The 56,730-nt window shown below is 40.0% G+C and overlaps 1 protein-coding gene across 1 annotated transcript; it reads right to left on the reverse strand.

The window, feature by feature from the left end:
• Positions 1–435: 435 nt before the first annotated feature.
• On the reverse strand, positions 436–40,662 carry LOC116985899 (ras-related protein Rab-40C). Its single transcript, XM_033041015.1, has 6 exons — positions 40,122–40,662; positions 12,748–12,808; positions 9,558–9,618; positions 7,877–7,954; positions 3,646–3,868; positions 436–2,071 (listed from the first exon to the last, which is right to left on the reverse strand). Exons 1-6 carry the CDS (start codon positions 40,270–40,272, stop codon positions 1,794–1,796), a joined length of 852 nt encoding a protein of 283 aa, XP_032896906.1. The 5' UTR covers positions 40,273–40,662; the 3' UTR covers positions 436–1,793.
• Between the last annotated feature and the right edge of the window lie 16,068 nt (positions 40,663–56,730).

Raw genomic sequence — 56,730 nt, forward strand, 5'->3', positions numbered from 1 at the left:
TTGCGACTGTATTAGACACGCAAGAATTACATTCTGTAGAAATGCTGACATGGAATTAGTATCGGGTGTCCTGAGGAAATGGTAAGTTTTAGGTTTCAATTTTCACCCATGAACATCATGCTCCAATCATCTCTCATCCTGGTGTTTACACTTGGTACAAAAGTGTAGAGCGTGCATCATCTACTTTGTCCTCAGCTGACATTTGAGATGAGTAAATGCAGTGAAAGCTTGCCCAATACAACTGGATACCGAGTGAATATTCTTCTACACTGGGTGTTGCCATTGCAATGGCTCCCTGTAACAATTGATTTTCAAGAACGCAAGATACCTTTCCAATAATCCCTTAAGTATTATGAACACTTCATATATTTGGAATATTTTCATTCAACAAATGTTAATGCATTTCACTAAATGGGTAAAGACAGACCAGGCATATTATTTTACAAAAGAAAATGTATTTCACAATCGAACATTGAAACTGTACAAAGTAAAATGCCAATAAAACACTTAAAAATCATTGAATGTCACACAGCAGCTATAATAAATATGAAATAGTGTTTTACATAATCGAACATTTGTCTTAAATTGTTCCCTTTTTCTCTCTCAGGTTCTAGGTGATACTGCAACTATTATCCAGTTCAGGTGCCGAAGGTGGTCTATTCTCAGTGTTACAGTAGGTTTCTCCTATGCATTCTCTCCATTTAGTCAGTTTACCTTTAACAAGTGTCATCCAAAACAGAAAGCTGTTACAATTAGTGGCCAAAATGCAAAGTTTTTTTATAACAAGAGAAATACAATTAACACTTACAAAAGAGTAAGTTCTACTCTTTTCCTTGATAGAGAGAGGGGGGGGGGGGTTAAGGAAACAGAAGAACAAGTGCTTCTGCCATCATGATTTCCGAGTGCAGTTGATTTATACAATTGCCATTCAGAATACGAGCACTTCCTAACAATGGTGGAGGCCTTGAAATTGCTCTATATTGCTGAGAATATTATTCATGATTTAAGAAATTGGGGATGGAGACTGGATCCCATCACCTGAGCCAAAATTGCAACTTTTGCTAATGTATTGTATTTAAACAAGCACTAAATCAACAATGACAGCATACAAATAACAGAACAATATTACAAAAGTAGTCTATAATGCAAATTAAATAATAGTACATATTAATTGGTATATTAAGAACGGTGGGGAAAAAAAACACATGACCTTGTCAGTCGACCTTTAAGAGCTGGCCTTCAGAAGATAAAGATGCAAGGCATGGTTAAGGTATGAAAGGCCACGTGCAGGCCATTGCAGGCTAGATACAGTCTATATCAAAAGGCACGGGAGTTTAGTGATGCTAGTAAGGAGTATAGTAGCAAGAGCATTCTTTGCATGTGTACTGGTTCAATTCCCAGAGATTTATTTCTCTACTACGTGGAGCATTAATTTAGTCTGGAGGACAAAGGTAAAGATTTAAATTCTGATCAAAGCCATGTAAACAAGCCAGGACCACCTTCCTTAAAACTGGCTGTCCCTTTATTAAAAGTGGCACCTGCAAGCTGTTTTAAAAACACTCTAGTTTGAAGCTTCAGTGCAAATTGTCAAAACAAATTGTAATGAGTATCCGTTTCAACTAGCGTGCTTGTTCATTGATCAAATAAAAGTTTATTTCAATAAAACTGCAGAGCCAATCTTCATTTGGTCCAGTAGGAAGCTGCGAGAACTATTTCATTGGAGGAGTTCAGGTTTCAAGCTTGAACTGACAAAGTTCTTGCCAAAAATGAAAGCCTGAAAGAAAACCATTTTGCTAAGAGATTTTGCAGTTAGTACGTGTGCAGCTCTGGGGTGGACTCTGTGGTGGTCTAGGGGGTTTAGTTGACCGCTTCAAGCTGCTTCCCTTGCTTCCACCGCTGCTTGAGGCTAGTGAGTACGAACGCCCATGCATCATGACGGCATTCATTCCATTGGCCATGGAGAAAGACTTCAGGTGGCTTTTAATGGCAACAGGTAGTGGTAGTTTGTCAATAAGATGAACTGGCGTGCAAGAAACAATGGCTCGGCAACAAAGATCTTGCAGGGTGAATACTGATAAAAGAGAAATAAAATTAAGTACCATTTGTTTTTTAGCTTGTATTAAAGCAAAGCTCTTGTTCTGGAAAGATATCCAACAAGAGAACATGGAGAGTGACAGTTTAACTCTTCAATATCAAAACACATAGCAAGAGTATGGGCAATCACACAATTGGTATCAATTTTTCCCAAAATGTCTGCGTGCATTTAAATGAAAATGGTTCAAATAACATGATGAACGCAGTTTTAATCAGGTAAATCTACTGGGAAAACAAGGCTTCAATATTTCATTTGCAGTGACTTTCAAAGCTGTAGACAATAACACTCCACTATTCAACCCGATACTGACAGGACCTGATTATGTAAGTCAGGGTTGGGCATCATAAAATTAAGCCATTGGCCTCAGTCAGAACATCCCTTTATAAATAAATACACTAAAGCTCCATACTTTATTCAGCATCTGATTATGTGACCCATCCCCAATGGGCCAAGAACATGCATGTTGATGTCGGGTATAAGTGATAAGCCCTCAAACTGATTATAAATGCTTATTTTGCTTAATTGAAAAAAAGTTAAAAACTCATGCAAGTGGATAACTACAAGTTAACAACTGGGCACGGTTTTAGGTAGTAACTCAAACCAAGTGTTGTTTATGACATAGGACCAAATTTGAAGGTGATAATAGTTATTATGGAGACGTTTGCTTAAGTGTTCACTTTTGTTTAAAGAAACATTAGTTAACTTTTTGTTATTTATCAAGCCCTCACAGGTGTGTTAGGACTGGTTCTTCTGGTAAAGGAAGAAACAGGAATACATTTTCCATCTTAAGGTTATGGGAATAAAATCTCAGCCTAAACTTCAGATCAGCCAAAGGACATAAATAATCTTTTCACAATCCTCTGGGTCTTTTATTTCATGAGTGAACTTTGCTCTAACTCATTGTGTATAAATTTACTGCAAACAAAATCAAAAAAAAAAGAAAATACACTTAAGATCTAATTTTTTGTTGTTTTAAATATACAAAGTGTGATTAAACCTCCACAATTTATTTGCAAATGAACACACATACAAATTATTTGACGACAAACAAAATTAGAGAATACGAGAATTGTGTCTTGCAGTACCAGGTATTCGCACTTGGTGGCAGAGATTACTGCAAAATTATTCAATTAATAATACAAAAATGAGTCAGCAATTGTCCCAAGTTGTTAAATAATTGCGTAAATTGTTAAATAATGCCCCAGTAGCGTGCCTCCCACATTACAAAGACATGTGGGTTTGTGGGATAATTGCCTCTGAAAATTGCCCTGCTTTGTAGGGAATGGATTGGGATAACAGAATAGTATGAACAGGAATCGATGGTCAGCGTAGACTCAGTGGACTGAAGGGCATGTTTCTTTGCTGTATCACTAAACTAAACATATCGTCTATTAAACAGAAAGCAACTAGTTGAGCATCAAGCTCAACACGGAATAAATTTCTGTTTAAATTACTGTTCTAATTGATCCCTGTAAAGATTTTATACTCTTCTATACAACGTTAACAATGTTTAAAATTCAAGGACAAAAATTATCACAGTTCTTCCGTACCTCTGTTTGGTTTCCAGAACCTTTCCATGCCATGTCTCATCAACACAATGCGAGATAGCTCTGTGAACGACTCAGTCACATTGAAGTTGCAGAGTGGACTAACTTCAAAGAACGTCATTCCATTTTTTTCAGCATAGGCACGAGCCTGTTCTGTGAGAACCTGCCGCTTGAAGGCAAGATGCAACCTATTGCCAACCAAGATCCTTGGCACACCTGGAGCATGCTGTAATGAAATAGAAATATTAAAGGAAATTGTATATGGTGCACATGTAATTGGGTTAAAAAAAAAAAGTTCAATACATTCTTTCCCCAGAGGCCTTATTCGGCCTCAAATTATTCCCAATCTAGTCAGGCAGCGTCAGCTTCAAAATCAGAAGGTCTTAGCCGCAAACCCATCTCTTCAGCATACATTTTAGGCTAACTCTCAGAAATGCTACACCCCGGATGAAAGTTTAAACCAAGACCATTCTGATCAGCCAATTTAAAATAAAAAGTTGGGACTATTCTAATTTCACCTTGCCAGCCATGCATTTTCCACCCATCCCCACTACCTTCTAGAATCCTTATCTTAATGCACCAACTCCACTCGTTGTACTCATTGTACTTAGAGCTACCTGACCAACAATACTTCCTAAAATAATGTTGGAAATACTCAGTGCAAATGAAATTATGAATGTGATCACTCTCTGGTTCCTAATCTGAATGGGCTTTTGATCTTGTGCACAAATAGTAATTTCCAAGCAGGAACCAAACAAAATGCCTGTTGAAGCAATTGTTCCTAACATTAGAATACCATTTATTTTAAAAAAATGCTCATCTGTAGACCTAGCCTCTATTATCTTGATAAATCTTCCACAACTACTATTCTCCAGGAGTTTGGCATTTGTCTACTTCTAACAGCTTATGCATTCGCAATGCTTCATCACTGACAAGCATGCGTCACTCTTTCAATTGTCACAGAGCAATCTGCATTTGTATGTCAAAATAGTTGGTTACTTTTACAGATATCTCTGTTTGACTATGACCTTTGTTTGATAACACTCGTATGAAACAACTAGAGTTGTTTATTGCATTATATTGATAATGACAAGATGTTTGTAAACGCGTCCTTTTCCCCACACTTTCTTTTAAAAACACTGCTTCAACAAACTAGATTAATTTAGAACACATTGGTAATTTTGGCCATCCTATTATAATAGTAGAGTGTCTAGTTATGGGCTGGAACTCAACTACACAATGTTTCTCCTGCAATATTTGGATTGCTTACAGATCGGAGGAAAATTGCCCATAACTTGGGGAGGATCTGTATTCCCAGGGGATCAAGTTCAAGTGAGTTTATTGTCATGTGTCCCTGATAGGACGATAAAATTCTTGCTTTGCTTCAGCACACAGAACATAGTAGGCATTTACTACAAAACAGATCAGTGTGTCCATATGCCATAATAAAATATATACACACATGAATAAATAAACTGATAAAGTGCAAATAACAGATAATGGGTTATTAATAATCAGTTTTGTCCGAGCCATTTTTTCCCCAGGATCTTGGAGCATGTTGTTCTAAAAGCAACAAATAGTGCACACTTCTATGACAACCTGTCCTTTCCAGTGCACAGGTGATCAAGATTCATCATTTTGTGCCTGTTCTCTGCATCCTCGATGGCCACGAAATGTCCATATCTATTCAATTAAAAACCGTGTGATTCTCAGCACTGCAAGACAACCACCTCAGGGTTTCCGAAACGTTGCCCATTTCCTTCGCTCCATAGATGCTGCTGCGCCCGCTGAGTTTCTCCAGCTTTTTTGTGTACCACCTCATGTACAACGTGATTTTGTATTCCTGGTCGATAATATATTGCTCTCGATTCAGATATCCAACAAAATGTGAAATCACACGCAGAAAGGTATAAAATAATCAAAAGTTAAAAGCTTTCGACGCAGTTAAATGCGACTCTCCAAATCATGCTACATGATAAATCAGATATTTCAAATCTTGTGATGGGATCAAATACCAGTTAAGGATAGTTAATTATCTGGTTTGGCTCTAGTGTTTCAGTACCAGCAACTTTTGAAACAAATACTAGACTTTTGTTTAAAATAAATATTATCAACACCAAAAAAAAAGAATTCACATTCAGCTACAAACTAAAGAGAACTGTTTGCAGTTGTTACCTAGAATAGATTATTTTATTGTTACATATGACAAGGCACAGTGAAATTCTTTGCTTGCATACCCAATGTATACAAATAGCGGCCACCTATGGCTCAGATAAAGTTACAAAGCACGCCGGCTCCTACTTTTGTTCTCTCCTCCTCCTCCTCCTCCTCCTCCTCCTTCCGCCCCCCCCCCCCCCCCCCCCCCAGCGGTTCCCCCACGCTGGGTCCCCATTGTCCTTTGTTCACCTTCCCTCCCCATTGTTCTTCCCCCCCTCCACCCCCACGCCAGGTCCTCCATTGTTCTTACCTCCCCCATGGCGGTCCCCCCACGCCTTCTCATCGACCGTGGGTTGACCCACAAGGCATCACCGCCGCTACCACAAGGCTTCACCATGAGGCCCCATCACCGACCGAGGTCTCGAGAGTGATGCGAAATAACAATCAAATTGTCATTATTATTCAGTGTCATTTTCAATTGTTCAATGCTTAAAAAAAACATTGACCGTCAAATCTGTAGACGGTTGAGGTGAAACCATTTCAAGACGATTAAGTCCCAAGTAAAATGTAGAAATTCCTTACATGCATCTGCTAATTCGGTTCAGTATAACAGCGGACAAAGTAATTATTTTTGGAATATCTCAAGACCATAGCGCCCATCCCAAAACCCAAGAAGGAATTGCTATTTAGACTGTTGGTATACACTTAAAATGTTAAGATAATTGCAAAAGTGAGCATATATTCGAAAAAAATAATCTGAACTCCTCCAGGATTAGAAATTATTACTTTGTATTTTCTTAAATCGATCCACAGGTTTTCTCAGATAGCTATAATCGTACAATTCACATGAAACATGGGTAAATAAATACTTGACCCAAAAATAACTCGTGAGAATGTGGTCACAGTGGCGCAGCGGTAGAGTTGCTGCCTTACAGCGAATGCAGCGCTGGAGACCCAGGTTCGATCCTGACTACAGGTGCTTTCTGTACAGCGTTTGTACGTTCTCCCTGTGACCCCGTGGGTTTTCTCTGAGATGTTCAGTTGCCTCCCACACTCCAAAGACGCACAGGTTTGTAGGTTAATTGGCTTGGTAAATGTAAAAATTATCCCTAGTGTGTGTAGGGTAGTGTTAATTTGCGAGGAATGCTGGTCGGTGCGGACCCGGTGGGCCGAAGCGTCTGTTTCCACGCTGTATCTCTAAACTAAACTAAACATCCAGCAAAATAACTACTTTTCTGCCAGTGACTAGTATTAATCTTGGATTGGAGTACAAAATTTACTCAAAGGTTCTGCATCACCAGCACTTTTTAGCTTTTGTAAAGAATTTAATCATTATATGATAGTGCATTCCAGCCACTAGCACCTAAAAGATTATCGTAATTAAATCCTAAAAGTGACTAGTCATGAAATTCATCAGTAAATTCTTAATGTGTCTGTACACAATTTATTTGTGCACTATTGTAATGTTGATAGTAAGCAGCTTGTTGGAAATAATAGGTTTTGCATATCTCCAGAGTAATTACATTATGGTATACAATATTATTGCAGATGTATCGTAACCACGAATAAAATGGCACAGTTGATTTTACATTGGTCAGCTAAAGCAATGGCATTATTTGTGCAACATGTAAACAGTGCATATTATTTTTTATATATTCTGTATTATTTGTATGCTTCAGTGTATCTTTAGTTTTGTATTATGTGGGGGGTTGGGGGAAACTTTTTTTAATCTCTTCCCTTGATGGAGATGCAACTTTTTCCGTATCGCATCTCCGTCTGCACTGCGACCTTAACATCGTGGAGCTGGCAGTCCCTTTGTTAGGGATCGACTTCGGGAGCTTCAATCGCGGAAGCCTTGATCGCCCCGATGCGGGGGCTTCAATCGCCGACTGTGAGAGCTTCGATCACCCAGACCGCAGAAGTTTCGATTGCCCCGACCGCGGGAGAAAAGGAGGAAGAAGGTAAAAGTTATTTGCCTTCCGTCAGTGGGGAATGTTTGGTGATATGAAAGGCAGGTGATAAAAAGAGTTCCAGCAGAAATCCAATGTTTTTTACAGCAAAATAAAAAGCATTTTACCTCATCGATTTCCTTAATCCACCGGTCAATTCCATCAAAGGACCATCTATTAGTGATGTCATAAACCAAGAGTATACCCTGAGGAAAAAATATTTCCTTATTATTTTCACTAATTATGACTTTCCTGAAAAGAGGAAATGCATTACAATAATCGAACTACAAGTATAATTGTCCATAAACCAAATATCTGGTTAATACTTCCTGCATTTATACTAATTGGGAAATGGTGATAAACAGAAGCCATCAAATGTCGATGCCATACAAAATAAATTTTCTGAAGCTAATGAATAATAAATACTGTCACTTAGTGTGTTTATTACAAAGTTTTCTACAAAACAACCTTTAAGAATAGCCATTGTGTAGACAATTTAAATCAAGATGCCCCAATGACATTACATGGGACATAGAAGGATGTTGTAAGGACTCCAGGGTGCGAGCTATAGGGAAAGGTTGAGTAGGCTGGGATTGGTTGGAGTGCAGGGGGATGAGGGGTGATCTTATAGAGGTGCATAAAATCATGAGGAACAGATCGGGTAGATGCACAGTTTCCTGCCCAGAGTTGGGGAAATCAGGGACCAGAGGTGAAAGGGAAAAGATTTAGTAGGAATCTGAGAGGTAACATTTTCACACAAAGGGGTGTATGGAACAGGGTGCCAGAAGAAGTAGTTGAGGCAACATTTAAGAAATGTCTAGACAGTTACATGGATAGGACAGGTTGAGAGATATGAACCAAACACAGGCAGGTGGGACTAGTGTAGCTGGGACATGTTGGCTGGTGTGGACAAATTGTGCCAAAGGGCCTGTTTCCACGCTGTATGAATCTAAATACTAATAACAAAACTACTGGATTAAAATTACAACCCTAAACTTCCAGTATCTTATTAAGTACTGTAATTTTTGGAGATGAATCATTAGATAGCACTAACTATACTATTGGAACAATACTACAATCTCAGCTCACTGCCTTACCAACCTTATACAATTTGAATTGATATTGCACAATAAAGTGTAACCAACAGCAGCAAATCTCAATGTTAATTAAATAACAAAAAGTACCACGACACGATGATTTATCCATTGAATATAAACTCTAATGAGATGCAGCAAGGAGTCCAAAATTAAAATAAAGAATGCTGAAGATTCTGCAGGTTAGGTAGATGTAGCGTTACAGGTCGTTGATGATCAGAACTGATAATGTCTGGTGCAAACCAGTAATTATGAATTCAATATCAAGTCTCAACGGTTGCAATTTCCCTCAGAATATAACTCGGAGAGGGATATGCATACTTGATGTGGAGCGGATAGGACAATAAGCCACAATCCCAGGACATCGGGTAAAGGGACAGGCCGACATCACGCCGCAAATTTTTCGGTGACCTGATACGTCAGTCAATGATGTCAGTAGTCGCCGAAAAAAATCGCCAAGTGGGACAGGCCCTTAAGGCATTCAAGACTGAGGCAAGGAGAACCCTCATGATTCCGAGGGTGGTTAACCTATGGAATACTCCACCAACAAAGAGGTAGATAGATTTCTAGATCAAAAATGGGATTGAATGGTATGGAAAGTGAACAGGAAAACAGGGCTCAGATATAGAATTAGCTATGGTTGCTAATGGTCAATGGATGACGATTTAAGGAATGAATGTCCCACTCCTGCTCCTATTTTCGAAGTTCTACATACCTGTGCACCTCTGGAATAGGACCTGAAGATAGTGCAGAACCTCCCTTGGCCTGAAGTGTCCCTAAAAATAAAATAAAAAATCAACTTAGTAACAGTGCTTTCAAAACAATTTTCTCCAAGAAATGTGCGTGGAAAAAAATAAGAATATTAATATTGTTTTAACAGTTTTTTGCAAATAAATGTGGACATAGTTTTTTTTAAAAATCTTATAATTAGTTATTGAGATCCATCTTTCAATAATGTGTTGTTACTTTAAAATTTCCTGAACCAAGGAAGAAATATATTTTTTCTTGTTTAAAGATTGCCCAACAATCTTTAAACAAGTATAAAAGCATTCTTACAATTGCATCAATGATCTAGGCTTAACATACAGCAGTCATTGCCATTCATCTTACATTGAGAATCTACTATTTTACTTTAGCTCAGAACAACTGCCAGGGAATCTATATATTTTTTACATTTTCATGCATCCTTAGGTTTTGTGCTCTTGCTTAAAATCTTACAAGATGGTTCTGAAAATTAAAAAATGCATCCTAATTCTAATTAAAATGCAAAATTTACAACATGGTCAAATAAGCACTCATAAAAAGACACGATATTAAAGCTAAGGCAGACAAAAAGCTGGAGAAACTCAGCGGGTGAGGCAGCATCTATGGAGCGAAGGAATGTCTTATATCTTAGATATTAAAGCTATAAAGATATTAAAGCTCGAGTGATAAAACATATACAGTTACAAACATAAATGAAAACATTGGTAACAGTTTGGAGAGCATTCAACAGTCATGGTTTAACATCACTGGCCCACACTCAGCAAAATACAGCTTGGACCACTGCTGTGCTATTATTAGCCCAGGAACAGATTGGTGGTGGAAGGTGCCAACTACCAAAACATTTGCTGAAGATGTGTTCTTGGTATATAGAATCATACAATTACCAATATTATCCTGAACAATTTTTTTAATTTCAGATCTCCATCTGCTAAGACATTAGATTTCAACCCTGAAGACCGGATTACATCTGCCCCTACCATTTCATCAAGGAAATCTATAGGCCATTATTTCTCATCTTCCTACATTCACCATTCTTCTCCGTACCTTATCCCCACCCTACACAATCTCCAGCTATGTCTCATATGCAGCACAGAAAAGGTTATTTTCCCCCTTTAACTTTTCATACCAACATATTCTGCTATCCTTACATACATCTATATATCCTTCAGCAGTATAATGGAGACGGAAGAAACCGCAGAAGCTAGAATCATGAGCTATAAACAAACCGGTGGAGGAAATAGGTGGGTCAGGCATCATCTGTGGAGGGAAATTGACAGATGTCTGGGTCAGGTCAATTTTGAAGAAAGGTCCCAACCAGAAACTTAATCTATCCATTTCCCTCCACCGATCTTGCCTGACCTACTCAGTTCCTCCTGCGTCTTGTTTTTTATCCTTCAACTGACTTGGATTTGTCCCGAATCTGCAATTTACTCAAATTCCTGAGGGTCTCTCTTCTGAAAAAACTGAGAATCTGAAATAAAAGCCAGAAAATACTGAAATACTCAGCCAGGCACGGTGTTTATGTGCAGTGAAACAGAAAGGATTTTATTTGATCACCATAAAGTTTAAATGTTAGATTTCCAAGTTGCAAAGAAAGGGGAGGGGTGAAGGGAATAATTGAACTGTTTGAGATATACAGAAAACAAAAATAGATCAAATAACAAGTGGCTATAATGTCAGCTTGTTAACTGCTTCATCCATAAGCCACCCCCTTTAAGGTAGCCATTCACTATAATAGCTCACCGCTGAAATACCAAATCAACAGTGCTGGCTAGACACTTGAAATAATTTAAATGAGCAAGTTGGTATGCTGCCTCCACTGCAATCAAATATGGATGGGTTACTCATGCTTATTTCCGGGGACAGTAGATTTAGTCCACTGGTGTGCAATTGCATTTGCTCCGCTTGAATGCTAAATCCCTTAAGACATACAGTAGCCAATCTTTTGTTAAATTTATTCTGTCAATTAATTTCTCTTACCCTTCATCCTAGGACAAACTTCCCCTTACATCACTTTTCTTTGCCCAAGTTAGAAATGTAACAGGTTACACATTTGAGATAAACCATTCTACAGATAGATGCTGCTTGACCTGGAGCTTTTCCCAGCATCTGCTTATTCTGTAACATTGTATTCCACAAAGTAACAGCAAAGATTTGATTTGTTAGTAGATATGGTAATACAAATGTTACATGCCACCATTGAATGGTGTAAAAACTCAAGCACCTGAATGACTTGTGCATGATCCATTAAATCATTGAATTAGTCCATACAGTAGGGAAGGGACAAAAAAAGTTAACTTTACAACCTCAGAACATGCCACTGGCAAAGTGATTTACAATTATGTGAGTTTTGAAATGCAGTCACAACCGAGATGCACAGAATTGAGCACAATTACGTCTCATCAACTGCAATACATGGTGTCAATCTGTTCTAGTGATATTGATTAGAAAGAATACCAGAATTTTGTATCTACTCTTTGGTTAGTGTTATTGGCACTACTCTTTCACTTGATGACAGATAAGATGTCCATTTAAAACTCATCTGAACAGCAGCACATCCAAACAACAGAGTATTCCCATAGTACTTCCTGTCTGAACTCTGTAGTGGGGCCTAATCCCATAACCAGGCTAATGAGAGCGAGAATTTAAATTCCACCATGACAGCTCAAGAATTTGAAGTTTAGTTTACAATTAAGGTGTACAGATGCTCCCCGATTTACGATGCTTCGACTTAAGATATTTCCATTTTACGATGGTGCAAACGCTGGGCAACAGCAGCGAGCCGCAGTTCACTGCCGGTCACGTGATCAAATTGTATTAAATGCGTTTTCGACATGATATTTTCCATTTACGATGGGTTTATTGGAACGCAACACCATCGTAGGTCGAGGAGCAGCTGTACAATATACTAGGAGGCACTTCTGTCAAGCTCAACATTGAATGCCGAGGTGCCCGCTCCTGAAATGCTTTGACAGGCAGCTAATCACACCAACTACCAAAAGATGGAGAATTTGTGAATGTCTGAGACAATCAAAACCAAACTTCATTAAAAAAAAATTTAGATTAATAAAATTATTTAAAACACAGCAAAACGTTAAGAACAAAGGTGTTAGGGGAATATATATTTTTAAAGATCTTACCAGAGCTCTAGCTTTACACGCCTGCCATCCAACAGGATTGTAGTGGTCTTATAGTCAATTCCTGGAAAAGATAATACTGTATTTATGCTAACTTTTCAGTTTTAATGTAGCTTTGTACATTTTCTCCACATTATTTAAAACAATTACAAAAAACACCAATTCCACAAATTTTTCAAACAATTTTTACTTTGGCAAAAAATCTCAAATGCAAAATGTTATTAAATGCTTTACAACAATATAACATTTGATAGAGGAATGGATTTGTACCTGACCAAAAATATTGAAGGAAATTGTATAGAGGCAAAGAAAGTAGTGGAATAACTGCATTTCTTTTTAAACCCTGATCAAAACAGTGATGAGTGATACATTATTACTTTGATGCAACGTAATGTAGTTAATTTTTTCCAAAAAGCAATACAAGCAGAATGTGCCTGTGCGAAGTGCAACATTTGGTTGATTTGTTTTAAATACAATTCATCTACTAGATTACCGAAAATAAGAAAACAAAATGTTATTGCATCAGTTTAGCAATTAGTTTCTCACATGTGCTCATGTCAGTACTGGAATAATCACATTATATTAATCTCCTTTACTCTGATTTTGACAAACTCTAAAGCTCTTACGGTAAAGGCTTACATCCTCAATGCACCTGCCATTTTCAATTTGTTTCCATTCATATAACTAATGCAACAGCAAAAAGATGCATAATTGTCAAGAGTGGGTATATAACGTATTTTAATCCTTAATATTTAATTTTATATACTTCAGTTTTATATTGGAACTGCTTAATCTACTCCATTGAAATTACCTTGCACTTCTCCCCACAACTGCTTAGAACGTTTCATTTAACAGCTTTCTTTTCCTAACTTCAATAATTTCACATGAAAGAGGTATATTAGAAATAAATTGGACTCCACAAATCAATGTGGCTGTTTTTGAAAGATTCATCTGTTGTACCTAGACAGTTTGTCATGCTTTATTTAAAATATAAAGCCATAAAGCAATATAGCTATGTTAGTGATAAGCAGATGGCAAGTGTCCTGATGGAACAATTCATCTGCTATGCTCTGTGGGTTAAGATAGCTTCCATTTTGCAAGTGAAAATAAAGGATTTAGATGTAACAGCTGAACAGATGTTAATTTAGGCATGCAATTATATCCAGACTACACTCCATGAAAGTGATACGGACGTTCTGTCACATATTATCAGGACATCATGTTGTGTCCAGCTGCATTCATTATACTCTGCAATGCAAAAGGGATTTCATAGGAAGGTTAGGAAGATTATTGCAGATTTTGGATTACTGTGCAAAGAAACCTCCAAATAAAGGCAAATCTATTCCATCAGATTTAAAAACCACTGAAGTGTTTTAAAATGAACAAAATTGAAAGCTAACATTCCCATTCCCAGCACAGCACCAAAAAGGTAAAAACCAAGACGAATAATTTTTTTTAAAAAGCTGCACATCACAAATATCAGTCCCTTCTTGGTATTTAATTTCTTAACTCACATGATGCATTTGAAGGAGATTCTCATCAAATCTTGTTGTTGGAAAAAAGACATGGCAGAATTTTCAAGTGTGACATTTAAAAAAAAAGTAAGCAAATTGAAAGTTCTGAAGGAGATTCTCCTCTCGTCATTCTACACTATATAATGAATGCATAATGTGAGTCACCTACTAAATGTTCACCTGAAGAGTACCAAGAAAGATTGGGAAATCTACGCACAAGACATGAACTCACTGAACATCAAATATCTTATTAAAAGTTTTTTCTAATGGTTTGTCAAACCCAATTGGTGGGCGGCGCGACTTTCGTCAGCAGCGGCCTCTGCAGTCCGTCTGCGTTTTTATTATTTTATGTCTTATGTTTTTATGTAGTTTTTGTTATTTTTGTTGGGGTATGTGTGTGTGGGGGGGTTGGGGTAACTTTTAAATCTCTCCCTGCACGGGAGACCCGACCTTTTCTTTGTCGGGTCTCCGTTGTCGTTGGGGCTGCAACGAGGAGCGGCCTCCAACAGGAAGACCGGGGGCTGTGGTGCCGACTACTCACCGTCGCGGAGCTGGCCGAGTCCAGAGCGGGTGGAGCTGTGGTGGACGCTGCTGCGACCCGACCCCCGGAGATTCGGAGGCTGCAACTGCGGGTTTGGCGGACGGCACCGGGAGCCCGCTGGTCCCTGGAGGGAGACCGCTTTTCAGGGCTCCCGCAACGGCGACTTCTCCCGCCCGAGTTGCGGGGTTGAAGAGCTCCTGGAACGGGGCCTACATCACCGCCCCGCGCGGCTTGGAATGGCTGCGAGTCTCTGCGAGCGCGCGCCGGGGGCTCTAACATCAAGAACCCGGTGCGCGACCTTGCATCACCCGGCGTGGCTTTAATGGCCGCGGGACAATTCGCCATCGCCCGCCGGGGGCTTTGACTTTGACTCTGACATGGGGGAGGGAGAGTGCAGTGGAGAGATAAGTTTTTTTGGCAGCAATGTGATGGATGTTTATGTAAATTATGTTGTGTCTTGTGTCTATTTGTTTGTAATGTATGGCTAGAGAAACGACATTTCGTTTGGACCTCAAGGGGTCCAAATGACAATAAATTGAATTGTATTGTATTGTATTAATTATCTTCCTAGCAAACTGCACAATATAAATCCCTCACATAATATATTACAAAACATGACATTTTAAAAGATGCCCAATTTAATATTTTGTTTTTGTTTAATGATACTTTAAAAAAAGGCTTTCGATACCTGGTCTGCCAATTTAGAATTGTCTTTTGTGCTTAGTTTAGCCAGCTTGATGAAATCACTGCTGTTGGATGCCAGAGATTCCCAAGAATTGACAATAGGCTTCAGAATGATTAATGCCATTGAAATTGCTATATCGTTGTGAGATACTCATTTGAGACTGGAATGAATACTGATGCTGTGCCACAGACCAGAGACTCTGGGTCAATGATTAGTACTCTTTGTTAAATCATCAAATCATCTATCTCCCCATTACCAAAAAACATTAAATTAACGTTTATAAAAACGAGGATCATGGATAGCTAGCGTCTTTTTCCAAAAGACAAGCGATTTAAGGTGAAATAGGAGAAAATGAAAGGAGATCCAAGAGACATTTTTCCCCACACAGAGGGGAGTAGCTATCTGGAACAAGCTGTCAGTACAAGCAGTAGAGGCAAATACAACCACAATGTTTGGGTGGCATGTAAACAGGCACTTGGATAAGAAGGGTGTAGAGGGGTCCAGATACAATGCAAATAGATGAATGTGGAAAACAGCACAGTTGAGGTGGACTGAAAGGGCCCATTTTTGTGCTGTATACAACATTGTGCTATGAAATACAACATGACTAAAGACAAATAACTAATCCTTTTATCAGTGGATTCTATTGGAAATTGTACAGGATGTCTGCAATATTCACCTGGAAATTTATGTTACTGCAGTATTTCTCAAAAGAAAAAGCCGTAGATAAAACAGCACTGCAATAATCAAAATGCTTTTGAAACTAGTCCCTGCATTTCAGGATTCTCAATTTATGAGGCTTATGGAGCAAGGGAATTATTTTATTAAAAAATAATACTGCTTTTGCCTAAAATTAGGTTTGATATGGTTAAATTAGGGATGCTTCAAAGATGCATTCATAAACCAATTAGGTTAACTACAGGTCTCTGACAGAGCACAGTTCTTTGAAAAAAATGTATGAAACCTCGTTTAATGGCAGAGGTACATAAAAGGAGCAGAGGATTCCAGAAAACAAGATCCAAATAATAGTAGATAGACACAAAATGTTGGAGTAACTCAGCAAGCCAGGCAGCATCCCTGGAGAACATGAATACGCAGTATTTCAGGCCAGAACCCTTCTTCAGACCTGAAACTTCACCTATCCATGTTCTCCAGAGATGCTACCTGACCCGCTGAGTTACTCCAGCAATTTGCGTCTATCTTTGGTTGAAATCAGGATCTGCAGTTCTTTGCTATTACAATCCATATAATTGTATGTGTAAATTGCCTCAAATTTACATTTATCCACCGTTAGTCTCGCTAAAAGCCAAACTCACCACCATTTACCTCTCCAGCGCAAGAAAATGGACTGCAAAAATGAATTAAAGTTAGGCCTGTTATTAGCAGTACAAAGAGGTATTAGGGCATCACATTGGTGTTTATAATGATTGTGCCCTTTGAAACTAGTTAGCAATTAAGTAATAATGAATCCGCATATTCTATTTGGAAAACACACCTAAACAACTAAATTGACATATGCAAATGATTAAAAGATGTCTTAAATTGAACTCGTTATGGAATATATGGACCCACTAATTTACAGATAACATAATTGCCACACTGACCCTGCAATAATACTTGTTTTTCAAGACGCAGGATTGTTTAATTGTCAAATGCCTTGAGCCAGGACAATGAAATTCTGACTTACTGCAGATCTTGGTGGTGCAATTTAAAACACAGCTTTCACAAGTAGATACCAAGTTTGGTTCTTAAATTTCACTATTTAAAGCATCCAAACTGTCTTAAATCTGCAGTGTTTTATATTCCACTGGGGAGAAAATCTTAGAAATACACATTTAAATGAAGACGGGTCTCGATCCGAAACGTCGCCTATTCCTTTGCTCCATAGATGCTGCCTCACCCGCTGAGTTTCTCCAGCATTTTTGTCTACGTGCGATTTTTCCAGCATCTGCAGATCTTTCTTAAACATTTTTTAAATAGATAATTTCATGCACACTTGCTTTAAATAGATGTCCAAAATGCCACATTAAAGGTTGGTTGATCATACAATCATTTAACTGGCTAAGGAAATAGATAAATTGCCCCCACCCTCTTATTTCCCAGATGGTGCTGACCATGTGGCAATCAATTTCCACTTCAGCTATCTGTGATCTGGAATTAATTGCAGCTGAATGGCATGGGGAAAAAAAATCTGCTTCTGTATCTCCTGGGAAATGTTTTGCCACAGCAAATTTTGGGTCAGTGTTTTTTTTAATATACGGATCAAGTGAGATTGTTTTGTTTTTTTTGTTTTATTTAAATTTGCTCCAAAAGCTACTATCCACCAAATAATTACCTATCAATTAAGCAAAAGACTAAACAGAAAGCCTCAAATGGCCTGACAAAATATGACCCCAAAAAAAACGCAATAGAAGTGTACCAAAATGTAAGCCACACCACTTAGGTATGTTGCAAAGCCTACCTGAAGCGTCTTTGAAAATCTGCCGCTGCGGGTGTGCGCGATTTTGGCGCCGTTTAGAGGGGGCGGGTTTAAAACGCGATTTTCTCTAGGCTGTTCAAATCGAAGATGTTCAGCCTAGTTAATTATTAACGAAAAATCGCTGGAAGACCCCGTCGCAAAAGCTATTATTAGGTTTAAAGGCCTTGAATAATAGTTATAGTAGTTTAAAAATCAATCTCTAAACCCGCGACCGCCAGCAACCGCAGGGTCTCATAAAGCAAACCACAGAAGGTAGGTTGTATATTTTTACATTAAAAAGGGCTTCTAAAGATCCCGTTATACAAAGTTTAATATTGCGAGTAGCTCATTTTGGGCCCATTATATCGCGCAGTATTTTTCTGGGCATTTGGGGCACAAATCTACCGCAATGTGAACGTTCTAAACCAGCGCGTTCCACAGGGACCCACTGGAAAGCTGATTTAAATGGGCATTTATTTACAGCAATTGAACACTGAATTCCTTCCATTTGGCCTATAAATTAATGTAAATGAGATTTAAAAATCATGTTTTATTGTGAATTATTTGTGAATATTATTTGGACATTTAGGCTATTTAAAAATGTTAATCATTTATTAAGAAATGGATAGATGTTTAGATCTAGTAATTGAAGTCTGAAATTAGCTACAATTAGGTAACTAACTAATTATATGCTTTAATTTCAGGTCATCCAAGTAAGATTATTTTATATTTGTTTCAGAATGCTTCAATCTATGATAACTGAAAATTTCATTCAGTTCTCTTAATTTTTAAGAAAGTTATGGGCTTTTGACTGTTCACGATCACAACTTTTTTGTTATGTCCATAGAAAATCAATAGGGAACAAGATGCTCATTTCCGAGTATGAAAATGGCCATAACTTTTTAAATACTTGAGATATGAAAGTGAATTAGGTGTCAAATTAAACTTATTTTTATGCTTTATCTGATGGGATAAATTACAGACTTGATTTTTAAAATCTCAAAATTTTGTAACATTGCTACACCACTGGCCTTGTATAGTTCTGTATTGTTGTACTGCAAATAATGATATAGAAATAGATGAGCAAAAGTTGAGGGGGCTTAGAGGCTTAAGAGGAAAGAAAGATGAACTCACAGCATGCATTGGTTTGGGGGACTGGGATATTATAACCATAACAGAAACATGGCTGAGAGAAGGGCGAGAATGGCAGCTGAGTTTCATGGTATAGATACAAAAAGCGTGATAGAGATGCAGTTAAGGAGAGGGCAGGGGTGACCTTTTTGATCAGGGAGGACATAACTACAGTGCTCAGAAAGGATATTCTTGGAGAATTGTCCAGTGACGCTATATGGGTAAATATTAGAAACAGGAAGGGATCACTTTGATGAAACTGTATTATGGAAAGGATACTGACAATAAAACTTGGCACACCATGATGCAACGTTGTTGGTGAGATCATGTTTGGAGTACTGTGTGCAGTTGTTCAGCTATACGAAGGATGTCATTAAGTTGGAAAGGGTGCAGAAGAGATTCGTTACACCAAGATGTTGGATAGGCTGGGACCATTTTTGGAGCAAAGGAGTCTGAGGGGTGACCTAATTGAGGAGTGCACGCTCATGAGGGACATGAATAAAGTGAACATTCACAGTCTGTTTCCCAGGGTAGAGGATTCTAAAGCTAGAGGGCATAGGCCTAAGGCAAGGGAAGAAATTGAACAGGGATCACAGGAGCAACTTTTTCCCACTCAGGAGATGGTCTGTATCTGTAATGAGCTGACCGAGGAAGCTACAGAACACAATTATAACGTTTAAAAGACATTTGGACAGATATAGGTAGGAAAGGATTAAAGGGATAGGGGCCAAATGCAGGCAAATTGGACTAGCTCATTGGTCAACATGTATGAGGCGAGTCAAATGACCCTTTTCTGTGCTGTAAAACTATGACTATACTAGTCAGAGTTATACAGCAGAGAAAAAGTCCCTTCGACTCAGTATTGTAAGATCTAAATAGGTAAAGAGAATGAGATCAAAACTCTTTGTTTAAGAAGGAACTGCAGATGCTGGAAAATCGAAGGTACACAAAAATGCTGGAGAACCTCAGCGGGTGCAGCAGCATCTATGGAGCGAAGGAAACAGGCAACATTGCCCATTTCCTTCGCACCATAGTTGCTGCTGCACCCGCTGAGTTTCCCCAGCATTTTTGTGAGATCAAAACTCTTCTTCTCCACACAAATCTGAAGCTTCAGGAGTTGATAAAAATGTGTGGAGAATAAAACCAGCGAGCTTAACATAGGATTCGTGTAATTGGGTAGTTGATGGTCAGCACTGATTTGGTGATCCGAAGGGCCCGATTGTGCAGTATGACTATGATTCTAAACCAAAACAGTAACATTAAGATTAAGCTGGAATAAAGCAATGAAAGGTTACAGCTCAGGAGGAGGTAATTCGACCTGTCCACTTTGTACAAACTCTATATTTTGTGGCCCAGAAAAAGAGGCAATGAATGCAGGGGTGGAAAAGCAAACAATCAATGCTGGAAATGCAAGATACAAATCTCCATGCATTTCAAAATACTGTTTGAAGTCTCAATAAACAAAGCTGAAAATACTCAGTCAGGCAGGTGGAAAGAGAAATTAGAATTAATGTTTCAAATTGATCATCTTTCATCAGAATCAGCCAGTTCTAATACAATCTGGAAAGACTGGTTCTCTGAAATTGTTGATTTCAATGTAAAGTCCTGGGGGTAGTAATGAAATAACTTAGTTGGAGCAGTGCAAGACACTAAAAGAAAGGTCAGGGCGGAACTGGGGTGGGGAATTAAAGTGACAAGCAATTGCCAGTTCAAGGCTGTTCTTGTAAACTGAACAAACTGTTCTGTAATGTAGTCATACAACTTGCATGTGTTCTCCCATATAGAAATCACCATGTTGTGAGATCAAGTATGTACACTAAATTGAAATTCACTTTTTCCCCACCTCTCCTTTCACACAAAATACCCCACCATATAAAAACTTCCTAAGATAGGCACAAAATGCTGGAGTAACTCAGCAGGACAGGCAGCATCTCTGGAGAGAAGGACGGATGACGTTTCAGGTTGAAACCCTTCTTCAGGCTGAGAGTCAGGGGAGAGGGAATCTGGAGATATGGAAGGGTACGGTGTGAAAACAACAGATCAAAGCAGATGCTAAGGAATTGTGGAATGGTACATTGTTAGCTGAGGTGAAGGTGTCAAGGTGGCATACAATCAGTAAACTTAATCAGAAGGATGGTGAAACTAGTCAGAGAACTAGGGTTGGGGAGAGATGGAGAGGGAAAGCAAGCGTTCCTTGAAGTTAAAGATTTAGATTCAGATTCAATTTAATTGTCATTGTCAGTGTACAGTACAGAGACAACGAAATGCATTTAGCATCTCCCTGGAAGAGCGACATAGCAAATGATTTGAATAAATAATAATAAGTGTCCGGCGGGGGAGGTGATTGGCAGTCACCGAGGTACGTTGTTGAGTAGAGTGACAGCCGCCGGGAAGAAGCTGTTCCTCGACCTGCTGGTTCGGCAACGGAGAGACCTGTAGCGCCTCATGGATGGTAGGAGGGTAAACAGTCCATGGTTGGGGTGAGCAGTCCTTGGCGATGCTGAGCGCCCTCCGCAGACAACGCTTGCTTTGGACAGACTTAATGGAGGGGAGCGAGGAACCGGTGATGCGTTGGGCAATTTTCACCACCCTCTGCAATGCCTTCCGGTCGGAGACAGAGCAGTTGCCATACCATACTGTGATGCAGTTGATAAGGATGCTCTCAATGGTGCAGCGGTAGAAGTTCACCAGGTTCTGAGGAGACAGATGGACCTTCTTCAGTCTCCTCAGGAAGAAGAGACGCTGGTGAGCCTTCTTGATCAGAGTTGAGGTATTGTGGGTCCAAGAGAGGTCGTCGGAGATGTTGACTCCCAGGAACCTGAAGCTAGAAACACGTTCCACCTCCGTCCCGTTAATGTGGATGGGGGTGTGCGTGCCGCCTCTGGACTTCCTGAAGTCTACAATGAGCTCCTTGGTCTTCTTGGAGTTAAGGGCCAGGTTGTTGTCAGCGCATCATGCTGCTAAGTGCTGGACCTCCTCCCTGTAGGCCGACTCATCGTTGTTGCTGATGAGGCCAATCACCGTTGTATCACCGTTAATATTCATACCGCTGGGTTGTAAGCTGCCCAAGCAAAATATTCCTCCAATTTGCATTGGGCCCCACCCTGATAGTGGATGAGGCCCAGGATAAAAAGGTTAGTATGGGAAAAGGGAGGGGGGGGGGGGGGGCGGGTAACCAGGAGATCGCGTAGGCCTAGGCGGACTGAGCAGAGGGGTTCAGCGGAACAATTGCTGTGAAAACTTCCTAAATTTGCTTGCCTGAGATTTGCCATGTGCTATCATGTGAATCCATTTGTTTACACAAGTAAGGTCAATAACGGCAGTTCATGTGGAGACAAATAAGCTTACTCAAGAGAAGTATCTTCTTCTACAAACAATAGACAATCTATTAAGGTAATGGCTTCATATCCTTGGATAAAGCAAGACATACAGAATAGTAAAACCAGGATTTGCCCAACACCCTTCATAGTACTTTTCTTTGAATATATTATTTTTAGTTTAGTTTAGAGATACAGGGCGGAAACAGGCCCTTCGGCCCACCGAATCCGCAACGTCCAGTGATCCCCGCACATTGACACTATCCTACACAAATTAGGGGCAATTTACACTTATACCAAGCCAATTAACCTACAAACCTGTACGTCTTTGGAGTGTGGCAGGAAACCCAAGATCTCAGAGAAAACCAGCACAGTTCACGGGGAGAATGTACAAACTCCGTACAGACAGCACCCGTAGTCGGCATCGAACCCGGGTCTACGGCGCTGCAAGCACTGAAAGGCAGCAACTCTACTGTTGCGCCACCATATGATACAGTACTGAAGACTTATTCAATCCCTAGGAAGACACATAAAACTGCAGATGCTGAATTTGAGCAAAACACAAAGTGCTGAAGAAATTCAGCAGGTCACAAGGCATCTGTGGAGGGAATGGACAGACAACATTTTAAGTCAGAGAATGTTGAGGAAAAACTAGTTTTTAGTATGCATTTATGTTATAATAAAGGTGATGAGTGTTTAAAAAAAAAATACAATTCCAAGTATTATTAAATGTTTGTGGATGCCATAACATTGACTGCTGTGTTAGTCAGGGAGCCTGGGTTGAGATGGGAGTGATCACTAACTGTCAAAGTATATCAGCAAATGCAGCAAGCTCTCTACACTGAGATAACTCCTCTGCAGTCTGCCACAAAGTATAGGCCTGTGCCTGGAGCTATGCCGCAAGATGCAATGTCGCCCAGGGACAGATTGTCATTGATTTGGTAACGACAGAATGCTCCATTACAGAGAAAGCTCAAATTTTATTGACAACAAATGAAGGAGACCATAACCTTCAAATGTTCATCATGCAAAGTAACTGGTCAGGTTGAAGCAGCTTGTGACAGGATGTCCTGTTTCCTGGAAGCCAAGAGTTGTGTGTTAACAAATTCAAAACAATTACTAATTACCGTCGGGATATTTTAATTCTGCTCTTGTGCATTCACAGAAACATCTGGAATCCGGCAAAAGGTAACATAATTCCTTTCTATAACAAGATCGGCTCATAACACTCTGCAAAGGTACTAGCAAATTGCAGGCACTTCTTTTAAAATTTATGGTGACAGTCTATCAATCTAGAATTACATCCACGGCTTGCAAAAATTACTTTAAAACAGAACTGATTTATTTTTTTTTGCGATTTATTTAACTATGGCCTAATGTCCACATCTGATGTGTCTATACAGAAGTGCTCATAAAAAGATAATCTTAGTAGGGCCATTTCAAAATTAAATGCAATCTTATCTTCAAAATTCAGCTTGTTTCACAAGCCAAAATGTGAGATATTGACCTAGTATGTTTGCTTTTATTGCAAATTATGCAGCCATAATACATTTCTTTAAATTTAATTCCAATGATTTTTCTATTGGTCATCTCCAACTTAGTAACTGGAATGCCTTTGGTCTGGGTTTCAATATTTTTTATTTTATTAATTCCTATCTGTACACACATTACACCAACTCCTACTGGTTCCCACTCAACTGTTCATTATCTAAACTAATCAGGTTCATTTGCAAATGGGCTCACCACTCCAAATCGATCTTTTGTCAAACCACAGCCAGTTGACGAGGCATTGATTAACATAAACTAGTACTGAAAACACGGAAAATGGAAGAAATGTCAAATCCTTTTCTTCCAGAGATCGTACCTTCTACACACTCAACCTCTCAATCCAACTCCACCAGTTTGTCCTCAATATTATCCCTCAATTAAATGCAAATGCTTTACTGCTGCCAAAATCCCTTCCAGTTTCTAATCATTCAATTTCCCATCATTCAAGCTAGCTGACATAATGGTTCCATTTCCTTACATACACTCCCACTGTACTATTTTTTTCGGCTCAAATCTGTCCAGCATCCAGTTTTCTCATTGACATCCTTTTCAAATATCCATTCTTCTTTAATCTCTCAAAATATTTTACTGCCTCAAAGATCTGAATTAGTCACGCACAATTCCTTTTTCAAAACCATCCAGATCTACCTTTTTCAAAGCACCATAAAGGTCCTTGCCATTCTGCACTTCAGCTAACCACTTCACTGTCTCAGTGACAACTTATTACAAATATTGAAAGAGTCACAATTTTCTATCAGTTTCAGAAAGTCCATGTTTAATCATAAATTCCCATATCAAAAGGCTTTAATCATTTTTCCAGCCACATGGGAAGCATTGACTTCAGAAAGGTAATGTGGCAATGATTATTGAATAGACCATGCAGTATTCCAGAAAAAAACCTGTCCAGTAAAAAAAGAAAATGCTGAAAGGATGTGGCGAAACACCCAGTTATTCAAGATTCAATTTAATTGTCACATGTACACATTTAAGGTACCGTGAAATTTGAGTTACCATACAGCCATACTAATTAAAAAGCAAAAATACACACAGCACACAAAATAAACATCCACCACAGTGGAATCAACATTCTTCGCTGTGATGGAAGGCTACAAAGTTCAGTCACCTTCCTCCTCTGTTCACCCATGTTCGGGGCCTTTGAACGGTCCGCTGTTCAAGCCCTCTCGTCAGGATGATCGAAATTCCAGCGTCGGGACAGATCGGAACATTCCGCCGCATGGAGCGCCCGAGTCGGCTGCTTCACGGTGTTAAATTCCACAGGCCCCGCGGCCCCAACATTGGCGATCCTCGGTAAAAGATTCCAGGCTCCGCGATGGTAAGTCTGTGCCGCACTCACGGCTTGAAGCTCCGGGCCGGTCTCCAGGAAAGGACGCACCACTCCACATTGTAGGCCGCGAGGGGGGGTGACACACCTCATCTCCATGGCAACTTACATTGGCCAGAGCGATATCCTCCTTTAGCCTTTCCTCATTCTCTGAAAGTTAAATTCTACTCGTTTTTTCCTGCCCTTAAATGTTAAAACCATTTCCTTTTCCATGCTGTTTAACCCGTTAGCATTTCCAGCAATTCGTTTTCCTTCCCAAACTTCCAGCATCTGCATTTTATTTTTAGGTTTCATTTATTTTCTGATAAAACAAGTCACAAATTCACAATAAATTACAATCTTCGTTTGTAGATGTAATGCAAAAAAGTCTTCATTGGCTGTTTTATAATAAATTAATGTCTTATTTTTCAACGCCATCTGAGACTATCACTGCAATTGCAACTGAGTGCCAAAATGAAAAAGGACCGTATGAGCAACATGAGTACCAAGATAACTAGCATTATTAACTGAGCCTCTTGATCCGATGCAATACGTGTTTCACACATTAATAACTGGATCAAATAATCCTTGGGGCTGCTCCCAACCTCACTTGTTCTCGGGTATTACAATAAACAAAACTCATTTTCAAACTTTTCCTGAAAACGTATGGCAGATACACACTGCTATGTAAGGTTATACGATACAACAAAAGTCTCATTGCCGTGATTAGATCTGGTAGACTTCCAAAGACTGGAATCAAAAATTAACTGGGAAAAGTGGCACAAATCCATTTGATGCATTGCCTGTATTGCTAGTTAAGCAGAAAAAAAGGATTTGCTTTTGTACTTTGAATATCTGCTTCACAACCAAACTACTTCAAAGAGAATTGTCTGTATGTACACAAACCAAACTACTATTAAACCCATAGCGAATTATTTTTTTAAAAAAAGAAGCAAAAATGGAGTTAAAAGAGCACTGGCTTTGCAAGGTCACTGATAAAACAAAATCTTCCATGAGGCAATTCAATTAGATCCTTTAAACTATTTGATTTTTGTTAAGTCCTTGATATATTTACGAGGGGTAATTGGATATTCCTTTGACTAATATAGCTGGAAATGGGTGAAGTTCGTAAAAAAGTAACACTATTACCCAATGGTAGCAACAAGAAAAGGGCAAGAACTAAATGGTGGGGATCTTTGATGATAGATGCTGCCTTCGTGGGGCAGCACCTCATGTAGATGCTTTCGATAGTGGGGTGGGCTGTACCACTGATGGCAGGGCTAAGTCCACCACTCTCTGCTACCTTTTGTGTTCCTGTATGTTGGAACTGCTATGTGTGTAAGTGATAATTTTAGTTTGTGTCCAAGATGGCTGTCGGAAGGGAGAGTGTACGCTGGCGCGGTTTAGCTGCCGCTGCTCTCTCTTCACATTGTGTTTTTGATTTTTTTTGTCTTTGGATCGAATTCTGTCTTTAATTTGTGTATTGGTGATGTCTTTATTATTTATTTTACTCCGATTATATGTTTTTTTACTCTTGTTAAATTCTGTAAGGTGTCCTTGAGACTTTTGAAAGGCGCCCACAAATAAAATGTATTGTTATTATTATTATTGCAACCAATAAGTATACTTTCTACAATGCATCTGTGGAAGTTTATTAGTTTTTGCATGCATACTCCAATTTGTTTTGCCTGCACAGGTCTTTGCCTCTCTGCCAGGTATACTGTCAGGGACGGACACTTTGCATGGATTCACCCCCTTGAAGGATGCTCTGACTATCTTACATCAATTATAGAGAGCCTTGAAAGGACCATATTTGGAATACTGTTTGGTATCAGAGACCCTTCATCAGAACTGTTGCCAAATGTTAAGTAGTGTAAATTAGATAGAAAAAGACAGAGTGCTCGAGTAATTCAGCAGGTCAGACAACATCTCTGGAGAACATGAATCAGTGACGTGTGCGTATAGAAAGCAGGGGCTGGACAAAGCCTGGCAGGTAATAGTGAGATACAGGTGAAAGGGGGTTTGATAGACAGGTGGTTAAACAAAGGACAGATACGAAAATATTGTGTGTGAGACGATGGAAGAGCTGTGAATTGTGAAGCTAGAGGTAGGCGAAAGGGGAGGGGGAGAAGAAAGTGAGGGTCAGAAATAGGTGCAAGTACAACTTAGGCACGGAGGGGGTGGGGTGGTGGTGGTGAAGACAGGGAGGGTGGGTGAGGGGACCCCATGTGCTCCACCTGCTCCCCCCCCCCCCCCCACCCCACCCCACAGTACCTACAAGCCTTCCTCTACATTCATAATTTGCAACTCTTCAATCTCTGTCTCATACTTTGTCTTTTCATCCCTGGCTTTTGTCCAGGGAATGGACAAACTGGCAACTTAGAGACACGCACATACAAATGAAGTGCCATAATATTAATAATTTCAAAAATTGAACGTACATACATACTACTTTCCTTTCTCTTTCCACTAATTTATAGGGCTATATAGCATGTAAACAGTCCCTTTGGTCCAATTCGGCCATACTGACCAAATTGGTGTTCTGTGTTAGTCCAATTTGCCCACATTTGGCCTAGAGCCCTCTAAACACTCTATCTGTATCTACCCAGATGTATTTTGAAAGCCCATTTTTATAGCTTCCTCTGGCAGTTCGTTCTAGATACAGACTAATCTCCGAATGGCCCAAGGCCTCTCTGAAATATCACCCCTCTCATCTTAAGCCTAAGCCCTTTAATTTTATAACCCTCTACCCTGGGAAAAAGACCGAGCATTCACTTTATTCGTGACCCTCACGATTTTGTATACTTCAAAAAGGTTATTCCCTCAGACTCCTACGCTCTAACGAAAAAAGTCTCAGCTATCCAGCCTCTCCATGTAACTCAACCCCACAAGTCCTGGTAACATCCCAGTGAACTATTTTGTAATTCTTCTTCATCAGTCTTATGTGCTTTTGATGCTATTCATTACAGCATCTGGCAGGTTTGTTACTACGAGTGATTTTTGTGTACTTACTGACTTATGGACATCTTTAAAAGTGGAACTGGTTCATTACATGCAGAAGGCCTGCATAATAACAGTTTTTAGTAATTTGGAAAATTAAAGCATTCATTTATATACACTTTCCTCTTTGGGAATTTCTCTGTAGTATTTTACTTTCTATTAAAATTACCATTATTTTCAAGACATTCACATTCTGAACATGAACATCATTACATTTACGTGCTCAAATACACTACCATTTAGAATTTCTGGAACTCTCAATTCAAATATTCATTAACCTCAAAGTACAAAAATTGAAATAAAGCCCACAGGAGAAATAAGAGTGATGGAAAGTACATAGAAAACAGGAAATTCTCAAACAATTTTGACATGGATCAGATGTGCCCATTAAGTGTGTCCACTCAAATAGGATTATAATATCCACTCTTAATTATTTGAAGCTCATATTTCAAGAGGTGATTAGATCCTAAAATGCTGAAAGGCTTCATTCCATCTGCCAGATGAGACATTGCAACATTTCTTTAATCTAGATGATCAGTTTTGTAAAACCTTTTGAAGCCGTTATAAAAAATTCTCCTTTTGAGCCAAACCCATTAAGCGTCATTCCCCAAGGCAAATATTGGGTTCCATGGTCTCAAGAGAAGCATCGTAGATTTGCAATCAAAAGTCAGTTATTTTAAGTTTATCCATTTGAACTTTAATTTTTAATTAGAATTAAAAACTGTTTTGATTATACAAGTTATACAAATCTATTATTTTACCTTCAAATAATCGTTTCTAATAAAACAACCTGTGATTTTACAGTTAATGTAATAACCACAGAATCTGTGGAATCCGATAGTGAAAGCTATTTTGTCAATAGCTATTTTCAACATTTAATTGCCATGATAATGACCAGAAAGCCAATTTTTATATAGAGCACTCTTTAAAAAAGTATAATAGGTGCCAAATCTCTTTTTGACGTTTACATCTTTAAAAATAAACTAGCTCAGAAACACAATTTTTTGATATGAACAAATAAGGAATTGTTCCTTTCAAATGCTAACACAATATTACAGAGACTATATATAGATTAATAATTATATTTGAATCACATTAAATTGGGGGAAATTATCTCACAGGCCATATCCACGATGTAGAGAATTAGCAACATAAACACAAAAGAAAACCTCAGATCAGGACAGACATGTAATTAAATGCTTATCACAGTAGTACAATACAGGTGCACAACCTTTTATCCGAAAGCCTTGGGACCAGACACTTCTCGGATTTCGGGAATTTTTCGGATTTCCGAATGGAAGATTTTTAGCGTAGATTAGGTAGGTAGCGCGGGCGGCTTGAAAAGTCTGGAGCGGCTGCCTCCTCCCCGGAGACCGGGGAATCATTATAAATCATTGCTTAAATGTTAGTCAGTTAGTTTGGAGGGATTTTATGTGGGGGGGGGGGGTGAAGGGGGAAACTTTAATTCTTAGTCCCCTACCTGGTCGGAGAGGCGGGGAGCGGGCAATGCCTTACCGGGTCGCCGTGCAGTAAGCTCCGGAGCGCTGTGGCCGCCGACTCCCAACATCGCGGAGCTGGGGGCTGCGGGCGTCGCCGGTTGGAGCTCCGACCCCGGCACCTCCATCCCTGGCTGCGCGGCCGGACGCCCGCAGCCCCAGCTCCGCGATGTTGGGAGTCAGCGGCGTCGCAGCGCTGGGATACCAGCGGGGAGCGGGCAATGCCTTACCGGGTCGCCGTGCGGTAAGCTCCAGAGCACTGTGGCCGCCGACACACATCGCGGAGCTGGGGCTGCGGGCGTCCGGCCGGGGGCCGCGCTGGGTTTGGAGCGCCGCGCAGCCAGGGGTAGAGTTGCCGGGGTCGGAGCTACAACCGGCGCCGCCCGCAGCCCCAGCTCCGCGATGTTGGGAGTCGGCGGCCACAGCGTTCCGGAGCTTACTTCACGGCGACCCGGTAAGGCATTGCCCGCTCCCCGCCTCTCCGACCAGGTAGGGGACTAAGAATTAAAGTTTCCCCCTTCCCCCTTCACATAAAAGCCCTCCAAACTAACATTTAAGCAATGATTTACAGATGTTTAAGTGTCTCCCCGGTCTCCGGGGAGGAGGCAGCCGCTACAATAGTACAGACCTGGGTTGACCGTGGGTCGTTTCGGGTCAAGTTTGGCGCCAAACGCGAGCTTTGGTGTGCAGAGGACATCCTGGAAAAAATGTCCGGTTTTCGGAGCTTTTCGGTTTCCGGAACTCCGGATAAAAGGTTGTGCACCTGTACAAAGAAAGTTACCTCCGCTGTTCACTAAGCTGATCAAAATAAGCTGCTGCACACCGAATGCAGCAGAAATCAGAACACATTTCACTCAAAATATCCATGGTTTGGCAAGATGATTTATTTTATCAATGCACATCAGTATACATTAAAGTCACAAAATAGAAACTGAATGACAATGATCACTCGCTGAGTTCCTCCAGCATTTTTGTCTACCTTCGATTTTTCCAGCATCTGCAGTTCTTTCTTAAACTGAATGACAATGATCTTGGGTTACTGCTGAAGTTCTGCATGCAACTTTTCATACTGCCACATTTACTGGGAATTTTCTGGTTCTATACTGCACAATCTGGCAGTGGACCCAGGAACTTGCTAAGATTCCACTGCACAAGTGCGAGAGAATTTGCTCTCTGATCATGCACCAGTTTAGTACATATTTAGAAGGGTTGACTTTAAAAAAAAAAAAAAAAATGTTGACAGATGGCAAAGGGGCATAGATTTCCTTGTCAGTCAAAGGTTTCCAGCGGAATTTCATCAATGGTGCTGATCTGGTCAGCCAACATCATGACTACATTGTTAAGAGCCCGTTGCATCAATTGCCAATTCCAACACCTCCTTTGCCTTTTCACAGCTTAACTACACTATCTCAACCATATTTCCCACAAAATTGCTGACTACCTAACATCCTTTACAGTTTGCACATCAATGATTTGCTTTCTCATTGGATTCTATACATCTGTCGCATCTATTATTAACATCCTTCTTTGAATACTATCCATGACCCTTCTCCCTTACAAATTTCCACTCCAGCTGCAAAATCATTTTTTCTTCCTCCTAGGTCCTTGAAAAGTGTTTTCCCTCCGAATCAAAATACCTTTCTGAAAACTCCTATTTCTAACTGTCCTGCCATAATGAAGTCATTGTGATTTGATAAAAACAGTATGGATATGACAAAGACAAAAATTTGTGATATCTTCCTCAAAACCTTGACATGACTAACCACACCATCCTTGTTAAATTTACATCCAGCCAGAAAACTACCTGCAATAGCTCTGATCTCCACACATTTTCATCTGATGTATTATCCCTCCATTACAAAAGAATGTATTGTTTGATCCATCCATTTTCTCATCTTGCATAAACAATCAGTCTTTACCCATATATGATATGATATCCAGCATTACTTCACTGACTCTGTGGTTGCTCCAACGTTTGTTATTGGGCAGAATACGATTAAAAGTGTCCTGTCATTCACAATTGGAAACAAATAACTCCTCACAACTTTGATGCCAAATGGCTAGAAGATACCTTGTATAAAATCTCACTGTCATTGCCTATTTCTATTCCCTCCTCGCCACAGCATCACGGCACACACCCCAGTTGATCTACTATTGAGATAAAATCTGCTTTGTTTATATCAACAGACTATTCCTGTAGAGAGTCTCCCTCGTTTATGCTCCAAAAACGAGATCATTCAAATTATTTGGGACTTTCCCCAACTCAAACAAAATTCTATTTACCCATCATCTCACAAATCACTGGCACAGTTAAGTAACAACCAAATTATAAATTTGGATAATTTAAAAAACCCTGTTCAATTTCCATTGAAAAATTATCTCTATCCAAGTTTTTGGTCACCTCCCATAGTATTTCCCTCATGGTTCAGTATCAAATTAAATGTAACATGCATTTGACTATTTTGGATAACATACCATATAATTATGCACAAAAAGTAGCCGAATCTTTATTTTCCTTTTCCATCAGGAAGTTGTGCAGGTATATTGAGATCACCAAGCCATCGTACACACTAAAGTGCAGATTTTATGGATTAAAAATGAAAAATGATTTACTATAAATGAATTCAAGGAAACATTACGTTAATAGATTTCTGTTTCCCATTTCAAGTAGTATTTTTCTGATATAGGAGCAGGGTTGTCTCGATGACTAATGAGCAAACACCTGCACATGTCAAGTGTGGTTATGTCATATATGTCCTTAAATAGTACTGATGATTAGAGGTTTAAAAACATGCAGCAGGCTGCAGTTTTTGTTAGTCCAAATTTTAAAAGGAGCTTATTGCCACGGGGCAAATTTGTTTCCCTGGGACAGAATTTGCTTTTAAACAAGAATATTTCCACCCATAGGATAAAAGCCTAAATTGCAACTTAATCCCAAAATATTTTACAATTGTATCGATGAAAATCATTAAGATTTACTTTAAATCTAATTGCGCCATTAAATTCTGCTTTAAAATCAAAAGACAGGGAATTAAGATAAACCTAAATTCACTTAGGTACAGAACAAGAGGTGATTTTATTAAGAGAGATTCTGAGACAGACTGACAATGTGCATAAGTATGATGCCAGCTGAAGACTCTAGAACTAGTCACAGGATGCTCGGTTAGACATACAACAGCACCCCACAGGACAGGCCCTCTGACCCCCAGTTCCCGTGTTAAACTCGATGCCAAGTTAAACTCAGCCTGAACATGATCTATATCCCTCCATATCCCTATCCAAAAGCTTCTGAAATATCACTCACGTAGAATTTTGTGTAAACAAAATTTTACTCCCTACTAACCTTAAAAATGGTGGAAATCTTTAGAATTCCCTACCCTAAAGTGGCATGCATGTTTTCTTGTTAGGATTTTTAGATATTAAATGTAATCAAATGATAGGTTGAGGAATGAGCAAGCCAAACACCATGCCAATTTAAACTAGTCTCACAGCACAGGATCTATATCCCTACATTCTAAACCCACTCATCTTCTTCACCGACTGCCTCTTAAATGCTGCTCTCATACCCACTTCCACTACTTTAATGGCAGAGCATTCTAGGCATCTTCCATCATGCAAGAAAACTTGTATTATGGATCTCCTTTAAAACTTTTACCCTCTCATATTCAATCCATTGTCTCTAGCATTTGAACATTCCACCCCAGGAAAAAGACACTATCTACCCTATCTATGTCTTTCATAATATTTTATACTTTTATTAGGTCATTCTTTAGCATCCTGTACTCCAAAGAAAACAATCCAAGTTTGTCTAACCTCTGCTCATAGAGGTACGCAACATCCTGTTGAACTTTTGCACTCTCTCCAAAGCTCACACATCCTTCCTGTAATGTGGTGAACATATTTACATACAATACTACAAATATGGCTCAATCCAACCTCTTTACTGAAGCAACACGACTTCCTGACTTTTGTACTCAATGCCCTGGCAGGGAGCTACAGACTTGCACTCCATGATTAAACTGTATGCTTTATACAAGTCCTGCCATTCACTGTATAAATTTGAACTCTCAAAAGGAAAAAAAGATTCATGGGCAAATACATGCACAGTATCACTGGCTTTTGTATACAGTTCTCTAACGTACTTGTCTCCTCTGCCTGTTAACATTCTAACAGATGATACCAGGAATACATTTTTTAATAGGGCAAGGCCATTGACAGAACTTAAATTATATAGTGCCCTATAATTTTTGGGACAAAGACCCATCATGTATTTATTTGCCTCTGTACTCCCCAATTTGAGATTTGTAATAGGAAAAAAAAAAAAATCACATGTGGTTAAAGTGCACATTGTCAGATTTTAATAAAGGCCATTTTTATGTCACATTTGGTCACATACTCCATGTTTATAGCAAGAACGTACGTTTGTATGTTGAAAAACAGCAAAAGTGAAGAAATCAGCTATCATACTTTAGAATAAAATTACTTTCTAAATTTCATGTAACGTTTGTTATGGTGGACACCAAATATAAAGTGTAAAAGTATGCTTGTGTTGGGGGCTAGTCCCCTTCAGTTTTCTCATCAGCATATAAAAGGCATCCTCAATTGGGTTCGGATCAGGTGATTGACTTGGCTACTCAAGAATTTACCAATTTTTAGCTTTGAAAAACTCCTTTGTTGCTTTAGCAGTATGTTTGGGATCATTGTCTTGCTGTAGAATTAACGGCCGGCCAATGAGTTTTGAGGTTTGAGAAGGAACTGCAGATGCTGGAAAATCAAAGGTAGATATAAATGCTGGAGAAACTCAGTGGGTGCAGCAGCATCTGTGGAGCGAAGGAAATAGGCAACATTTCAGGCCGAAACCCTTCTTCAGGAGAAGAAGGGTTTCGGCCCGAAACATTGCCTACTTCCTTCACTCCATAGATGCTGCTGCACCCGCTGAGTTTCTCCAGCATTTTTGTCTCCCAATGAGTTTTGTGCCATTTGTTTGAACTTGAACAGATAGGGTAAGTCTATAGACTTCAGGATGCAGTTGTACCATCAATGAAAATAAGTGAGCCAGTACCGTCAGCAGCCATACATATCCAGGCCATAACACCCCCACCATCGTTGTTTCCCCGATGAGGTGGTATGCTTTGGATCTTGGGCAGTTCCTTCTCTCCTCCATAGTTTGCTCTTGCCATCACTCTGATATAAGGTAATCTGTTCTCCTCTGTCCACAAGACCTTTTTCCAGAACTGTGGTTGCTCTTTTAAATACTTCTTTGCAAACAGTAAGTAACCCTGCCATCCTATTTTTGCAGCCAATCAGTAGTTTGCATCTTGCAGTGTAGCCTCTGTATTTCTGTTCATGAAGTCTTCTGCGGACAGTGGTCATTGACAAATCCACACCCGACTCCTGAAGAGTGTTTCTGATTTGTCGGACAGGTGTTTGGGGATTTTTCTTTGTTATAGAGAGAATTCTTCTGACATCAGCTGTGGGGGTCTTCCTTGGCCTGCCAGTCCCTTTGCGATTAGTAAGCTCATCAGTGCTCTTTCTTCTTAATGATGTTCCAAACAGTTGATTTTAGTAAGCTGAAGGTTTGGCTGATGTCTCCAAGTCTTATTCTTGTTTCTCAGTCTCATAATGGCTTCTTTGACTATCATTGGCACAACTTTGGTTCTCATGTTGATAAACCGCAATAAAAGTTTCCAAAGGTGATGGAAAGACTGGAGGAAGGACTATGTGCTGAGAGTTCTCTTATACCTGCATTAAGGCGGCATTAACACCTGTGAAGCCATGTGTCCCAAACATTATGGTGACCTGAAATGGGGGTCTATGTATAAACACAGCTGTAATTTCTACATGGTAAAAACAAAATGTATCAAAATACACTTTAATAAAATCTGACACTGTGCATTTTAACCACGTGCGATTTTTTCTATTACAAATCTCAAATTGTGGAGTACAGAGGCAAATAAATAAATGAAGGGCCTTTGTCCCAAACATCATGGAGAGTACATGGATATTTTGCCCACCAATCTCTAACAGTTTAGAATTGATAATTTAAGGAAATGTAAAGATTTATGAACATGTTGTCAGGACTAGAGGATCTGAGCTATAGGCAGAGGTTTGAGTAAACTGGGACCCTATTCCTTGATGATGTGCGATCTTATAGAGGTGAGTAAGATCATGAGAGGAATAGATCAGGTAGATGCACAGAGTCTCTTGCCCAGAATAGGTGAATCGAGGACCAGAGGACATAGGCTTAAGGTGAAGGGGAAAAGATTTAATAGGAAACTGGGGGTAACTTTTTCACACAAAGGGTGGTGGGTGTGTGGAACGAGCTGCCAGAGGAGGTAGTTGAGGCAGGGACAATTCCAAAGTTTACGAAACAGTTAGACAGGGACAGGATTCTCAAAATGTTAATCTGAAAGTAGAATCTGTAGTAAAGAAAACAAACTCAATGCTAGCATTTATTTCAAGAAGGCTTGTATACAAAAACAGGGATGTTTGTTGAGGCTCTATAGGTGCTGGTAAGGCCACATTTGGAATATTATGAGCAATTTTGAACACCATATCTGAGGAAGGATATGCTGGCTCTGGAGAGGGTCCAGAGGAGGTTTTCAAGAATGATCTCAGGAATGAGGTTAACCTATGATGAGCGTTTGTCAGCAATGGGCCTGTACTCGCTGGAGTTTACCAGAAATACCTCTTCTCTCCATTCTTGATTAGTACAGGTGTCAGAGATTATGGGGAGAAGGTAGGAGAATGGGGTTAAGAGGGAGAGATAGATAAGCTATGATAGAATGGTGGAGTAGATTATGGGCCAAATGGCCTAATTCTACTCCTATCCCTTATGGCAAAGTATTGGAGTAACTCAGCTAGTCAGGCAGCATCTGTGTAGGACATGGATAATTTTTGGGTCCAGAGCCTTATTCCCCCTCACCTGTAACCAACCACCTATGACATACCAGACCGCGTGTCTCCCCTTCCCCCCCCCCACCCCTCACTCTTTTCCAGCTTTGTTTCCGCCCCTCCAGTCTGAAGAAAAGTCTCAATTCGAAACATCACCTATCCATTTTCTCCAGAAATGCTGTCTGACCTGCTTAGACACTGCAGTCTGGCACCAAAGTCCTAAGTCCATGACATTTCTTTGGCTTGTTGTGAGTGTTAAACTTTGTTCTGATATTCCAAGTATTATTAATTTTGAGTCTGGATCCAGTTTAGTATTAATAACCTGAAATTATTTCAAAAATATCAGTCCAGAAATGTTTCATTTTTGTACAATTTGCAAACGTATGTGTTAAATTAGCCTCTAGATGTAGACATTAATCACAAATAGGAGAGATATGTGGGAAGATTCTATTTCGTTTTATTTTGGAGTAGTGTAATCTATGTAAGACTTTAAATTGTATTAAAGCATGTCTGGCATTTAACGAGCATTGATGAATATGTTGTAAACTTTCGTCCCACATATCTTTCGTTATAGGATGACCCAATTCATTTTCCCATGTGTATCTATATGGTTCCATCGGTGGTACCTCGTTGTTTAGGAGGGTGTTATAAATATAAGCTATTAATTTTTCAGTGTTAGGATGCTTGTTCAAACATTCGTCAAGGATTTCTGGTTCCCTAGTCCTGTAGACTTGTGTATTAGATTTAACATAATCTCTAATTTGTAGATATCTGAAGAAGTTATTTGAGTGCAGTCCATGATTCTGTTGTAACTCTTGAAATGAAAGAAAAGTGCCTTTCCCATAAAGATGTCCAATCTTTTTAATTCCATAATGTTTCCATTGTGTGAAACCTTTATCCAATAAGGATGGCTTGAATAAAGGATTATTTACAATGGGAAGGCATAGTGGTATATTATTCAATTGTAAAGCTTTTTTAAATTGTTTCCAAATTCGTATGCCACTATGTATTAAGGGGTTTTCCTTATAGTTTTTTTTGTGCAGTTTTGTGGGAGCAAATATAATCGGACCAATTTCAAAAGGTAAACAGTCTTCCTTTTCCATCCTTAACCAATCTGGTTGTTGATCCATTTCTTCCAGCCAGAAATTCATGTTTTTAATATGGACTGCCCAGAAATAAAACAAGAAATTTGGCAAAGCCAACCCTCCATTTATCTTTGACTTATATAAATGTTTTTTACTTATTCTATGATTCTTATAATCCCAAATAAAACTTGTAACAATGGAATCGACTTTTTTGAAAAAAGTTTTTAGGATATCGGGATTAATTGATTTTATTTTCATTAATTATTTTTATTCTCATTTGATCACATTGGATGACATTCTGGTTCTAAAATGTCACCCAAGTCATGTTGAAGGCAATAGGTTACATGCGACCAATTTCAGCTGGATGCAAGCAAATAAAGGCAGATGATTATGGTGATGGTGTACACTCCCAATGCACTGGATTGTGAGCTCCAGATAACACGTTTTCTACCTAATGTACAACAGAAAACAATCAGCAACAGAAAATGGATCCATGTCAATTTTTTTTTAATTAAAAAAAGGATCTAAGGGCAGCATGGTGGCATAGCGGTAGAGCAACTCTATTCTTGGCTCTCGGGGGAAATCCCACTCACCCATTTATTTTCCTGCAATCCATTCTCTCGCGTATGCCCATTAACATCCTCTCTCAGCAACGTTCCTACTACCCTTGCTGGGAGGCAAACAATTAACCTACGCGTTTGAGATGACAGAAGAAATAGGGCACACCCGGGCAGACTCCACATTTTCTTAAATTCTTTCTGTTCCACAACCACAGTAGTTGTCAAAATATGTATGTGTTTACATTGTATTGTCCTCAAAGAGGGAGGAGTATAACAATGGGCCACCTACAACAAAATGACACCAATTGTTTGTATAACAAGAAATATACCAATAACATTCAATGCCAAACAGATGAAATATGATCTCCACAGAGCAAGTACATTAAATAATATTCATAGTCTCATTGTATTAGACATGTCAAAACTATTGAAAATATTTGATTTATGTATAAATTAAATAGCATCTGTCCACAAAAAGTAAACAAACAGCTTTACTACCCATGATCTTCATTTGCAGCAATTTACCCAAGATCAAAGGTGCCCGCTGAACAGACAAAATAAGAAATGGACAAAATGTGTAGATGATCTTGCAATTTGACATCCAGCACTTGTCCATCACCATCTGGAACTTTTAGTCCATTTACAAGACATTTAACAGCAGTTTTAAATTTGTAAATTTACTGCTGCTTAATAGATTGCAAGTGCATCAAATAACTATTTGCTTCCCTGATAAGTATACAACATTAAATTAAAATCTGGGAATAGTCAATTCGTCAGGCAGCATGTGTATTGAGAGAAATAGTTAAAAGATCAGATCAGTGACCTTCCACAAAAGCTAACATTTCTATCTTCTGCCGCCAAACAAATAAACGTGTTTGTTGTTCCACAGTTTCCATTTTATTTTGATCAATTCTGATCCGACTGTCATTGTTGTGGCAATTACAAAGATATGACATCAACTATCAATATTATCTTAACAACAATAATTGTCCCACTACAACCAAGTGCTCTGGAAGTATCAGCACAATGACATCCATCATCAGTAAAAGGTATGAAATGTATTTGCCTTCACTTTCCTGGTGTTCAGCACGGTATCCAACAATGAAGCAAGTATTGCAAGAAAGTCACCTTCAAAAAGCGAAAGCAGGATTCTGAAACCAATGATTAAACGGCAAAAGCAATCTCAGCAACTGTTTTGACAACAAATGAGGAAAGGTAAATAGCTGTCAGTCCACATTACATAACACAGAATACAATAAGCTTGATTCTGTATATGGAGACCAGGAGCAGTAATTTTTTTATTTTTTTAAAATAAAATACATATACTGCTTTCTATAGGGGGGAAAAAATACCACCCTATACTAGATCCAGAGTTAAAATTTGTTCTTAAAGAAATCCATGACTATTGCAGAAAAAAAAAAATGCTCTCAAGAGATTCGAGTGATCAAGCTTTAATGTTTCATAATTACGGGTTATTTGATAATGCCGTTTTAGAACATGTTTTCTGCCAAGGTTACAGTTCTTCTCTGGATTTAAAGTGATTCAGGCAACTGTAATGCACGATTTATAAAGTTTTTTAAAAAAATCAGCAGATACCTAGTCCTGAAAATGTAAAACTGAATTATTTGATCCATTCATGATGTTTACACTCTGGTCTCGTTCTAATAATAAACAAAATCGGTAAAAGGGTTTATTTTGAGATTCAAGGAGAACACATTTTGGTTACCCAAGAGTTAATATCAATGGTTTTAAACGCCAAGGTTTCGTGTTCAACTTCCTACACCCGGATTTCCACAGGCTGCAGTGCCTGGTCGAGGTTTCCCTTACCATTACAGTAGGCGTAGGGAGACTCGCTGGCTCCATCCTGCAGACTCTCCAGGATCTCTCCCTTGCCCACATCACTGTCGCCCACCAGCAGGAATTTGAGCAGGTAGTCGTAGGTTTTGACCGGACTCCCTTGGCTCGGCACCGCCGTCATCCTCCGTGATACGACGACAACACACCGCTGTGTGATTCATCCCACGGTCAGTCGGGCGTCGGTGGGGCGGGAGCTCACGGCCATCCCTACCCCCTCCTCCCCCGGGTGGGGGGGGGGAGGGAGAGAAAGTCGGCGACGCTCGGCGAGGCCTCCGAACACCGCCTGGGCCAAACGCCGCGGAAAACCTGAGGTAAACCTCGTCGGAAAACTTTAATAACTCCCTCCCCGAGTTAACGCTATTGCAACTACACTTTTTCTGAGGTAAATATTTCGCGGTGGTCTCCTCCGCAGCTTGGCTCCACTGCCGGCTCCAACCGACGATCGATCACTGACAGTCGACGGACGGACAGCGCAGTGTTGTTTTCCAGCTCGCGCTCTCTACGCACCTCCTTTCAAGCCGCGCTCTCATTGGCTGAGGTTGGGTGGGCATGACGTAGTGCCGGCGTCTGATTGGCTAGGTGTGGTCACGAGGGCTGGGCCAAGCTGGCTGGAGGCGGCGGCAGCGGAGGCGGCAAAGATCATTGGCGGCAGTGAGGGGGAGGGCAGGCAGGCAGCGTCGCCAAGTGAGTGGCTTTTCCATTTTAACACACGAGTTAAACACAAATTGGAGGAGCAGCACCTCATATTTCGCTTGAGCAACTTACACCCAAGCAATTTTACAATATGTTAAATGGTCAGCTCGACATAGACTACAAGACCTACACCAAACCCAAACCAATTAGGAGCAGACCAGGGCATTCGATCCAATTTGTGATCCCAGCTACAAAGACAGATGCATACAGCAATTCGTTCTTCCCCCGCACAATTAAAGCATGGAATAATCTCCACCCAACTATAGTTACCCAACCAGATGCAACTAAGTTTAAAGTAGCTCTTTCTTCCCAATAACCCTTTCTGGCTTAAGCCCTCCCTTCACCACCTCCAGTTTAAATTCCATTTGGAATATTTTGGAGGACCAAGAAACCAAGAACCAAGCGGTAGGGACACTGACTTCTCTACAAGTAACCTTTGCTTTCCCTCTCTCTACATCTCCCCCCATCCTAGTTCCTGATTAAATATTATCTTTGTATGCTTCGTTTTCACCTTCCCCCAGTTAACAATGATCTACATTTCCTGGATCCACGTCCTCTTTGATGTCTCGCTTTCACACCTTACCCTTCGATATCTCTGCATCCCTCTCTCTCTATCCCTCCCCCTTCCCAGTTCTCCGACCAGTCTGACTGCCTCCGATTACATTTTATTTCTGTTTGCTTTGTTGTTGCCTTCTCTCAGCTAACAATAATCTATTCTCCATTTTCCTTGGTCTCTTTTCCCCTTTGTCTCGTTTTCACGCCTTACCCTTCCTTATCTCTGAGTCTCCCTCTGCCCTGACTTCAGTCTGGAGAATAGTCTCGACTCGAAACGTCACCCATTCCTTCTCTCCCGAGATGCTGCCTGTCCCGCTGAGTTACCCCAGCATTTTGTATCTATCTAGTTAGACACACGAGTTAGACACAAGATGCTAAGAGTAACTCAGCAGGACTGGCAGTACCCCTGGAGAGAAGGAATGGGTGGTGGCCTGTGGAAAAAAAAAACACCTGTCCATGTTCTCCAGAGATGCTGCCTAACCTGCTGAGTTACTCCAGCACTTCCACATTCTATAGTCCTTCCTCTGCTGGATATTAAGGGACACCCTAAAAAAAAGCCAAAGGAAGGGATATCACCCCAGGGCGCTATGTGAGAGAGAAGAAGTGAAAAAACAAGGAACCGCAATGCTGAATTTTTTTTTTAAAAGGCACAAAGACACAAAATTCTGGGTTAACTCAGCAGGTCAGGCAGCACCCCTGGAGAACATAGATAGGTAATGTTTTGGGTTGGGATTCTTCTTCAGACTCAGACGCACTGAAGATAGATCCTGACCCGAAACGCCTTCTATTCATGTCCTTCAGGGATGCTCCCTTGACCTGCTGAGTTACTCCAGCATTTTGTGTCTTTCCACACTCTATAGTTCTTCCTCTGCTGGACATTAAGGAACACCCTAAAAAAAACAAGGGAAGGGATACCACCCCATGGAGCTATGAGTGACAACAAGAAGAGAGAAACGAGGAACTGCAATGGTGGTATACAAAACAAAATTGAAAATAAAAGAAAACTCTCATTTTAAGTGTGGAACAATTAATTAAAAAGCAGTTGGTTTATCAGAAAATGAAATATTAATGTGGCAGTACGGGACGATCTTAGCCTCCGTAGCCGGCGGTCGGGCCCTCCACATTGGGGCGACCAATCTCCCGCATTGGGGAGATCTCAGCTCCCCCGCGCCGGGCGATCGGACCCTGGATCGGGGCTGGTTGAACCTCTTGCGACTTTGGAGCTTCCCGACATCAGTCTCTACCCGAGACTGCGAGCTCCTCGATGTTGAATTCCGCAGGCCGGGGTTGAAGTGTCGATGCCAGGCAAGGGGCTCAGTCAGTCTCGAACAAGGCCGCCAGCTCAATGATGTTAAGCCGCAGAGCGACTGGAGATACGATCTGGAAAACAATTGCATCTCTGGCAAGGTAAGAGATTGAAAAAAAGTTTCCCCCAACCCCGACCCCCTCCCCCACCCCCCACATAAAACAAACCAGAGAACATTACCACAAACCTTTTAAAACACACTAAAAATAACAAAAAGACGAAAAGACAAGATACAAGATACATTTATTTGTCACATGTACCAATTGGTACAGTGAAATGTGAGGTTGCTATACAGCCATACGAATAATAAAGAGCACAGAACACGATAGTCTTTAACAGAGACATCCCCACACAGCGGGATCAAAGTTTCCCACTGTGAGGGAAGGCTCCAAAATTCAGTCATCCTCCTCTGTTGTCCTCCCGTGGTTGGGGGGCTCCCGAACCCCCCGCTGTCGCCGCTACAGGCAGCCTGATGTTCAGGCCCGCTCGCCGGGGTGATGGAAGTCCGACGTCAGGACTGGAGGACATCCTCAGCGGCTTGGACATCCGAATCGGCCACCTCCTACCATCATCAGGTCCATCTGTATAAAACAGATGACTTCTTGACCACATTATGTATAAAAAGAAGGATTGTTTTCTTGTTACTGAATTAATTCTGGCATTTAAATATATTATAGATCTATAATTATTATAGATCAATAGTGCCTATCGTACCATCTATGCTTTTATATTTATCCATTTCTGAAGTTATCTTCTTATATTTCTGTGCATCATTTCTAGGAGATAGGCTACTATGGCATCCATCCTCCAACTAATTAACTGTGACCATCCAATTGCCCTCACTCTGCTCTCGCCCTTGCACATCTCAATCAAACCACAACAGCATTCCCCTCGCCTCTCACCCCACCAGCCCCCACATTCAGCAAATCATCGTCCATCATTTTCATCACTTCCAGACTGACACCATTAACAAATGCATCTTCCCCATCCCTCTCATTCTGCATTTCAAAGGGATCATTCATTTGTGCATCTTGATGCACTCTTTCATCATCCCTAACACCTGCTTCCCCTTTCCCCATGGTATCGTTCTCATGCAAATAATGGGGATGAAACACCTGTCCTTTCACCTACTTCCTTCTCTCCATCTGGACCCCAAACAGCCCTTCAGGGTTAAAAAATAGCAATGCACATATGCTATGTTTTACCGTGTTGTATTTACTACACGTGATGTGATGATTGTGCTTCTAGATTAGGGAGACCAAAGGTAGGTTGAGTATTTGCTTTGATAATTATCTCTGTCAGATCTATGTGTGTGATGCTGAGATTCCATTGCTTGCAACTCTAATACTCCATTCCTTCATGTTCTAACTGTCTTACCACTGTTACAGTGAAGCTAAATAGAAGCTTGAAGAACGACACTTCACTTTTCAATTAGGCAAATTACAGTCTTCATGTTACAATATTGCATGTAACAATTTAGATCAGAAACCATGCTCTCATTTGCTTTTCCAATAATAGTGATGGTAATGGTTCTGCTCTTCACTTAATCACCGCACCTTGTTCCCTGTCTCAGGCCTCTTTTATTCAGGATCTGCTCTTCTCTATCCTTGCCTCTTTACTTGATTTAAACTATATTTTGCAGCTCTGACAAAAGTCACAAATTTGAAATTTAATTTATCTCTCCACTTTCTGGCATTTACAAAAATAATTGCTGTGTATTATTTCCCTTTCTCCCGAGACTTCTATAGCATTTGGTTTTTAGTATAATCTAACGCCATCACCAAAATGGAAGATATTTTATTTATTATTACCTATAAATGTAACTGCTTAAAATCACAATTTCTATTACTTTCGATTATATTTTGTACTCATCTCTGCTGCCACATCTACTTTCTGATCTTACTTCAAAAATTCACCACTACTTCCTCTTGATCTTTCATATCAGATTTCACCTGCTGAACTGGTCCAGAAGGTCCTTGCTCTTTTACTTCAGAGCCTGTATTTGTAATAGAAACATAAATTCTTGATTTTCATTTTATAATTGTTTGCCATAACAGGATGTTTCAGTATTAATCATTGTTTATTAAAATATGAAATCTTGCTTGTATCTTGCTGCTGAGAAATCTTACTTGGAATCCTGCTGCTGAGATATTTATAGGCAAATATGTATGCCAAAATATTTGACATAACTACTGGTTTCTACTAATGTATTTTGATTATGAAAGGCATGATACATTTCCTCACTCTTGCTGTCATTATGGATTGTTGCATTTTCTGGACATCTTTGTGATGTGCAAAATCCAGCTGGGTGATGAGGAAATTCAGCAGATTTCACCGATTAATATTTTTTGTCAGGTATATTTTAACATTTCTTATTTCCTATTCTTAAATTTTTAACTATCAGCTATTTATTTGGACAACCTAATCAACACATTCTAATCTGCAGAAAAATTATTTCAATTCAACTGAAAAACAACTCTTTGTAAAATACTGCTCATTATCCAAAGCTGAATGAATACATTATTTTGGTTTCTTGGGTATTTTTCACAGGTGATTTCAAAGCTGCCTCTGTGTTTCTTAAATTTATTCGCATCATTTTGAGTGCAATTCCTATGATCAATTATTCATAACTAGCAACGGTGTTTGCAGTGAGGAGGAAGCTATAGTATGTTGCCCTGGTACTTGTGCGCCAAAGAATATGGCTGCCAGGGAGATAACAAAAACTGTTCAAAAGGGAACTGCAGATGCTGGAATATCGAAGGTACACAAAATTGCTGGGGAAACTCAGCGGGTGCAGCAGCATCTATGGAGCGAAGGAAATAGGCGACGTTTCGGGCCGAAACCCTTCTTCAGACTGATGGGGGGTGGGGGGGGGGGAAAGAAAGAAGGAAAAGGGGAGGAAGATGAGGAGCCCGAGGGCGGGCGGATGGGAGGGTGGGAGGAGACAGCTAGAGGGTTAAGGAAGGGGAGGAGACAGCAAGGGCTAGCCAAATTGGGAGAATTCAAAAACTGCCTGGAATCTGCAAGGTACTGCATTGACATGTCCTTATAGGCACAGAAGAATGTCTGTGTTTTGGTAGAGCCAATTAAAGGATCAGCATAGAATCAGATCAATCAGCCCACTGAATCCACCATCGATCACCCATTCACACTAGTTGTATGTTATCTCACTTATTCATCCACTCCCTACATATTAGGGACAATTTGCCCGAGCTAGTGTGCACGGGTGATCAATGGGTGGCCGAATGGCCTGTTTCCATGCTGTTTCTGTAAACTAAACTTAATATATTTCAGTTACTAGTTAAAACTGTTTTGGATTTTCAGATTTTTCCTGTGACACATGATTTTTGGTGGATAATTAATGCTTAATCTATTCATTTAGAAGAAAATGTAAGTTCCTTTGGAGATTTTTGTGGACCATCGTTATATTTAAGGATTTGCTAAAGCTTGAGATGGGGACTGTGGGTATAGTGTGGGAAAGATAATATCAAGGAATGGAACTGGTTTAAGTAAGGCTATTGTGAAATACAGCAGATTATGAAGTTGTTTACAAGACAACCCAGGCCAGACTGACGTAATGTAGGAATAAAGACAAATGGAGCCTGCAGACATCAGAGGCTATAACTAACATAATTTATGCCAAGCAATTTGTACCCCAGGGGTATGAACATTGACTTCTCTAATTTCAGGTAGTCCCTACTTTCTCCTCCCCTTCTCAGCTCTCCCTCAGCCCACTGGCTCCACCTCTTCCTTTCTTCTTCCGGCCAGCCCCCCACCCTCGACCCTCACATCAGTCTGAAGAAGGGTTTTGACCCGAAACGTTGCCTATTTCCTTCGCTCCATAAATGCTGCCTCACCCGCTGAGTTTCTCCAGCATTTTTGTCTACCTACAATTTATGCCAAGCATTTTTTGAAAAAGGAAGGAAAAAATGGTAATGTCAGTATTGGAAATACTGTAAATGATGCCAAAATGTGGGAGTTTGAAATAGAAGTTTTAATTAGCTGAGGATCTGAGCTAGTTCCTTCTGTTTTATCAGGACACAAAAGAAAAACTGCTAGGCAGGTTATGCTAAAGATTTGCATAATGTTGCTGTTGTGCAAATGGGCACCAGCCATGATTATGTTGTTGAATGAAATGCAAGGTTAGGTTTGCACAAACCCTGAGATGGAACCAAACTCTTGCCTGATTAGCTCATCCAGTTTCTTAAGGTCCGCTCCCACAAATTGAATCAATGGTTTACCTCCCGTAGCAATTTTCTCCAACTGTTATGTTTGTACCTTTTCAAAGGAACTGCAATATGAATTGCAATAAGACCAAAAGTATATAGGTACTTCCATTCAGAAATTCATGTATTCTGTACAAAATTTCCTTTACAGCTTTTTTGTCGTGTCATTTAGAGATCTCATTGTGAATATTACAAAGTAGCCTTAAATAATATGGTACATGTAGTTCCCTTTGTCAATATGTGCTTCTGATATTGAAACTTGCAGATTTGTCTGCTGATTTTGCATATCTCTGGCACGTCGATTATTCAGACTTGAACCTCGAGCATCATACATTCTTCTACACAAATTGTTTTTTATTGCCTTCTTTAACTTGATTAAAGGAACAGGACTACTGTATCCACGGACAGGAAATAAATGAGGTTATAGGGGTTGGAGACGTCGAAGGGTTTGTTTAAAACCTATCCTTGCTTTCCTCTGCATTTATCCAAAATTGTTTTTTATATGCTGGTGGTCATATATTGTTTAATTTAATTTAAAGATACAGCGCAGAAACAGGCCCTTCGGCCCACTGAGTCTGTGCCGTCCAGCGATCCCCGCACACTAACACTATCCTACACACACTAGGGACAATTTACAATTATACCAAGCCAATTAATCTACAAACCTGTACGTCTTTGGAGTGTTGGAGCAAACCGGAGATCCTGGAGAAAACCCATGCAGGACACAGACAGCACCCATAGGCAAGGCAGTAACCCTAACGCTTCCCCAACCGTGCCACCCCTTGTAAAAGGTACATGAATGAAAATTAATGTTCATGTAACAATGGTACAGCTGGTAGCGCTGCTGTCTCACAGTGCGAGAGACCCTAGTGTGATCACGACCTTGAGTGCTGTCTACGCAGAGGGACCTCGTGGGTTTCCTCTGGCAGCTCAGGTTTCGTCCCACATCCCAAAGATATGCGGGTTTGAAGGTTAATTGGCCTCTGTAAATTGCTCCACGTGCGGAGGGAGTGGACGTAAAAATTCTATAACAGAACTAGTATGAATGGGTGATTGCTGATTGTCATCTACTCGGTGGGCCGAAGGGCTTGCTTGCATGCTGTATATTTCAATCAAGAAGAAACAGAAAATTAGGCTAAAGTACAAAAATCTATATCCGTGTTTGTTTTGGGCAGATTTGTGGGGTTAATTGGACCTGTATCTTTTAAGAGCTTTGTATTTAATGGTTATTAAGCCTTAACTGCAATAATTTTTGTTCATGACACGTAGCAGGTTGTGAATGTCTAACTTCTTAACAGGAAATATAAAATATATAGGCAACTCTTTGATGCTGCAAATACTGCACTATTATTTCAACAGACAGTCTGTATCCAAGAAAGTGATGAATGATTTAAATCATGCTTTCATTACCCCAAGCATTCCACCTTGTAGTCTAGCTGACATTTGAAAACATTTATCATAATTGAGGTTCATAGATTTGAATTCCAGGCAAGCCCAAGATTTTAAACTGAACTCAGTGGGTTGCAAAACAAGTATTCTTAATCCGTAAGGTACACAGCTGTTTCTAAACACAATCGTCTAAATATTAGTCACACCTCTACAAACACATAGGATGGAAATGGGCTGCATAACTGAAATCATTTGCTAGCTCTATAAAAAGTGCTCTTTGAAAACTCATTAAATACTGCACCTGGAGTGTGCTGCAACAAAGTATGCTGGTAATTTGTGCATCAACTTGGGTGTGCAGGCACATAATCATCGCCTGTGTGCTATAACTTGATGACTGAAGTTGGAGTCATCTCGTCTTTCCAGCGGAGATGAAGAATTAATAATTTTCCATTCCTTTAACAAACTTCAGTCCAGCTAGATGCTTTCTAGAGGCAACATACATTGCAGCAAGGAATATGACACAGTGGCGCCACTGTAGAGCTGTTGCCTTGCAGCGCCAGAGACCCGGGTTCAATCCTGACTACGGGCGCTGTCTGTACTGAGTTTGTACGTTCTCCCTGTGACTGCATGGGTTTTCTCTGGGTGCTCCGGTTTCCTCCCACACTCCAAAGACGTCCAAGAATGTAGGTTAATTGGCTTTGGTAAAATTGTAAATTGTACCTAGTGTGTGGTATAAGATTAGTATATGGGGTGATCACTGATCCGTAAGGACTCGGTGGGCCGAAGGGCTTGTTCAACCCCATTCTGCACAGGGATTGGTGTAATTAGCTATCATTTATTTGCTTTTCATTTAATATCTTTGCATAGCACACATGAAATGGTCATGAATTTCTGAGGACCACAAATTTGAGGAGGATTTTTTTCTCAGTTCCTCAGTCAATGAAGTCAAATACTTAAAGGAGTTTGTGAAAGGTCATGCTTAGTGGCTGATCTCTACATTTTTCTTGAAATATCGCAGGTTCAGATCATGTCGATTGTGGAACTGACACACAATGAACTTCTGGAAGAAACATCTTTTGCTAAAATGGTCTCACCGCTCAATACTGCACAGTGTGACAATCGAGATCCACAATAAAGCATGGGTCTCTTTCCATCTCTCAGGAGCCAGGTCTGGGTGAAGGCACACAAAAGTGATGAAATTTATCACTGTCTTCAGTGCACAAGCTGTGGGAGGAGATGATTGAAGACCTAATACCGATACTAAACACATGGTCCATCAAACAGAAGTGATCCCTATCCTCCTACAAGCATCTGAAACATGGACAACTTACAGAAGCCATTTCAAAATACTGGAGAAATAGAACTAACATTCTCTATGTTCCATCACCAGCCACAATCAAACTAAATTGATCATTGCTGAACATTAGATGCACTCATTAAATTGATTAAGATTAAAAATGTGTTTTAGTTACCATCATCTTTTATTAGACTGTCTTGACTCAACCTTTATGAAGATGGTTGGATCAGTTCAATTCAGAGGATAGTCTATACATTGTTCAAACTAGCTTATGCCGTAAATTACTCAGTGTTTGAGAGGGGATAATTCTACTAAAGTAACGAATATTGTACTTTGAATATTCTTGATTGTGGTGATTTGAGAGCCATTAAGTTTTCTATTCTTAAATCACAGAACAAGGTGACAGATTAAAACTGGGAAATGTGGTTAACATTGTGAATTACTGTTGCATATGATGGAGCTAGGTATTAAATAACAGATATTGGGAATATTAACGATGGCTGCACTTGCAAATGCAGATCCACCTGAATAAAATGAAAATTGCATTTTCATACACTTATTGAAACCATTTGTTACATTGTGGAAACCTATGTTTAATTATTCACCTATTTTATATATGCATTTGAAGACAGTTTACATCTCATTATAACATCCATCACTTTTAACAGTGACATTTGGAGTTCCAATCTGGCAGGATTTGAGATGATCAACTATACCAGCTAACTATCACAAAAAGCTTGTTTATATTGGGACAGATTTAGTTATTTTACTCAGTTGGTGTCAAGATTTTATTACATGAAACATAAATGAAGGGGAAAAAAGCTGTTCACCAAATCATTCTGAAAGCAGATGGTGTTATTACTGCTATGGGTAATAATTATTAGATTTGTGGGAAATACAGAACATTACAGCTCAGGAACAGGCCCTTCGGCCCACAAAGGTCAGCACCGGACATGATGTCAAGTTAAACTTATCTCTGCCTGCACATGTTCCATATCCCTCCATATCCATGTGCCTATCCAAAAGCCTCTTTTAAAACGCTACTATTATATCTGCCTCCACCATCACCCCTGGCAGCACTTTTCAGGCACCCACTGCTCTCTGTGTGAAAAAAAACCTGCCCGCACATTTCCTTTAAACTCTGTTCCTCTCACCATAAATCTATGCTCTCTCTTTGACATTTCCATCCTGGGAAAAAGGTTTTGACTATCCATCGTATTTATGTCTTTTATAAATTTTATATGCTTCTATCAAGTCTCCCCTCAGCCTCCGACACTCCAGAGAAAGTAATCCAAGTTTGTCCAACCTCTCCTTTTCGCTAATATTATAAAGTTTATCATATTTCTCTGCGTTTGAATGAAAATCAGTTAATAACCATTGTAGATATAAAATCTAGTGATAAATCAAGACTTGGGTCAAAGATGTATAGAATGCAGCCTTTGTGTGCATGGGGTGGGGACAGAATTGGGGGCTGGTTAGTCTGTAGGTTGTTTTTCTTGGCACCAAAATCTCACCAGTGACGATCCATACAATATGTATGTGGTTATTCGCTTTGTTTAATCATTTATGGAGCCTGCAGAGAAATGAACTTGCTATTCATAAAATAAATATAGTGTTTGATTAGGATTTATATTAAAGCGTGTTTAAAATTCAAATAGCAATTAATGGTTTGCCGACAAAAATTCTCCACTGCAACACTCTGGTGACAGGGGGTTAGGTGGGTGGTATTTGTTAGGGACAGGAACAAGATGGTAAAGTCTGGAAACGAGCCTGTGTTGATGTGTCAGCTACCTTCTGCCTCGGGAAATGATACACCAACGTTATTTCCATGTCAGCAGTCAAAGAGCAGTGCATTCATCATCTGCACAATGGTTTCGAGAATTTTCAAGAGTTCTTTGCATTAAAAAGGAATTGCTGTGCTTTGGAGGGGTCAGAAATTATTTACTCAGGCCTTACATGCAGCATTGACCCCACATCCCATAAAATCATAACATTTAATTATTTAAGTTAAATAAAGAGAATTACATTTGTGGAGATTATTACCTTCCTTCCGCAGAAAGAAAAATCGAAGGTAGACCAAAAAGCTGGAGAAACTCAGCGGGTGAGGCAGCATCTATGGAGCGTAAGGAATAGGCGACGTTTCGGGTCGAGACCCTTCTTCACTGATGAAATGGTAAAAAAAAAAAAAGACGAACATTTTGAAAGAAAAAATACATGCTTTATACCACACCTTTTGTGACCTCGGGACTTCCCTAAGCTTTACAACCAAAGATAAACCGATGATTTATTTACCATTGTCATGCAGGAAACAACAACCAATTTTGTACAGCACAAGTTTACACAACAACAGTGTGATCATGTAGGCTGAAGATGGGTCTCGACCCGAAACATCACCTATTCTTTTGTTCCAGAGATGCTGCCTGACCTGTTTAGTTACTCCGACTTTTTGTGTCTCCCTTCGGTTTAAACCAGCAACTGCAGTTCCTTCCCATACAATCAATTTTAGGTATTTATTTACAGATATTATATAGCTGATTGTATAAGAAAGAACTGCAGATGCTGGAAATATCGAAGGTAGACACAAAATGTTGGAGAAACTCAGCAGGTGAGGCAGCATCTGGAGAGAAGGAATAGGCGATGTTTTGGGATTGAGGCCCTTCTTCAGACTGATGTGGGTGGGGGGTGGGTAAAAGAAATGAAGAGGTGGAGACAGTAGGCTTTGTGGGAGAGCTGGGAAGGGGGAGGGGAAGGCAGGAGAAAACAAGGTAAATCTAAAATTAGAGAAGTCAATGTTCATACCGCTGGGGTCTAAATTACCTAAGCAAAATATGAGGTGCTGTTCCTCCAATTTGCACTCGGCATCACTCTGACAATGGAGGAGGCCCAGGACAGAATGGTCAGATTCGGAATGGGAGGGGGAGTTGAAGTGCTGAGCAATCGGGAGACCAGGTTGGTTAATACGAACTGAGCTGAGGTGTTGGGCGAAGCGATGTAGAGAAGTTGGCACCTGGAACAGCATATGCAGTAAACGAGGTTGGAGGAGGTGCAGGTGAACTGCCTCACCTGGAAAGACTGATTGGGTAGGGAGATGTCGGAAATGGTCCATGTGAATTTGAGTGCCGGATGGAAATTAGTGGTGAAATGGATGAAGTCAGTGAGTTCTGCATGGGTGCAGGAGGTAGCACCAAAGCAGTCGTCAATGTAGTGGAGGTAGAGTTCGGAGATAAGGCCAGGGTACGTCTCGAACAGGGATTATTCGACGAACCCTACAAATAGGCAGGCATAGCTACGCCTTGGATTTGGAGGAAATGGGAGGAGTCAAAGGAAAATTTGTTGAGGGTAAGGACCAGCTCCGCTCGCTGGAGGAGATTATCAGTAGACGGAAATTGCTTGGTTCTACGGTCGAGGAAGAAACGGCGGGCTTTAAGACCCTCGTAGTGGGGGATGGAGGTGTAGAGTGACTGGACATCCATGGTGAAGAGGAAGGAGTGGGGGCCTGGAAAACGGAAGTCATGAAGGAGAAGAAGAGCGTGTGAGGTGTCTTAGATATAGGTGGGGAGGGATTGGATCAGGGGGGGGGATAGGATGGATTTGAGGTATTTAGAAATAAATTCGGTGGGACACAGCTGATTATGCAGTCCAGAACCACTATGCATAGCTGACTTTAACACTATAGCTAACACCAGCAAACAATTGAAATCTTATATAGCAGACAAATCATTGAAACTCTCTGAACAGCAATTGCCGTGTCTGTCTTCAGAGCTGAAGCTTATAACAGTGTAAAATGAAGCCTTACTCTGAACAGTCCTTTGTTGTTCGATTCAAAATGCTGGAGTAACACAGCGGGACAGACAGCATCTCTGGATAGAAGGATCCAGAGATACTGCTTGTCTCTTTGAGTTACTCCAGCATTTTGTCTCTATCTTTGGTGTGAACCTACCTACACTGTTGTAATGCTCATGTACACTAACAGGGTCCATTGTGACTATGCATTCCTAAATGTAAACAAAAATTACATATCACCCGAGTTCACCTCCCCTGATACCAAATGGCGAGATTGAGATCTCCATTGTCCTTTTGGAGATGTATACTGTGGATACAAGGCACTCCCCACAGGGAACAAGTCAGATTGAATTAGCCCATGTTTTCATATTTTGCTGCATCTGCTTCAATATTTTCTAACACCGGCAGGGATCTGGCTATTCCCCCCCTCCCCCTTCACTGACCAACAAAGGAATTAATATATCACCTTTTTAAAAAAAACTCTGCACATGATTAACTATTTCTCAAATCTCTTCTTTAAAGAACATTTTCAATTGTATTTTCAATTTAAACCACATTGATTTTATGGCATTTATCAGCATTGTCATCGTTTGTAAAACAATAAACTGTTAGATCATTCAATACAAAAATGAGACCATTATGCAATTGGGGTTAAAAAAAAGAGCTATTTATGTACAAATGTTGAGGAACTGTAAATGTAAGACTATTTGAAGGCATCCCCTTCTCCTTTTAGAGTAATGGTGTTGTATGGAAGATTTGCAGCTGACAAGTCTTTTTTTTATTGGCAAAATAGATATTGAGAGACACTCTACCTCCAGCACAATAACATTGGCAATTTAAAAGTGTTGGCCAAAACAAACCAGTTGTTATTGTTGAAATTTTCAATAAACCGTTTTCCAAGAGAATGTGAGATTGATCTGACATTTTTTCATGTAATAATAAAACTATTAAGCAGCAAATACACTCTGGAGAAAGGGTTTTAGAGGAACAGGGCTCATCAAGCGATTTTCCATCGCGGGCTACCATTCTGTCAGCTTTCCTTCGCTACAAGGAAGCTCATCCACTTCATTTCCCAAGGGGCTCACAAAATGTAGTCAGTACATTCTTTGCGTGTGTGTTTTTGATAAAACAGATATGAGTCTGTTTTTTAAATAACGTGTTAAGCTGTATTTCCCATCACAATACACCACAATCATCTTTTTGTTGCCTTTTAAGAGCTTGCTTTAAAAGGAAGGCTACCGGGCATGCTTTGAAAAATAATGAACAGATTAAAATGCTAATAGGGAGTAAGCAGGCTGTGCAGACGGAGTCAGATTTGCTGTTAAGAGCCCTGGAGTGGCTCTCCGGAGAGAAAGCCATCTGCTGTTAATGTGAGGATGGGGTGAGGTGATTCCACTGGGATCCTTCAAGAGATGAAGCCAGAATCAAATCTAGCTTTCCATTTGCCGCCCGCAGGTCACCGTGGGAAGACCACCAGAGAGATAGTATTTTCATCACCGACTACATGAAAGTATTGAGCCCCAGTCTTCCAGCTAGAATTTAAGATCAAACCTACAGCCCTGCGTGCCACACCCTTTATTATTCATTGGCTTGATCAATGCACAGTGCTGTGTGTTAATAATATACAATGCACAAACAAAGACAGTGTGCTACTACTGTTCAAGGTCTGTTTGAAGCCTTGCTCTGTAATGATTGAAAACATTTCTTGATACTGATGTTGCCGTGACAAGTATCTGAATTCTAAAACTTTCAGAACTCACAACATTTGATGAGTGTCATCACAAAATGATGTAAAACACTTAATTTCTAAATTTTAGCTAAATTATACAAATAACTACAGAAGATAGTCACTGCAGGATTAAGATCTAAAATGAACTATAATTAAACAATGTAGAAAGAAACTGCAGATACTAGTTTACACCGAAGATAGACACAAAATGCTGGAGTAAACTCAGCAGGTCAGGCAGCATCTCTGGAGTAAAGGAATAGATGACGTTTCGGATTGAGACACTTCTGAAGACCTGAAACGTCACCTATTCCTTTTCTCCAGAAATGCTGCCTGACCCACTGAGTTACTCCAGCATTTTGTGTCTATAATTAAACAGTGTTTAATGTATTAATCTTGACCATATTGCTGAATCAGTCATGTACGCAAGGTAAGAATTTGTGTGTTCAAGAAGGAACTGCAGATGCTGGAAAATCGAAGGTACACAAAAATGCTGGAGAAACTTCAGTCTGAAGAAGGGTTTCGGCCCGAAACATCATCTATTTCCTTCGCTCCATAGATGCTGCTGCACCTGCTGAGTTTCTCCAGCATTTTTGTGTACCAAGAATTTGTGTGGTGTGTTCCAAAAAGAGTCATAACATACAGCTCAGGACAAGCCCCCCCCCTTGGCCCACCACCTGTGCACTAACCATGAAGCACCATCTACACCTTTTTCACTTCTCCTCACAACCCCATCAACTTTCCCACAAACCCCACCTGCCAATTCCCCGGCCACTCAACTAAACAAGGGATAATTTGCAATAGACAATGAACTTCCAACCGGCATGCCCTTGGGAAATGGGAAGGAACCCTGATCTCGCAGAGAAAACCCACATCCAAACTCCACACAGACAGCACCCAAGGGTAGGATCAAACCCAGGCCACCAGTGCTATGAGGTGCTACCTGCAATCATTATTAAAGGTTCATCAGGTAAGTCACCATTTAAGAAAGAGTAGCAGAGTGGTGCAGCTAATAGAGTTGCAGCCTCACAGCACCAGAAACCCGGGTTTGATCCTATCCTCGGGTGCTGTCTGTGTGGAGTTTGCACGTTCTCTTTGTGACTGCATGGGCTTATTACCAGTGCTCCATAATAGATTTACAAATATGAAATTAAACCCAAAAATGAATTTACATATAATTAGCCTATTTATCACTATTTCTCTCGTAACCCCTAGCAACCTCTCGCGGAACCCTAGCGTTCCGCTGAACCCCGGTTGAGAAACGCTGCATTAGAGTAACAATCCTTACTATTGTTAGTGAAGTTATGGCCGTTGCACTTGATGCAGAGTCCCAGGTTTGGGAGATGCTCTTCAGTGCCGAGGTAAAAGGTGTCACAATCTTATTAAATAGCAAAGCAAGGGCATGGATGTAGTTTTTGCTTTTCAATACTGAATGCAAATTCAGCTCAGTATAATTACATCGACAAATCATTTAGCTGGAAGCTTTAGAACATGAAATTACCATTTGAGGATTTAAAAACTGTCATCTTCAAATGTATTTTGTAACTGATTCAGAGTGTCATTAAATCATCAATATAATTTTTCATAAATATCTACTTAAAAGC

The sequence above is a fragment of the Amblyraja radiata genome, chromosome 22 (assembly GCF_010909765.2).
Source record: "Amblyraja radiata isolate CabotCenter1 chromosome 22, sAmbRad1.1.pri, whole genome shotgun sequence".
In the NCBI taxonomy this organism is placed as follows: Eukaryota; Metazoa; Chordata; class Chondrichthyes; order Rajiformes; family Rajidae; genus Amblyraja; species Amblyraja radiata.

What these genes read in the sequence shown, in the direction of transcription:
- LOC116985899 (XM_033041015.1), bottom strand. Translation starts at nt 40,272, where the DNA reads ATGACGGCGGTGCCGAGCCAAGGGAGTCCGGTCAAAACCTACGACTAC. An exon ending in TCCCTACGCCTACTGTAATG is followed by an intron (nt 12,809 to 40,121) that starts GTAAGGGAAACC and finishes TATCTTTTCCAG; the next exon opens with GAATTGACTATAAGACCACT. An exon ending in CGTGTAAAGCTAGAGCTCTG is followed by an intron (nt 9,619 to 12,747) that starts GTAAGATCTTTA and finishes TTTTATTTTTAG; the next exon opens with GGACACTTCAGGCCAAGGGA.